Below are 72089 nucleotides of genomic sequence, written 5' to 3'. Positions count from 1 at the left end.
TGGCCTGAACCCAATTTCGGATCCTCCCTTGAGAGTTTTACTTGATGACTGCACACACTCCGTGAGCTCGTGTCAGTCCTTGCATCCGCCTTGCTTGTTCATTTCATTCAAGTTTCTACATGCTAGTGTCTAAGTCATGATTGCGACCATGTTTTGGTTATGCTCAAAGTCTTCGCTTTGTATGTGCTTGTTGTGTTCACTATGAAAGCATCTATTGCACTCACACACGAAATCACATACACTATCACACAAGCATCATCTCGATCAATGAACAATCAATCGTGAGTGTCGCGCTTGTCACTTGCACCGTCGGTCAGTCATGTTGAACATGTGTGTTTGGATGGTTTGAGTCGTTTCATCGTCAAGTCATGTGAGTGTGTATTTTCATGATCACCTATGCATATTTCGATCGTTCACACACTTAGTCATTTTTGCTGAAGTTTTGATAACCAGACTCCCCTCTGACAGCCATACCATCACCCCGCCATCGACTCAATCAACTGTCAACCAGAAGAGCGTAGAAGCATCAACCAAGTCTTTTCAAGTTGCGCTGCCCGCAAGAAATTCAATCGACTTTCATACTGACCACCTGGATAGTTGTACCTGGTAGTCACCTCGGCACTGGCTCCCCTCAAAAATTACGCAGAGGCCACTGACCTTACTCGCTCAGTTGACTGAGGAAATTGTGTAGATAGTCCAGATAGACAATAATTTCCCGTCCCTCTCTCCCTCAAAAAATTGTGCAGTTTTTCCAGTCTATCATCTCAACAGTCGACTAGCTGCTCATCCAAGAAATTGCATAGTTTTCATGAGCAGGACTTCTGCTGCCCAGTAGTCTGCTGAGCTTGGAAATTGCGTAGAGATGATCAACAGGCCAGCCTCCCAACCTTAGTGTAGTTTCCTTTGCCTACAACTCCTAACAACAAACTGCCAATTCCCTCTAGGAATTGAGTGTTATATGTGCTATCTTCCCTTGTGTGGTGTGACTATCGCATCTGTGTGGACTACTCCGCCGGAAGTTGTGTATGTCTTGTTGTTTTGTGTGTTCCTAGCAGTGTTTGGACTACTCCCAATCGACCTAGAACTCACTCTCACCCTCTCCCTCGACAGTGAAAGAAACATTGATAGAAGTGACACTTAGACTCACCAGGCACGTGAACCTCACTTCTTGAAGACAAAGTAAACCACTCTCTTGTGTTGACAAGCAAGAGTTTAGGAAAATCCTTAAGATAATGGCAACCAGGCCATCGTACTGGATGGGACTCCCACACCAAACGGTGTGAGGTCTAGTTGGGACTTCATACCAGGGTGATCCCCTGATGTTGGCAGATCCAGCACCGTTAACACAATCCAAAGTGATCATTAAACCAACAACACATCTCAGGAAGATTCATACATACTTATACAGAAAGATTCCATACATGCATGTGTAAGCATATAGATACATATATCATTAGAGTAACCAAGATAGCTGAAATACATTAACAACATGTGCATGAAATGTGTTGGCTCTGTTATATTAAGAAGTGAAAGTTCCAATCATACAGTACAACCATGACCAACCACTAGTCCCGATAGTGGAACATTACAGTCACTGTCGCCTGCTCCAAAGAGATGTACGAGATCTGCACTGTGGAGAAGCCAAGGCTCATTACAATACTCTCCAAGATTTCTCTAAGATACTCCTATTGGAAGCTTAGCTGACCAAAAGCCTCTAAAATGATTTATGAGGTACTATATATAGCAAATGGTGGGGTGAACCATGACATTCCCCTTTCTTATTATTCACCTACCCTCATGACTCTTCAACTACTCTATGACTATTACTTTCAACTATCAACACTTTAACTTATACTTGAAAAGATGTCACATACAATCTGCAAATGTACCCATGTGAGACAAAATAGGCTTGAGCAATCCATGCAATCTATCACTAACACTCAGACAATCGTGGTAAGACCAACTCTTCGACATCCTTGCGATGCTCGACGGTGGTGAACTGATGCCAAGCTTGGTCATCAGTAATGGTTTCCGCGCGCTCAATGGTGACATCCTCCTGTAAGCGAACTCTTACCTCCGTTGCATCCAGGTACACGGATATGGCTCCTCTGTCCAATTTTTCTAATAACATATGCAGAATCATCTTGAGTGCAGTTGGTCTAGAAACATACTAATGCATAATGTATGTGTTGATCTCCAAGTGTGTGTTGGTGACCATGTGCATTAACTTGTCAAAATACATGTCCAGCTCCAATCAGACTTGCTTCTCGTCTTCGCGTCAGTGAGTATGCCAAATGGGTGGGATCACATGCATGCGTGCAATGACAGCCATGCCCCTAAACACCCTTGCATGCGATCGATGGCACTTCTCACCCTATCCGCTCCATGACATCTTCTGGATGGGTCCATAACCTGTATGGGTGCAATTTCATCAGTCTGTCCATGTTGTGCCTCATGTTGTACATATTCCCACTACAACTCCTTCTCTTGTCTGTGCAGTTCTTGTTCTTCCTTGAGTTGTCACTTCAGAACCTGCAACCCCTTCTTTTTTTCTCTCTCTGCCTTCGTGCAATCCTCTTGTCGCATCATCGCCTCATAGCCTTAGTCTCCAAATTTGCTTTCATCACAAGTGGATCTGCTTGAACTTGCAACTTTGCTCCACCTTTGCGTTGTCAACAACCTTCCCCTTGCATTTGTCGCACGCAAGTGTGCTACCTTCTGTTGTTGTTAATGATGTTGCTCGCTATGATGTCGTTGCCATTTCATCTTGATATCCTTGTCCATGAACAACTTGATGTCTTCATAGATAGGCAAGTTCATAGACACTTGATCGACTGCATCCCCAGTTGTACTCTAAACACAATGTCTTTGACTCTACTCTCCTGGAAGCCATTGTACCTATGTTTCTAAGAGGAAAAAAAACACCTATGATACCTGGAGACATAGCAACGCTCATGAAAAGCAATCTGTCAGTGGAAAACCAAGACAAGTTGAAGGAATGACATTCAACATACCTATGTGACTATCTGTGAAGATTGAGTAATTTTCACCGGGAGGTTGGGAGACTGAATGTCAAAACTACGCAATGCACAATCCAGGCTGTCAGGACGCTGACTGGCTGCTGGAACTACACAATGCACAACCCAACCTAGCCTATTGAGGACTAAAACTACGCAATGTGCAATTTCAGTCAGCAATGAAATGCAAACTAGGAAACTGTATTGTGCATTTTCTAGGGCCAGCAAGGCACTGCCTCCCAAAATTGTGTAATGCAAGCCTAGAGTTCAGTTTTGGGCTAGACTTGCAAAATTTCTAGAGGGTAGGTAGAGCCTTCACTTCCAGAAATGCGCAATGCTAGTCGTGCAAGGCAAGGTTCGTGCTAAGGAAACCCAGACCCACCGACGAGTGACTAAAAACACGGGAAGTCTGAATGTATGGTGATACTGAGTGTAAACAAGAGTGAACGATCATGCATGCAACAGTAAGTGCATGATTTAGAAAATGGGGAAGCATGCATGTGTGTGAAGCGAGTCACCGCAACGACGATCGTCGGTGCAAAAACAGTGTCATGCATGCGACAGCAATGAGATGCAAACGAAAATTGAAATGATGCTTCTACAAGCTAACATACATCAAATGATAGCAAGCGCTCATTGAAATCAAGTGGACAACACACACAAAGCGAAACACAAAAAGTGACAAAAACACAATATAAGACATGAAAAGCATACTTACACTTAAACATCTAAGCTGAAAGTGCCAAAGACTCCTAGATGCAATGTGGGATGTCAGAGCTACAAGATCAATGTGAGGAATGAGCTCTGAAGCATCCGGTTCATAAGTTTTGACAAGATCGAGGTTATGATGTGCATGCCACAAATCTAGGAAAAATCAACACTTGGCAAGAGGTTTCTAAAATGTGCTTTTCATGTAACCTCGATCTGCTAAGAATAGATCCCTAAATATAGGGATACCTTTTGCATGTTGCCTTTTGCTATTTCGGGAAGAGAAGTCCATGCATGCAAATCAGTTTTGCTTGGTCCCGAAGGGAACAGGTCAACCTAAAGGCACATGTGACAGCCTACTCGACTGAGAGAAGGATTTGCGCAATTTCTCAGAGGAACTAGGCTAGCTGTCCCAGAGGGATTGCACAATTTTTGGGAGGAGCAGGTGACTATTGCCCAGAATTATGCAATTTCTGGGAGGAGCTGGGCTGGCTGTCCCAGAGGGATTGCACAATTTCTGGGAGGAGCAGGTGACTGCTGCCCAGAATTGCGCAATTTCTGGGCTGAGTTGTAGTGTTGGGCTAGATTGTGCAATTTTCCCAAGGAATACTATCTGATTGTATTGCGCAATTTCTGAGCTCAACAGGCTGGCCGGCATATTTGGGAAATTTCTAGAGGGAATACTGGTTCCCCTCCAAAATTACGCAATTTTTTGAGGGAGCTACTTAGCCAACAACTAGCCTAAGTCCGGAATGGCAACCTATGAGGGGAGAGAAGCAAACTAAAATGCACAGGCTCGCAGATTGTTGAAAAAACCAATGAAGCCTATGTACTTGATAGTGCAAGACATGTTGTTAGGATGGTTGATAGGGAGGCTCCAAAGCAAAGCTAAGGAAAAATTTTGGAGGGTGGTTGTAGCCGCTACAACACTTGGCGACACACTGGTAGAACTGTAGCTCTTTGAATGGACCTTGTTCGTGAAAAGAAAGTCTAACACCTATAGAAGTATTGTTCAATTCTTTGTTTGTCTTGGTTTCCACACTTGCTTGATTGTAATATGTAGCACCCACCAAGCTCTTAGTCGATTGACACACATTCCAAGACAAGCCAACACAGTTGTTTCGATTAGAGATGAGGGGTATATTGGTGTACAAGCCATATGGTCATCAGATTTTTAGTTTCATCTCTGGTGTTGCTCTGCTGCCAACAGGCCTAGATAGTACCTCGATGGAGTCACGCAAGAACACAAGCATCGCTCCGCTGCTAGCGAGCCTGGTCAGTACCCCGACGAAGTTACTTGCATCACCTCTCTGTGCAGGAATCCTTTCTCTTCTTTCGCCTTATTCATTTTTCATTTTTTCGAAATTTTTTACATATTCATTTTTATTTTATTTTTCAATTTTCGTAACTAGGCATAGCACTTATTTATTTTAGAGGCGGAAGAGGGATCCCGGCTTATTGAGATCAGAAGAGGTTGTTCCTTTATAGAATTAGTTTGTATATACCTCTGATGAGATTGTTAAGGTTTTCCCCCTCACCTTACTCTACTCGACTGAGCTAACAAGTATTAACCCAAAAAACAACCGACTAGAGTAGATGATACTAGTTAGTGCGCAAGCGTTGTGTTTTCACCAGGCTTCACTGTGAACAACACGTATTTTCCATTGATGTATCATGGATTGAAGACAACAAGTTCTTCATACATAGTTAGTATGGCAGATAACCAAGTGTTGATAACTTCACAATTCCTCTTGTACTTTACCCAGCTTGTTTCAAGAGTCGCGCACGATCTCATGTGAAACTAACCTACAAGTGCAAACAAGCAACAAACAACAAGACAAAGAAAAAGCAGAAGTAAGTGCAAAAGAAAAGCGAATAAGCAAAAAAGTAGGAAAACAAACAAACATGCAAAGTAAGAAGAAAGCAAACAAACCAAAAGAAAACACTACTCCTACTCCTAAGCTAACGATGCATGGGTCTGCTCACGTGAAGTGATACTTCCAATGCAGCCATCAACACATTGGTCGACCCATGTTGGTGAAGGTATGGTTTGGGAACAACACAGCAGTGTGAACCCCCAAACATGAAAGATGTAACAATGAAGACAAACACACTCTGGGCTTAAGTGCATCCACAAAAAAGAAGTAAGTGAAAGCACATGACATGCACTCTGTGGACTTGTCATGGTGTTGTGCTATAGTGCGTGCAGGTATTAAGTGTATGAATTCTCTTGACTATGACATGCAAGCAAATGGAAAAAGGTAGACCACTTATGTTGCACGAGTGTGCTTGTTGTGTAAGATTCCTCCAATGCATGAGCGATCGGATTGTGTAGTTCAAGTGGAGGAAGCGAAATCTATGTGTGAGATTGATCCTCAATGCATACAGATGAGTGATGAGGATCCTTGGGTGTTTGAACAATTTCCTGATCAGAAGTGAAACCAACCTCAGGATAGTGAGGGCCTAACATAACCATCAGCTCAAGTTGAAGTGCCTCGACAATATGTGGATTTTCGACTTCGTTAATAGAGAGATCATCATAGATCAGTGTCTTAGACAAATTAACAACAGTTGAATCAATATCATGATCGGATGAAGAAGTAGAGAGATCACGACAACCAAGATCAGAAAATTCAAGATGTTTGTCGGCATCCTCATGATTTGATGAATCACATAGAGGGGTAGATGAGAAATGATGCAGGAGCATCTAGCACCCTTAGTCAAAGGGAGGAATCCAAAGCGAAAAAGGAGGAAGACGTGGACCAAGGGAGCAAAACAGGGAAAAATCTATTTTAAAACAGATTTAAAGATGGAATGGATAAAGTCTCGAGGAGACTTATCAATGTAATCTGCCATGTGTTATATGCATGTATGCGAATTAGTTGAGAGATTTGAGGAAGGGATATGATCGGATCCTTCCCAGTGATCCGATCCAATGTTCCTTTAGAAATATATATATATATATATATATATATATATATATATATATAGATATAATGTATCTGCCATGCATACATTATGGAGCTTTAGAGCTTTTGTTGGAGAAAATCATGGAGAGATCTGATCGGATCCTTTTAGTGATCCGATCCAATAATCCATTATTTCCATATATATATGAACCTGCGCGTTCAATAGGATACAGAGAAATAGATAGAGATTGTGTAATCAGTGCATAGATTCGATGTAGACGAGGGAGAAAGTGTTCTAAGGCTGAAATGCCTTAGCATGTAACAAAAGCCTGTATATGTATAATAAATATATGTGTTTTGTGATCTCCGCAAGTCTGTGTATTAATTCCCTTTTTAGTTCTGTTATATATATGCGTTGATGGTTTAATCATGTTCGTAAGTGTGTTGATCGACCATCGACCACGATAGGATTGATGGCGATCCAATAGAATATTATTATGTGTGAAATCGTGGTGTGAACGCAGGTGGGCAAAGGAACTGGCTTTAAAGCGCAGATTCCATCAAATGGCGACCAAAGATACTAATGGAACTTATTGGAAAACAATGGCGGAACTGTGTTTTAACACATAATTCCTTCAATGGGGGATAAAATCAAGTTAAAGAGAAAAAGAACTAGAATGCCTAGGAACCATTAGATCTGGAAGATCAATGGTCTGGGTCAAGTCGCATGGCAGGACCTTTATATCGCATCAACAAAAGTCCCTTGGAGAAATTGGAATGACACTTGTAATAGAGCAATAGCGATATGCGATGAACTCGCAACTGTCGGATCAAGGATCCATATCGACGGTTTAATTGAAATCGGAAATCGCATATCGGGGAGGTCAAAGGACAATGGTCTATGGAGCGGCAATACGTCGATGGCTTATAATGCGATATCACCGAATAGCCGATCGGCGGTCGGGACAGTTAGAGATCAGAGGTTGGAGCGGCTCTCTGGAATGGCACGAAGGAGCAAACCCACCGATATTCATAGAGGCAGCTTATAGTATTTGAGATCTGGCCCAAGGTTTCAGCGGGTTTTTTTTCCTTGTAATTCCTTCATTCCCATGTATTTCCGATGTTTGTATGGCCGTGGGGTTTTAAGGCTTGAACGCCCATATGTAATACTCCCGATAGTTTAAAGCCGCCGATAGTGCACTGGGGTTTATATGTTTCCAAAGGGGTCGATAACGTATTTTGATGCATTAATGCATCAATGCAATATAAACAGAGCCGATAGTTCTCAAGCTCCGATAATGTCTAATGTAAGTCCACAGTTAAAGGCGAAGGCCTAAAGAAATGCTTCCGATAGGCTTAGTGGGCCATAACCCACAGGCCTCAAGATTGATTTGTTAAGGAAAAGGGATTTTGGTTAAACCCCAATAACTCTTTTCATCATTTGGTATCAGAGTAGAAGAATATTCTGCATGGAAAGGAAGGTTAAAGGATTCCAGAGAGAAAGAAGAAGGAGCCGAAGGTACAGTTGATAGAGCTGGAGAGTTATGGTCTTACTATCGCACAAAGAACGACAGCCGTAGGTGAGAAGATGGCAGCAAACCTAGAGCATAGAGTGCTCATATGGTTCCAGAGGAGAGGACCTAAAGGATGCCAAAAGACTGAGTGAGGAGGGCTTGGTGAGGTATCATGTATTAGAAGGAGACTGTTATTGCAGAGGTTTGGTTGCAGCTCACATAATACCATGAAGGTAGTTCCACTGAAGAAATGTAGTGGGTAGAATTGCTAAGGACAAGGAGAAGCATATGACCAGGAGGTCATAAATTTTTGTGCCTTAAGAGTCTGATGCAGGAGCATCTAGCACCCTTAGTCAAAGGGAGGAATCCAAAGTGAAAAAGGAGGAAGATGTGGACCAGGGGAGCAAAACAGGGAAAAATATGTTTTAAAACAAATTTAAAGATGGAATGGATAAAGTCTCGAGGAGACTTATCAATGTAATCTTCCATGTGTTATATGCATGTATGCGAATTAGTTGAGAGATTTGAGGAAGGGATATAATCGGATCCTTCCCAATGATCTGATCCAGTGTTCCCTAGAAATATATATATATTTAATGTATCTGCCATGCATGCATTATGGAGCTTTAGGGCTTTTGTTGGAGAAAATCATGGAGAGATCTGATCAGATCCTTTCAGTGATCCAATCTAATAATCCAATGTTTCCATATATATATGAACTTGTGAATTCAATAGGGTACAGAGAAATAGATCGAGATTGTGTAATCAGTGCATAGATTCGATGTAGACGAGGGAGAAAGTGTTCTAAGGCTGAAATGCTTTAGCATGTAACAGAATCATGTATATGTATAATAAATATATGTGTTCTGTGGTCTCCGCAAGTCTGTGTATTAATTCCCTTTTTAGTTTTGTTATATATATGCGCTGATGGTTTAATCCTGTTCGTAAGTGTGTTGATCGACCATCGACCATGATAGGATCGATGACGATCCAATAGAATATTATTATGTGTGAAATTGTGGTGTGAACACAGGTGGGCAGAGGAACTGGCTTTAAAGTGCATATTCCATCAAACGTCGACCAAAGATACTAATGGAACTTATGCGTGCTTTGGCAGACAGTGGTGGAACTATGTTTTAACACAGAATTCCTTCAATGGGGGAAAAAATCAAGTTAAAGAGAAGACGAATTAGAATGCCCAGTAACCGTTAGCTCTAGAAGATCATCGGTCTAGGTCAAGTCGCATGGCAGGTCCTTTATATCGCATCGGTGAAAGTCCCTCATAGAAATTGGAATGACCCTTATAATAGAGCGATAGTGATATGTGATGAACTCTCAACTGTCGGATCGAGGATCTAGATCGACGATTTAATTGAAATCAGAGATCGCATATCAGGGAGGTGAAAGGACAATGGTTTGTGGAGTGGTGATACTCCGATGGAAGATAATGTGATATCACCAAATAGCCGATCAGTGATAGGGACAGTCATAGATCAGAGGTTGGAGCGGCTCTGTGGAGTGGCGTGAAGGAGTGGACCCGCCGATATTCATAGAGGCAGCTTATAGTATTTGAGATCCGGCCTAAGGTTTCGGCAGGGTTTTTTTCCTTGTAATTCCTTCGTTCCCATGTATTTCTGATGTTTGTATGGCCGCGGGGTTTTAAGGCTTAAACGCCTATATGTAATGCTCCCAATAGTTTAAAGCCGTCGATAGTGCACTGGGGTTTATATGTTTCCAAAGGGGCCGATAATGTATTTTGATGTGTTAATGCATCAATGTAATATAAACAGCACCAATAGTTCTCAGGCTCCAATAATGTCTAATGTAAGTCCATGGTTAAAGGCAAAGGCCTAAAGAAACGCTTCCGATAGGCTTAGTGGGCCATAACCCACAGGCCTCAAGATTGATTTGTTAAGGAAAAGGGATTTTGGTTAAACCCCAATAACTCTTTTCATCAAGAAGAAATAATGTTCACCCTCTGTGTTTCTAGAAAAAGAAGATGAAAAATCAAGTGGATTTTCAATGAATGATTGGTCCTTTCCGTTGTCGGATGATGGGATGACATCCGATGTGTTCTGCAAATGACCAACAATGGGTGCATCCGTAGATGGAGATACACATGTGAAATCAAGGACAACGAAATCATCAAAGACGTCAGGGAATAACGGAGGAGGATCAGACGGAAGGGAGTCATCATTCACCTAGGTTTGATGCTCAAACTCCCACTCGCACTCTTCATGAATGACAGCACGGGTTGGTTGTGAAACAGCAACTCCATCGATAGCTTGATCCTCATTCACAGCAAGTGTACAATCCGGAATGGAAGAACACAAGACAATGTCATCTGGAGGATCATCAGAATATGAAGACGAAGGTTGAGGTACGAAATACATGTGAAAACCCATGGGATTCGCAACCCAATCTGTGCAAAAATTGAGAGAAGTGATGTTGGGAGGATGTGATAGTTGAATGGATGTGTTTGTCTATTCTCCCACATCACTCTGCAGTGGTGGAGCTGTTTGATGAGGGGATGACGGACAGTCACTTGTTACAGTGATCGTGTTTGTCTGTGATTGCGTAGCTCCATCACCGAAGTATGCTGAGTGGGGCTTGGGATTGAACTTCGTTTTAGGATTAACATATTTGGTGAGACAGTACTCAAACCTATCCATGAGATACTATAATTTCATCTGACTTTTCGAAGCTTGAAACTGCAACACACGGAAGCGTTCCCAAAAATCCATAGGCAATTCTTGCAAGGTCTTTCGTTGTTCTAACAGTTTTTTGTCAAGAGGTTCTGGATCAAAAAGATGGAAAGTAGATTCAATGAGATCATAGAACTTCTCAAGTGAGTGCACGTTGCAGGGAGGCAGATTCCAGCACCACCGTAGTGGGGATTCGTGAAGTGTGTATGAAAGCAATAAGATGACCTCTTCTGCATAGAACTCATCTGCATCATCAAGGAATGTATAGAAGTATTCTAAGTACTCAGGCCAGGCTACTTCGCCTTCACCATGATACATGAATTAAAACAAGAGATCGGAAAACTCCCTCGTGATACTGAGAGGTTCGGCATGTGAAAAACATCACGGAGGGATGAGTGTGACAGAATCCATGATAGATGTGAGAAGATTCAAAACAGGATGAGAGGACATAGCTTGTCATCTGGCCCTCCTTCTAGCACCAGAAATGTTGACAGTGCTGGACCCTTCTACATGTCAGGGGATCTCCCCTGTAAGAAGTCCCAACTAGACCTCAGATCGTTTGGTGTAGGAGTCCCAGCAATGGGTCGTACAGTATGGCCTTGACCGTAGTTGCGCGTAGAGGCAAGTAAGATGTCCATGTTGGTAGCAAGGGTGTGACATGCGCAGCAAGCCAAGGAAGGTGCATGAACGGTTCTAACACACGGAAAGTAAAGTGAGTGCGCCCCTTGGAAACCTGTGGAAGCACGCGGCTTGGAAGGGAACACACGAATGAAGATGCATCAGAAATTGGAAAGAAATTAAACTAACAATCCAAAGTGATGGTTAAACCAACAACACATCTCAGTAAGATTCATACATACTTATACAAAAAGAGTCCATACATTCATGCGTAAGCAAACAAATACATATATCATTAGAGTAACCAAGATAGCTGAAATACAATAACAACATATGCATGAAATGTGTTGGCTCTGTTATATTAATAAGTGAAAGTTCCAATCATACAGTACAACCATGACCAACCATTAGTCCCAATAGCGAAATGTTACAATCATTGCCGCTTGCTCCTCCAAAGAGATGTACTAGCTCTGCACTATGAAGAAGCCAAGGCTCATTACAATACTCTCCAAGATTTCTCTAAGGTTCGGAAGCTTAGCTGACCAAAAGCCTCTACAATGAGTTATGAGGTACTATATATTGCAAAGGGTGGGGTGACCCTTAACATTTTCCTTTGTGACTATTCAATTACCCTCATGACTCTTCAACTATTCTATGACTGTTACATTCAACTATCAACACTTGAACTTCCACTTGACATAATGTTACATACAATCTGCACATGTACCCATGTGAGACAAAATAGGCTTGAGCAAGCCATGCAAGCTATCACTAGCACTCGGACAGTTGAGGTAAGATCAACTCTTCGACATCCTTGCGATGATCGATGGTGGAAAACTGATGCCAAGCTTGGTCGTCCATGATGGTGTTCGCGCGCTCAATGGTGACATCCTGTTGTAAGCGAACTCTTGCCTCCGTTGTGTCCGAGTACACTGATATGGCTTCTCTTTCCAACTTGTCTGATAACATTCGCATCATTGTTTCGAGTGCAGCTAGACCAGCAACATAGTGATGCATAGTGTTTGTGTTGATCTCCAAGTGTGTGTTGGTGACCATGCGCATCAACTTGTCAAAATACATGTTCAGCTCCGATCAGACCTGCTTCTTGTCTTCACCTCAGTGAGTGTGCCAAATGGGTGGGATTGCATACATGCGCACAATGACATCCATGCTCCTAAACACCCTTGCATGCAATCGACGACACTTCTCACCTTGTCCACTCCATTCCAGCTGCTGGATGGGTCCATAACCTATATGGGCACAGTTTCATCAGTCTGTGCATGTTGTGCCTCCTGTTGTACCTGTTCCCGCTGCAACTCCTTCTCTTGTCTGTGCAGCTCCTGTTCTTCCTTGAGTTGCCACTTCAACACCTGCAACACCTTCTTTGTTTCTCTCTTTTCCTTCGCACGATCCTCTTGTCACATTGTCACCTCATAGCCTCAGTCTCCAAAGTTTCTTTCATCACAAGTGGATCTGCTTGAACTTGCAACTTTGCTCTGCCTTTGCGCTGTCAACAACCTTCCCCTTGCATTTGTCGCACACAAGTGTGTAACCTTCTGCTACTACTGATGGTGTTGTTCGCTATGATGTAATTGCCATTTCATCTTGATATCCTTTTCCATGAATAAATTGATGTCTTCATAGATAAGAAAGTTCATAGACACTTGATCGACTGCATCCCCAGTTGTGCTCTAAACAATGTCTTCGACTCTGCTCTCCTAGAGGCCATTGTACCTGTGCTGCAGAGAGGCATACGAACACCTACGATACCTGGAGACATAGAAACACTCATGACAAGAAATATTTGAGTCGAAAACCAAAACAAGCTGAAGGACTGACATGCAACATACATGTGTGACTGTCTGTGAAGATTGCGCAATTTTCACCGAGAGGCTAGGAGATTGACTACCAAAATTGTGCAAGGCATAGTCTGGGCTGTCAGGAGGCTAACTGACCACTGGAACTATGCAATGTACATCCCATCCTAGCCTGTTGAGGACTAAAACTGCACAATGCACAATTTCAGTCAACAATGACATGCAAACTAGGAAACTGCATTACATAGTTTCTGGGGCCAGCAAGGCACTACCTCCCAGAATTGCACAATGCAAGCCTGGAGGTCAGTGTTGGGTCAGACTTGCATAATTTTTGGAGGGAAGGCAAAGCCTTCACTTCCAGTAATGTGCAATGTTAGCTGGGCAAGGCAAGGTCCGGGCTAAGGCAGCCCAGACATGCTGACGGGCGACTGAAAACATGGAAAGTCTGAATGTATGGTGATACGGAGTGTAAACAAGAGTGAATGATCATGCATGCAAATAGTAAGTGCATGATTCAGAAAACGGGGAAGCATGCATGTGTGTGAAGCGAGTCGCCACAACAATGACCTTCAATGAAAAAACAGTGCCATGCATGTGACAACAGTGAGATGCAAACGAAAACTGAAACAGTGCTTCTACAAGCTAACATGCATCAAAATGACAGAAAGCGCTCATTGAAATCAAGTAGACAGCACTGACACAAAGCGAAATAAAAAAGGCGACAGAAACACAGCGCAAGACATGAACAGTAGACTTACCCTGAAACAACAAAGTTGAAAGTGTCGAAGACTCCTGGATGCAATGTGGGATGTCAGAGTTGCAAGGTCGATGTGAGGAATGAGATTTGCAGCATCCAATTCATAAGTTTTCACAAGACTAAGGTTATGACGCGCATGCCACAAATCTAGGAAAAAGAAACACTTGGCGAGAGGTTTCTAAAATGAGCTTTGCATGTAACCTCCAGCTGCTAAGAATAGATCCCTAGATCTAGGGATACCTTTTGCATGCTGCCTTTTTCTATTTCGGGAAGAGCAGCCCATGAATCCAAATTCGTTTTGCTCAGTCCTGGAGGGAACCGGTCAACCTGAAGGCACATGCAACAACCTGTTTGACTGAGAGAGGGATTTGCACAATTTCTGAGGGGAACTGGGCTGGCTGTCCCAAAGGGATTACGCAAATTTTGGGAGAAGCAAGTGACTGCTTCCCAGAATTGCACAGTTTCTAGGAGGATTTAGGTTAGTTATCCCATAGGGATTGCGCAATTTCTGGGAGGAGCAGGTGACTACTGCCCATAATTGCTGCAATTTCTGGGCTGAGCTGTAGTGTTGGGCCAGATTGCACAATTTTCCCAAGGAAGATTGTGTGACTGTATTGTGCAATTTTCAAGCCCAGTAGGCTGGCCAACAGGTCTGCGCAATTTCTGGAGGGAAGTTTGGTTCCCCTCCAGAATTGCACAATTTTCTGAGGGAGCTGCTCAGCCAGCAACTAGCCCAAGTCCGGAATGACAGCCTATGAGGGGAGAGAAGAAAGCTAACATGCACAGGCTAGCAAGCTGCTGAAAAACCAATGAAGCATATATACTTGACAGTGCAAGACATATTTCTAGGATGGTTGATAGAGAGGCTCCAAAACAAAGCTAAGGAAAAATTTTGGAGGGTAGTTGTAGCCGTTACAACAGATTCACATGTGTTAGGCAAGCTTAAGCAAGAAATGGGCCTAAGAACAGAACATGAAGACTTGTATTTATCATTGACAGAGTTTCGATAAAGACTTTGTGGTTTGTACAAATGCCTACAAGGAGGGACTTGGTGGAGTCCTGATGCAGGAAGGGCAGGTGTTTTGTTGTGAATCATGGAAGTTGAATGAACATGAGCAGAATTATGTGACTCATGATCTTGAGTTGCAAGCTAGCATTCATGAATTGAATATGTGGAGACAGTATCTCATTGGCAAGAAGTTTATTTTGATGAGCGATCATAGTGGATTGAGGTATTTGTTTGACCAACCCAATTGAATGCAAGGAAATCTAGATGGTTGGATACTCTCATTGAGTTTGACTTTGAAATCAGGTACTTCAAAGTTAAATAGAAATGGGTTGTGGATGCACTCAGTAGGAGAGTACATGTGAATCATATTTCAGTTGTGACCTCTTATGGGACAGATTTGAAAGAGAAGATCTTGTGTGTAAGGCAGCATGATGAGAGATACTAGAAGTTAAAGTAGAGATTACAGCAGCAAAGTGAGGGTGATAAGGATGAGGAGCATCACCTCACAGCATATGGCTTGGTCAGATTTAGGAGAAGGATCTATGTTCCTGATAGTAGTGAATTGAAGAAGCTTATTTTGAGATAGTGAGTCATGTCAAGCCATATTCAGACCATCCAAGATACCAGAATACTTTGACAACCATTAAGAAGTTTTATTATTAGCCTAATTTGAAGAAAGAGATGGTTGAGTTTATTGCTAAGTGTTTGGACTGTCAACAGCTGAAAGGTGAATGCAAGCATCCAGTTGGTTTTTTGTAGCCTATTCTAATTCTAGAATGTAAATGGGAGGTTATTTCCATGGATTTCATTACAGTATTTCCAAGGACATAAAGATAGTAAGACTCCATCATGGTTGTGGTTGACATATTGAGCAAGGTAACTCACTTTATTGCAATAAAGTCTACTAATTCAGTTATCAAAGTGGCTCAAATATTCATTAAGGAGATAGTGAGGTTGCATGGAGTTCCCAAGAAGATTATATTGGATCAAGATGCCAAGTTCACTTCCAAGTTTTCCCAAGAATTATTTGCATGCATGGGGACAAAGATAGCCTTCAGTACAACTTATCATTCATGGACAGATGGACAGACAGAGAGGATTAACAAAATCCTTGAGGATATGTTGAGGATGTATGGCATGCATCAATAAAGGAAGTGGGAGGAGTATATTCCATTGGTGGAGTTTTCTTATAATAATGGGTATCAAGAATCCTTGAAGATGAGTCCATTTGAGTCTCTCTATGGGAGGAGTTGTAATACTCCTATCAGTTGGAGTGATCCAATGAGTAGGGTGTTGATTGGACCTAATATGTTGAAAGAGATGGAGCAAGAGATGTAGGTTCAAAAATAATTTGAAGATAGCACAGGATAGGGAGAAAAGTTATGCAGATTAGCATAAAGTATTAAAGGAATTTCAAGTTGGAGAGCATGTGTACTTGTGTATCAATCCCAAGAAGATCTCCTTGAAGATTGGATCATGTGCCAAGTTGGCACCTCGGTATTGTGGGACTTTTGAGATCCTTAAGAGGATTGGACTAGTGGAAGACATACTTGCTTTGCCTCCATCAATGAAAATCCATGATGTTTATCATGTTTGTCTACTTAAAAGATATGTGCAAGATGTTGATCATGTGATTGACTGGTATATATAATAGGTGGAACCAAAAGGATATTTCCATACAGAGCCTGAATGCATCCTACAGTGGAAGAAGCTTAGGCTCCGGAACCGATCAATAAAGCAAGTTAAAGTGCAGCGAAAGCACTTTGGACCTAAGGAAGCTACATGGAATATGGTTGATCAGATGTTGGAATTATATCCTTCTTTATTTGATGGTTGAAGCAAATGTGCTTAAGTGTGTGTGTGTGTGTGTGTCATTGTAAATATTGTATTGAGTTATGGTTATAAAGCTCCAATAACTAGTATGTTTGTCATGTTTTCAATTGTTTTGTATTTTCATAGGATTCATAGAACACCAAAGGTGGTGTTTCCCCAAGGAGGAGGGGTTTGTCACACCCTGGGTTAAATTCCATGTAAATAAATTATGTATGGACATTATAAAAGAAAAAATAAAACCAAGGTCATGGGACATGTATTCCAAGTTAAATGAGGGGAAAAACATTACATTGGGATCCACTTAAGGTTAATTATTTATTGGCTATGGAAATTGGCATTGGAAAGAGGCAAGAGAAAATAAATGGAAATTAATGAAAATGAAATAAATTCCACTTTAGCAAGTGGGGAAGAGGAAGAGACAAGAAAAGGAGAAAGATAATAAAAGAATATGCATGCAAGGGAAAATATAGAAAAAGAAAAGAAATTGGAGAGATTACATTCTAGCATTCTATTTTGGAAAAGCGAGGAAAAAATAGGGAGAGAACACTAGAGCACGGGGAGAAAAAGGAAGCAAGGAACAATCAAGGAAAGCAAGCAACGGAAGAAGAATTTGTGTGGCGGCTAAGAGAAGATGTGAATAACAGCAAGCAAGGGCAGAAAATAGTTGAGTATTTGCAAGTAGCAATGTGCATGTTTGATTATCTTGATAAAATTTGAATGTATGGTTCATGAATTGGTTTATTGGTAATTTTTGTTGTCATTGGCATGGGATTTTCCTAGATTGACAGTCATGTACAACCTTTCCTTATGCCATTTTCTGGATAGCCATGATGTAGTAGGTTCCCTATTTGGTTGAGCTTTGGAATACCAATAGATTTTGGATCCTGGTTGAGGTGGTCTCAGGAAAATCCCAAGGGTTAAGAGTGGAGATGGTTTTCTCCAGGTAAGCTCTTGACAAGTGAGTGAAGACAAGAAAATTCCTCTGGGTATGGTGAAGAAATTCTAAGGCATCCAAGCTTGTATTGGTTTTGGTGATTTATGGATCAGGTGTTGGGTTAAATCACTATGGCTTGAGGGTGGGGGTGGTTTCTTATGGATTCCATGTTTGGCTATGTTTGGTTTATCCCATGTAATCCAAAATTTAGGCTTGGAAATTGGCACAAAGGTGATTGGGTTGGAAGAGAGAACTGGTTCATCCCCAATCTATAATCGAGTGGTATGTGGAAGTCCCTGATCTTGTTGGAATTATGCATATGTTAATATGTGTTATTATTTAATGAGATCAATGAACACAAGTTTTGTCTTAAATATGTTAATTATGTGACTAGTTTGTCATGGATTCGTTCTGGTTAAATGCTCGTTACATGCATGGTATATTTTCATTTATATGGTGTGCTCTTGATTACTGATTTGTTTCATGATTTGATAGGCTCTTAGATAATTTATATGAATGCATGAGCTAATATGTGTTTATTGCAACTATTATGAGAGGAAAGCAAGCCTTCTTGGTGAACATCTGATAAAACTTATGAAACAGTTAACAACCTTGTATTCATGCCTCATAGGTGCCATAGTCACAAAGTGTTTTTATAAATGATTCGCATGTGTTGGGCAAGCTTGAGAAATAACTGAGCCTAAGAACAGAACATGAAGACTTGTACTTATCATTGACAGATTTCTGGAGAATTCTAGGCAGTTGGGATGCAGGCTAGCCCTAAAATTCTAGAATAGGGTCTGTGGCCGCAGCCTCGGAGCTGGGAAATTTCGGCTCTGGTCACACTGAGAATGGATTATTTGTGCGGCTAGAATAATCTATCCACTCTAACAGGCCTGCATGCATATGGAGGGGTTGTAATCTAGATCAAGGGGTAGACACAACTTAGGGAAAATGGTCACTAGTGACCAGTATAGATCCATTTTAACTACAAATCTACCAAGAGCCGAGAGGGATGAAATCTCAAACTTGAGAAAATATTTACAAGTAAATTAATCTCTTTTAGTGCTTGGTAAATATGTGATTAAGATAGATCTATAGTGATAATTTTTCATTGTTTAAATTATATTTTTGGATATTTTATCATTATTAATATTTTATATTAAAAATTGAATGAGTTACACATTTTCCTCTTATTAAGAAGTAATTAAGTTATTTTACCTTTAATTACTTTTTCCTTTAGAGCTAAGGTTAACATTAACACACACACACACGGAGAGAGAGAGAGAGAGAGAGAGAGAGAGAGAGAGAGATAAACACACTTTTTGTAGAGAGAAAGTTCATATTAAAATATTTTAGTTAATATTGATATTCAAACAGTTTACTTAAGTTCTATATTGAGATAATATTAAGAGAAATAGATTTTTTTTAATATTTTATCTCTGTAAAGTTATATAAAATTATATTATTTTAGATATCAAAATATTTTATTTATTACTTGAAGAGTGAAAGTGAAATATCAAAGAACCAAGTAGAATGAAAGTGAAATATCAACAATTGAGTTAATTGTTGTGTTAATGGATTTTTAGTTGTTTATTTATATGGTTTTTTATTTTATTTTATTTTTTGCTGACATGAGCTAACATTGTTTTTATTATTTTTTTTAGGATGTTACATACTTACACATGCCCCTCATATTGGATTGTAGAATGAGCCTCTTGGCTCAAAAATAAATTGACAAGCAGTGTGATCATGTGCTGTTGGGTGTTAGAGTAAGTTTGGCAAGTTAGACCCCATTTCCATAACTGAATCTTGGAAGTTGGGTCATGCATAGAATGTCTCAGTTCATGTTTACCCTGGTAAGTATGTTAATGTGAGTAAATGTTGTGGGGGGGGGGGGGGGGCGCGGCGGGGGGTGTTGGGGTGGGGGGTGGGTGGTGGGTGGTGTTACACATTTACACATTTCGAGTCAAAAAACTTAGATCTAATGCATTATGATTATGAAGTTGTCTCTTTCCTGGTGAGCATAGTCTAGATCTTTGTGCAACAACATTTATCACTGATTTGATGTAATGGAATAAGTTTCATATCTCCATTCGATGCTATTGTTTGCAATTGATGATGCTACATGAATGTGATGGTACTATAGTCACATTTGTGATAGAACACGAGAACTAGTTTTGATTCTCAGAACTTGAAAGATGTGTTTAATAATTTTCTACTATTACTTGTTGTTATGAATGTGACTTTTGTTAAGATTGAGCATGGTGCTTGATTTGGATACAAGCTTTTGATATAAGAATTAACTGTTTGTTGATACTATGCATATTGCTATGATGGAATAAGTGTTGATAGTTAGTGGTATGGTTGTTATGCTTATAAAAGGGTCAAAGTTGCTGCCTGACACCTAGAGGGAGTGTGTTGTTGTAATTGAATCCATGTAAATAGTTAATTGGGTCCTAAAATAAAAGTACAAAACATATCTTGAACACTACATGACCGAAGTATGACTAGGCTAATTATTGCTTAGTTATAATGACAGAGTTATTGCTAAGCGATTTGGTTATAAGGGTGGCTATGCATATATGGTGTATGGAGTAGTTAGTGTCATCAAAATATGTGGCATGAGATGATTGATTTACATTCAAGTTTAAAGCTCATATTTGGAATTCATTGATTATTGATTCCTGAGATATGAAAAAGTTATTTAAACATATTTTTTCTCCTATTAATATATGTGATCAAGTCTGCTACTAAGCATTATTGTATTGTTGTGGCCAAGAAGTTGTTCTGAGTTTTTAATTTTCCTATGGTAAAGAACCTACTTTCCCAAGCTTGCAAATTTTCTATGATGGCTTATTAGGGTTAGAATTTTTCTTATGTGGTTGATGACAAATACTATGTGTTAAGTATTATTGATGTTACTGGGGTATGGAGTTGCTACTATTGTTGATGACTTGAAGTATATTGCTGGAAAAATAGAGATGTGTTATGAATTATTGAGCCCTTTGGTGTCCAGATATGTTTCTTATCCAAATGATAATGAAATTATTTTTCTGTTGTTGTGACGAAGATATATATTTCTCTCTATTATGATCTCCTGTTGAGTAAGAGCTTTGATACATTGCTAGGTTGTTGATTAAATCTTTTATTGTGGAGATCAGATTAGCGTTTGAGTATTATTGTTAGTATTGGAGGTGTTTTTGTGACAAGATTGTATGTTGTGTAGGTTTTAACCCCGTACATAAATTACCTGCATACGAATTCTAAAAACAGAAAATAAACAATGGCGAGAGCATAAAACATAAAACAGATATACACAGCGATTTTCCCCTGGATCACAAAATTGGGACTACTAGATTTATTTTTTCATTATATTCCTTTTAATGTTACAATACATATATATACATGCTGAAGCATCTATAAACCCCAATCCATTAAACCTGGATTAGAACATAACCATAGTTTCCTTTACCATATCTAAAAAATACCATTGGCAGAAAACCATCATGCCCAAAACCATGTGTGAAATTCATTCACAAAACCATAGGCAGGTATGCCTACCCAATATAGGGTCCAAAAAAATTTCCTAGGTCACTGCCCGAACACCGTGTAGGAGGGCCACCCCCCCCCCCCCCCCCCCCCACCCCCTGTGACATTAGGGGAATTTTGAGGTCTAAAATGGGCCTCCTAAGAAAAATGTACAACCAAAATAAACTTTATAAGAACCAATGGGATTCAAGATGATGATGTCAACCATGGGGGATGACTCAGCATTTTTGGAGTAAAAAAGTATAAATATTAAAAAATAATAAAATAATAAAACTACTTTTTCAATTCGTAATTTCAACTTATCTCCCCAATATCTTACTTAAATTTCAAGCGAGAGTACTCATTGGATGCAAAATTTAATTCCTCATCCAATGAGCACCCATGTTACACACTTTCGATGGACCATGCTACACAAAAAACGAGAAATACGTGAAAAAACATTATTGCAATCATGTTTTTCATGTATTTCTCATTTTTCATGTAGAAATGTTCGTTGAAAGTATGCAAAATGGGTACTCCTTGGATGATGAATCAAATTATACATCCAATGAGTGTTGTCGCTCGAAATTTGAGTAAACCCATAGGGAGATAAGTTGAAAATACGAGTTGAAAAAATAGTTTTTTCTTTTTTTCCCTCTAAAATTTGATGATGTAATCTAATATTATTTTATTATTTCCACTATTATTTTATAATTTCCTTAAGAGGTTCATTTTAGACCTCAGAATTCCCCTAACCCCCCCCCCCCACCCCCCGCGCTGGGCTATTCGTGGAAAGAATATAAAACACCCAACATTCTCCCACTTGTTGTTTTCTTTCCACAGGGGGCCACAGGAGAGCTTAGTCATTGGTCCAACCCTTCAATGCCCATTATTTCTCTACACCAATAAAAATTCTCAGTGCTCACAAACTTTGTCAATGCATCTGCAGTATTCTTCAAAGTGTCCACCTTTACCAACAACACCTTTTTGTCATCAACCATATCCCTTACAAAGTGATACTGAACATCAATGTGCTTTGTTTTTTAATGATAAGCAAGGTTCTTTTCCAAGAAAATTGCTCTTTTCCTGTCAAAGTCTATCTTTATAGCTTGTTGTACTAACCCCATACTTGAACATAATCTATGCAACCAAACTACTTCTTTGCTTGCATGAGTGGCTACCATGTATTCTACCTATGTAGTTGAAATTTCCACTACAGGTTGTCTCTTACTCATCCAACTGACTGCACCTCCAAATAAGTTAAACACATACCCACTTGTAGATCTTCTCTGGTCCAGATCTCCATCCCAGACTGCATCAACAAAGCCATGGATGTCCAAAACTCTGTCCAATCCTGGTCTTGTTTGGTAGAACAGACCATAATCATTAGTGCCATGCAAATACCTGAAAACTTGCTTCACTATTGTCCAATGATCCTTCCCTGGTTTTGACATAAACCTGCTCAATACTCCCATTGCATATGCAAATTCTGGTCTAATACAGACCATTGCATAAATCAGGCTACCGACTGCACTTGCATATGGAACACGAAACATGTCTTCTTCCTCTTCTTGTGTCTTGGGTCACTGTTCAGCAGATAAATTTACACCTACAAGAATAGGAGCCTTCACCGGTTTACTATCTTGCATATTAAACCTCTGCAGTATTGTCTCAACATACTCCCTCTGGTTTAACCAAAGCTTCCTCTTTTCCCAATCTCGTTTAATTTCCATGCCCAAAAATAGTTTGCAACACCAATATCTTTCATGTCGAATTTGGAGGACAATTGGGTCTTCAATTCCTGGATAATTTCTTTTTTATTTCCAATCAGCAACATATCATCCACATACAAGACAAAATAAATAACACGGTCACCAGTTAATTTAAAATACACACAGTGATATTCTTTGCTTCCGGTGAAGTCAAGTCCCTGTATATATGTCTCAAAATTCTAATACCACATCCTTGGTGACTATTTTAACCCATACAGAGTCTTTTTTAACCTGCATACCAAGTCTTTCTTACCCTTCACCGCAAATCCTTTAGGTTGCTACATGTAGATCTCTTCTTCCAGATCCCCGTGAAGAAATTTTGTCTTCACATCCATTTGTTCTACCTCAAAATCAAAAGCAGCAGTAATAGATAAAAGTAATCTAATAGAAGTTGTTGGCCTCTGATTTTGACTTATTTTTATTATGTTTATTTCGATATTTATCACTTTTTCCCACTATCTTGCTGCCATACTCACCCCATTTTCATCCATCCATACATAACAAGGTAACTAAACTAAGTCTTTTAATTATTTTAGTATTTTTCTAAAAATTGAGCATTTAATTAAAATTTAGACAGAACTAGAAAAGCTTGTAATAGCTCCATTGAAGTCATGGTTGCAGGACACCTGGGCTCAAACCAAGCGTATATATGGAAACTACAAGAACCAAGGATGAATGAACATCTATTCAGACACCTCAAAACATCTGCGAAGTAGTTGGTCAACACTGGTCAAACTTGACTAGTCATCCAAAATATCCCCTAAAAAAGGGGCAGCTTTAATATTTTTGGGGATTCTCCCTGGTTTTTTGTAACTAATGAATAGTTTCAACCTAATGAAGTGGGATAACATTAATGATAGTTGTTTCATACTTTTTATCTTATATGGTTATCATTTTCCCTATTTAAGGAGAGGCATTCATAGTTAGAAACAATGGAGAAAAATTGAAGACTATTATTTTGAGATAATTGAAGACAGAGCTTTTGTTTTATGATTTCTTTATGCTTGTTGGAGTGAATGAGTTGTTGTAGCTGAGTGTTTTAACAGTGTACCAGCAAGGTTGGAGGGCCCCCATACTAAGCTAAGTACAGTTTGTTGTATAATGTTTATAATTGTGCATATGCTAGTTTAGTTCTTCATGTTCTTCATATTTATTTGTTGTAAATATTTGTAGATGTTTTCAGTATGAATTCATTTTATGGCCATGTTTAAGTGAATATTTCTTTCCTTTCAGTAATTATCTTAAATGTGGAAGGACAACTAGGACTCTTAGAAAAGAGCCTCTTCTCCATGAGCTAGGACTAAACTGAAACAAGATTCACTTCGTTAAATGCTTTTCTAGATTAAATTCTTATGACTTCATAGTTGACATTCTCTCATGCTTTCTTAGATGTTTGGCAATATTATTATAGAAAGCTTGTGGAAGGACAGCCAGGTCTCTTAGAAAAGAGCCTCTTCTTCATCTTCTAAAACAGACTAATTTCATTGACCAATCATTTATGCTTTTATAGAATAGATCTAAATTTTTTTACTTTCTTTTGTAGAATGAATTATATTTGTAATATGCATTTCCATTTTCACAACTAGTTTCTATATTAGTTTTATCCAAAATTCCATAAATTGTGGTTTTCTTCTATGAATACCAACCTGGATTGATGAGTAAAACATATGTTTAATTTACCTAGTAAATTGAGCTAACATAAGCTACCTTGGCAACAGGACAAAAAATATCACCAAAATCAGTTCTCGACACCTGGGAATAACCTTTTTCTACCAAATGAGCTTTGTATTTCTCCACCTTGCCTTTTGCATTCATCTTCTTCTTAAACACCCATTTGTTTCCAATGGGTTTCCTTCCAACTGGAAACTCCACCATATCCCAAGCCTCATTTTTGTGTAAAGATTCCATTTCATCAACCATGGCCTCTTTCCATATGTTTCCATCCTCTAAATCTATTGCTTCCCTGACAGTTCTGGGATCATAATCAATAATAGATAAAGTAAAATTTGAATAGAAAGCATTTGGACTATACCTTTTTGGTTGCCTTCTTTCTCGAATTGATCTTCTCACAACTGGAGTTTGTGGCTCTTCATCTTCTGATTCATCTTCTACTATAAAGTTTGATTCATCCTCCTTTATCTCAAACTCTATCTTCTCAAGTTCCTTTGGTAGGACTTCATGTTTAATAACATATTTCACCTCTCTAAACACCACAACATGGATGTACACAACATTCCTTATTTCTAGGTTCCAAAGCTTATAACCTTTTAAACCATCTTTATACCCAATGCACCTTTCAGATTTACTATCCAAATTGGTTCTTTTCTCCTTTGGAACATGTACATATGCATCACATCCAAATACCCTCAGATGTGAAAGAGATGGTTTCTTACCAATCCATGCCTCTTGTGGACTCTTATCCTCCAATGCTGATAAAGGTGATCTGTTGACCAGGTAACATGCAGTCTCCACCACCTCTGCCCAAAATTCTTGTTCTAACCTAGCACCACTGAGCATGCTTCTTGCCTTTTCCATCAACGTCATGTTCATTATTTCTGCAACTCCATTTTTTTGAGGTGTGTATTGAGTAGTATTCTATCGTGCTATACCACACTTCTTACAAAACTCTTCAAATTCCTTCTTGCAAAACTCTCAACCGTTATCTATCCTCGGCACTTTTATCTTCTTCTCTGTCTGATTTTCCACCAGAGCCTTAAATTCTTTAAAACTGTCAAAGACTTTAGATTTCTTCTTAAGGAAATATATCCATGTTTCCTTGAGAAGCCATCTATAAATGATACGTAGTACACAGACTTACCCAGTGATGGAACCGACATAGGTCCAAACACATCACTATGCACAAGCTTTAATATTTGTTTCACCCTCTTAGCACCAGAGGGGAAACTCACCCGATTTTGCTTCCCATATACACAATTTTCAAAGAAATCAAAATCCAAAGATAAATTTGACATACCTTCTACCATACCATTACCATGAAGTATTTGAAGGCCCTTCTCTTCAATATGTCCAAGCCTTTGATGCCATAGCATGGTCTTTTCTCCAAAGACCACTAGATTTTCTGCTCCACTTTCAGGAACCACATAATTGTTGCACCCATCAATAACAGTGCTACCCTGAAGCTTGTATAGAGTTCCAATCCAAACTCCCCGCATCAATACCAGTGCTCCCTGAACCATCTTGCAGGTATCTTTCTCGAACACTATTTTTACAACTGCATCATCCAGATTGCTTACAAAAGTCATATTTCTCGTTAATGCAGGAATATGCAGAACACTCGGAAGTGTTCTAATCCTTCCACCTTACAACTTCAACTTGACTTTTCTGCGTCCAATGATTCTAACCTTCCTATCATCCCCTAAGAAGACATCACCACTATCATATTTCTCATACTCACAGAACCACTCCCTATGGGGAGTGAAGTGAAAGGATGCACCTAATTCAATCAACCATGCCTCATGATCTACATGTGTACTTGAAGAAGAAGCCAAGTACACATCCCCACCTTCATCTGAGGTAGTTTTCACCTCTGCAAAAGGAGCATCATCATATCCATTTCCTTTCTTAGTAGCTTTAGATCTACAGTGATTTTTGAAGTGCACTTCCTTTCCACATTTCCAACACACTTTTATAGGTTTTCCTAGAGATTTAGATCTCCCACTCGAGAACTTATTTTTGTTTCTATTCGGGACCATCCTCCTATAAACAAGGCATCACCATTTTGGCCCTCCATATTTTTCCGTCCCATCTCCTCCGACAGCAAGGATGAGACTATTTCATCAAACTGCAAGGCAGTCGCATTACTACCTATTACAACAACAAGACTATCCCATGAATCTAGTAGAGAACACAAAAAACTGATGCACTTATCTTCATCGGAAATTTTTGTATCAACAGATAACAACTGGCTTACCACAGTATTAAAGGCATTCAAATGCTCCGTCACCAAGTCTCCATCCTTCATCCTCAGGTTATGCAGATTTTTCTGTAGGAATAATTTATTCACCAGAGACTTAGATTGGTACAAAGTCCCTAACTTGTCCCAAAAAGCCTATGTTGAAGCTTCCCCTAATACATTCAACAATATTGAATCTGAGATACACAACCGTATTGTGCTCTTTGCCTTCCGATCCAACTTCACCCAGTCTTTAGTTGACATTGTTGTTGGTTTAGTACCCGGATCTACCACGATCCACTGATCTTTATCCACCGCCATATCCTCCATCTTGAGTTTCCATAACTCAAAACTCTAACCATTAAATTTCTCAATCTCTATCTTTCCACTGCTCGCCATCTTCCTTCACCACAAGAATCGATCTCGCAGATCTCCCACTGAACAGGTTCTACCATAGGCCCAAGAAAAACCCCTCAGCAGCAAAGGTGTCCCCTTGAAGCCGAAACAACTCTAATACCAAATTTAGGTTTTAACCTCGTACATAAATTACCTACATGTGAATTCTAAAAACAGAAAATAAACAATTGTAAGAGCATAAAACATAAAACAAATATACACGAAGATTTTCCCCTAGATCCCAAAACTAGGACTACCAGATTGATTTTTTCATTATATTCCTTTCAATGTTACAATACATATATATACATGTCAAAGCATCCATAAACCCAAATCCATTAACCCTGGATTAGAATATAACCATATTTCTCTTGACTGGATCTACAAAATACCATGGGAAGAAAACCATCATGCCCAAAACCATGTGCAAAATCCATGCACAAAACCATAGGTAGGTCCATCCACCTAATATAGCATCCAAAAAAAATTCCTGGGGTGTTGCGCCCGGCGCAACGTACAAGGGGGTCTACCCCCCCTCCCCCTGTGCCCCCCTTGCACGTGGGGCTAGTCATGGAAATAATATAACACGCACCCAACATGTTGTAGGGATGTGTACATGTCAATGACAGGAGTATGGTTATGTTGTTGATTTATATGAGCATGATGATGTGTTGCAATTAGTGTTAGTATGTTGATGAAGCTCTTGCTTGTTGAGTGACTGGTGAATGATTTTTGAACTAGCAATGGTGATGAGGTTGTTGTTGAATATGATGAGTTGCTAATGACAAAGGAGTATGAAATTTTTTAGATGACAGGGCTACTATGAGGTGACAAAATTGGATTATTGTTGTTGTTAGGGTTTGAATGTTGATTTAGGGTTTGTGCTGCAATTAGTGTTAGTAAGATGATGACTATTTATGAAACCTTGGTTTTTCCAAAGTAATTATTGTGTTGTGATTGTACTACTACTGAGTTGGAGCATTTGTGCACTATAGATGACAAGGTGTATCATTATGTTGCTATTAGTAAAGACCATGTGTTGAACTGGTCTATTATTTGAAGTCAAAATTGGATTGTTACTTTTGCTAGGGTTTGCATGTAATTGAAAGGATTGTATGTTTAGGTATATGTCAGCTAGTGAAGGATATTGATGATGTTGTATTATTGAATGCATTTTTGTGGTTGTTGATGAACAAGTAAGTGTTGTTGAGCAGAGAGGAATTTGCATGAAGAATCTATATTGATTTGAAATTGTGCTAAAGGGAGTGGATCTAGTTTGAAAATGGATGAAAGAGAGGTCCACAGTGATTTGGGGTTGGTGCCTCTAGTTGGTTGGTGCCAACGAACTGATTTTAGATAATAGGTTCTTGTTGGTGGGTGCAAGCGAAATAGTGAAGGGAGTGGGTGCTTTCTGTTGGTGGATTCCAACGAAACTGTGCAAGGGAGTGGGTACTTCCTGTTGGTAGGTGTCATTGAAATAGTGAAAGGGATTAGGTGTTTCCTACTAGTTGGTGCCAACAAACAAATGTAAAGAAAGATTAAAGAAGAGAAAAAGAAGTATGGTGGTTTTCTCCTTTTATGTGTTTCCACCTTAAAAAAATTTGTATTCATGTGTATGATGTTTATGACTTGGTTATGTTTTTCTTAATGATGCATATGCATATATATATATATATATATAGAGAGAGAGAGAGAGAGAGAGAGAGAGAGAGCGAGAGAGAGAGAGGAAATATCAGGGTAGATCAACCCATAGGGATCACATCTTATTGGCTTATTAGCAGAGCCTAACCCCAAGGGCATCTAGGAGAATTCACCCCATGAAAAAAATTATTCCCAACAATAATTTTTTTCATTAATCAACTTCATTATTTATAATATAATGTATAGTATCTCCCAGTATCAAAAACCCCTATTTGATTAACCCATATTAGACTACAACCTTAATTCCTTAACCATAATTAGAAAACCATGGGCTAAAACACAAAATTGCCAAAAGCAAAAATAGTGTGCCAAAAATGAATGCAAAAAAACACATAATTTTTTTTTCAGGGGCTTTGCCCCCTTATGACCCCACTATTATGCCTAGCACATAAAAATCATGCATGGGGCTAGTTGTGCAAAGAATATAACACATACTCAACACCTGAGGGGATCCAAACTAAGTACTTGTCAACATGGAACTAGCCAAATGCCCAGTAATATTCAGTTGTACTAGCCCCTTGGCTAAAAAACATTTGGAAACATCTTGTCCCACCTTTAAGCACATGTATGACAATGAGATTGCTAGTACCTCAAATAGGCTTATAAGGAGAAAACATGTGGTAACCCAAATAGGCTTACAAGGGGCAAACATGTCATAAGAAAGATTTGAACATTAGTGGGGAGGATAAAAACTTCTCCTCTTAATCACCCAAGCTAGACAAAATTAACCTTCCTTGGAAATATAATCGATCAATTGAACCATCCACCCAATACATATTGCCAATGAGGAGGCCATACATCATAGATTCAAATTTATTCGAGTCCTTCAGGGGTAATAGCCACTATTGTGTGTGGTAGTTGAGCCACCCTCCATTCAAATATTCTAAGGAGGAGGGGCAGAGCTTGTGAGATTTTATTAGCTTAATGGGTTCACTCAATTAGTTTAAGCCAATTAGTTTCAAGGCATAGATTGTTGAGAAGCCATAGGTTCAAGTCTACTAAAGTTCCTTTTAGTTACAAATAAATGTTGTACTTCAACAACATTTCCCATTGCATCATTCACAAAATGTGAGAAAGCACATGGAGGGTTTCCTTGAGGACATTTTCCATGTAAATTATTTATTTATTTTCTGAACATACATTTCAAGGAATTTCCCCCTTCTTCCCTACAATTGGTAACCCAACAAGACTCTTAAAGAATTAATCCCATGACCCCTTAGTGACTATGACCTTGAACAATCAAGTTTCGTTGGATGAGATTTTGCACAAGGCTTCATAGATATATGTATGTGCATATGTACATATACATATGCATATACATGTTTGTGTATCTTAGTAATTAACTCTCAAGCTATAACTAAACTTACCACTTGAATAAGAAATTGTGCAAAAAAAAAAAAAATTAATAATAATAATAAATAATAAAAAAATAAAAATAAAAAAATCTCACATGTGTGTATAAAGTAAGTACATACATGTATGTGTGTGTTTCAAGAATTAATTCCCAAGTTATAATTAAAATTACCATTTAAACAAGGGCTATATAGTAGTTATCCCTGCCACTTAGTTTAAATATAGTTGAATTAAAGTAGAAACAATAAAAATACAAAGATTTAAAATTTTAAAATGTTATAATTAAATTAATTTCAAATTGTAATTAAATGCATTATTAAATTTTCTAAATTAACATTATTTGTATTGCAACATAGAAATAGTTATTAATAGTTTACATTTGGCTTTTTATAGTTTGTGGATATGGTCTTATGAAAATCTTATTATTAGACCTGGGTATAGAGGCCCTATCATAAATTTATAGTGTACCTTGGTTTGTGAATATGAGAATTTATTTTTTTTATTTTTTTTTGAATTGGTCTACTTCTATATTGATACAAAATATGCTTACAGCGAGACGAAGGTCTTGAGAGTTCTAGCCCATGAAACGGCATACTTACAAAGAACATTTGACAAACTATCCCAAGGACTTACAAAAAGACTAGCTTTAGGACTTGGAATAACTGAATCCATATGAGAAATTTTATATTTATTCATATACAAAAATCTTATTATTTTGAATATCATCTATTCATCAATAGTGGAAAATCTATCATATGTGATTAAGTTCACACAAAAACCTAAGTGACCTCTACCCTTAAAAATATAATGTAAAAATAAAAGTATATCTCTCACATACCATTAATAAATCTTTTTAAATTATATATGTGATTTTAAATAATCATTTTAAATTATATATGTAATTTTAAAAAATATACTTTTTTATGGAGTTGTCTATAATGCGACTTTTTGAGATTCCGGTGACGGAATCCGGCGGAAGAAATTGACATGAAATCATGATTTGTTGCAGTTAAAATGGTTTTTTAACTGCATATTCGGATTCAGCACCCTGAAAAACCCCTGGGACGGTTTCATTGTGCAGAAATTAGCTATCAAACTTGGATTCCAATAAATTACTGCCGGATTTTCACCGGAAAAAATCGCCGGAAAGGCTTTCAAAAAGTCGCGTTAAAGACTACTCCCTTTTTTATTAGATTATATTAATCATTAACCATTTTATAAATAGGAATATAAAATGATTACACTCATTAGCAATAATTTTATCACCTTCCCAAAACAAATAGTATCATAAATGCTCATCTTACACATTGATGTGATCTATGTACTTCTGGTTAATTAATAGAGGTAATGGGCACATTAATAGAGGCAAATGGCAATAACATGTTCAATTTGATAGTCAAACAAATTGAACATAAATAAATTAAATTATTTTTAAAAAATCATAGTCAAACAAATTGAACATAAATAAATTAAATTATTTTCAAAAATCCATATATTTCAATGTGTAATGTTATACTATAAAAAAAAAAGTTGCAATTTTTTTTTGTCAAACCCAAAAAATCTATTTCAATATCCAATACATTGCCACAAGGATAATAAGAAACAATATTTAGTCAATATTTTTTTTGAATTTTTTGATAATAAGAAACAATATTTAGTCAATATTTCTTTTGAATTTTTTTATAAAAATATATGAAACTACCAACATTTCAAGCGGATACTCCATCCATCTTAAAAATTGAAAAGGAATAAAATTAAATATTTTAATAATAATTTATATATATATATATATATATATATATATATATATATATATATATATATATAACAGAAACGTGTATGAAGCTTTCATTAACTAATTGGCAAAATGTCATAGATTCGGTTACAATAGCTGAGATTGGTTTCTTGAAATTTCTCCAACCAGCTGAACATGGCACACTCACTTATGAATCTCATTTTTTTACAATTTTTTACTTGGTCTTTTCCAGCTGATTTCCCAAGCTTATGTATACAAACGAACTGCTTCAGCAAAAGACGATAGAACATAGCGATTTTTTAAGGGATTGGGTCCCATGAGACTTCACTGTCTCTGAGGATAGTTCCAGCATCTAACTGGGCTGCCTTATTTGCTTCTACATCTACTTCTTTATTGTTGTTTCTCAGGACATGGAAAAATTCCAGCTTCAGAGATTTGATCATGCCTTTAATTCTTGAGATTGTCCTAGCCAGCCGAAGATCTACCAGATTTGTTTTGGTCATCATAGCATTAATAATGACTTGTGAATCTCCCAATACAATTGCTTCTGTGTGTCCCAGGGCCTTAAGCGCTTTGATCCCTTGGAACAGCGCCATGACTTCAGCTTGGATACTAGTGGTGTGGCCTAGACCCCATGCAAATCTATGTGTGGAAGAATCTTTTAGATTTATAATTATGCCTCATGCTCCAGCTCTTCCTGGATTTCCCTTAGCTGCCCCGTCGAAGAACAGGGAGGGAAGGGCTTGATTGGATAACCAAGCTTGAAACTCTGCTCCGCTTTACCTTATTTGCCAGTCTTTAAGGCATCTGAGAGATATCATCGACTTTTGGAAGCTAAGATTGAGAGCGGCTCTGAACTCTCTGTCATCTTGGCTTAGATTTGTGTCATCCTTTTTATCACTCAGCCATTCATTTAACTGCCCCTTAACTGTATTTGCGACTACCTTGTAGTTCTGATCCTTACCTCTGAAGATCCTTCTGTTTCTCTCTAACCAGGTTTGCCAATTAATAAATTTGGGCAGGGCAGTCCAAGCAAGTTTGACAATCTTGTTTTTTGGACCTGGGCCTGGGAATCTTGCCAACCACCCTTCGAACAAATTCAGGACAGCGTGGAGAAGGATGAGCATCGAATTCCATGATCCGAGGAGCTCCTACCAAACTTGGACTGTGAATTTTCAATTCAGAGAAATATGACCAGCAGTTTCGGAATTTTCTTTGCATAGAGCGCATCTTGATGGACCATGGAAACCCCTTTTCTGTAGCCTATCTTCTGTTAATATTTTTTGATGGCATAGCAGCCAACAGAAGAAGTTAATCTTTGGAATAGTGGGGAAATTCCAAATATTGTTCCAAGGCGCCGGATTAGGGGGAACATGGGGTCTCTCCCTGATTTTGGTGTAGCCCTGTGATACCGAATAACCAAACTGTTTTTCTCCCTAGCCTCTCGAATCCTTCTTTTTTACATGCGTAAGGGCAGCTCCATGGAGCAGCTGAAGAAACGTGGAATATTCTAGCATCCACGCAGCTGGGACATCTGATTTCCAGCCTACCCAACTATCGCCATGCCAGGTCGATATATCCCATAGCGTTTTAATGTTGGCCTCGTCCATCCACGTTTTCAGCTCTCTGCTTAGGCTCGAGTTCGATAGAGGAAGTCTGTTCATAATGTTATCCTCCCAAATTCTGATGAGTTTACCATTCCCGGGAATCCAATAGGTGTTGTCTCTTATAAGTGGCCCAAATTTGGAGATTAGGTTGCTGAGAGGGGTTCTGAAGTGCTCTTTTTGTTGTTCCAAACACCGGAGTCTCTGGCCTTTGAAGTATTTTGTCCACAGCACCAACTGAACCTAACCAGGCTTTGGCGCTATAATCTTCCAAATTAGTTTGGCTCCCATTGCTAAATTTTGAGTGTTTAGATCTTTAAAATTTAGTCCTCCTTCTTGTAACGGCCTTGAGACTGTTTCCCAGTTTACTAAAGAGAGCCTTTTCTCATTATTCTTGCCTCCTTTCCAAAGGAATTTTCTGATTAGCTCCTCTATGCTTTCTATGATTCCCATTGGTTCCAAAAGAACAAAAAATTGAAAGAGAGGCAGGCTGCTCAACAATAATTTAATTAGCACTGATTTCCCGGCCAAGTTGAGCCATGTTGACCCCCAGGCCTGCATTTTGGCTTTGATTTTTTCAATCTGTGGGAGCCAGTCCTTGCTTGTAGCTCTCTTATGAAAGACAGGTAGCCCGAGGTATTTGAAGGAATTCCAAGATGCTGAAGCAACAAAGCCCAGACATCTGGCTATGGCACTAGCAGCAACTGTCGGGACATTCCAGCAATAAGTATGGCACTTACCCCTGTTTAATTCACTACCCGAAGCTTGGCAGTAGTCTTCCAGAACCTCTTTGACTTTCCTTGCCATCCGTTGAGAAGCAGCCCCCAGGAGCAGCGTATCATCTGCAAAGAGGGCATGGTTGATACTTTTTGTCCCTCTTGCTATGCATAACCCAACTATCTCTTGGTCTTGTTGTTTCCTGTTTAAGTGGAAGCTAAGGACAGAGGCTTACAGCACGAAGAGGAGAGGTGACAAGGGGCACCCCTGCCTCAGCCCTCTAGATGCTTTAAAGAAATCCGTAGCCCTGCCATTCACAAGAGGGGCAATCCAGGGTTCGAAGATACAAGTTTTGATCCATTTAATGAAATTTTGTCCAAAACCCAGTTTGTACATTACATCAAACAGAAATTTATGTCTAACACGATCAATTGCATTAGCTAGATCGAGTTTAATAACCATACCTTGTTCTTTACGGCGCTGACTCGAGTGAATCACCTCTTGGACCAAGATAAAATTGTCTACCAACTGTCTGCCTTGAATAAAGCCGCCTTGGTTCTCCGGGATGATTTTAGGGGGGATTTTCTTCAATCTGTTTGCTATAACTTTAGTGATCACTTTGTATCCAATGTTGCATAGGGATATTGGACGGAATCTGTTGAAGGTGTTAGCGCCTTTTTCTTTGGGAATAAGGGCGAGGAAAGCTGAGTTTGTACAACCCCCAATTTTCTGGCATTCTTGGGATTTTTGTATCATTTTCATAAAATCCTTCTCCACTATCTGCCAGCATACTTGAAGAAACCTGGGTGTGAATCCATCAGGACCCGGAGCTTTGTCGGGTTCCATTGCAAACAGCGCTTCTTTGACTTCCATTGTCGAAATTTTATTTTCTAGCATCTGGTTCATCTTTGCGGTGATGAGCTTGGGGACATTGTCTAACAAATTGCCGTTTTGGGTGATCCCCTCGACTTCAGAATACATTTTTTCAAAGTGTTTTGATGCAGCCTTCTTGATGCTGACGAAGTCTTTTAAGGTGTTCTCCTCATTTTTAATTTCTGAAATACTGTTACAGCATTTTCTAGCTTGGGCCTGCTTATGAAAAAAGGAGGAATTACGGTCTCCAGCCTTGAGCCATAGACTCCTTGACTTGAGCCTCCAAAATTCCTCTTCTGCCAGGCATGCCCTATGGAATTTTTTCTGCAGCTGGTATTCCTTGTCTAGCTCTTCTTTGGTGATATCGGCAACTTCCAAATGAAGGTGTTGAATTTCTAGATCTCTTTGAATTTTTTTCCTGTCCACTACAGGATTAGGTAAGGTTTTTACCCAGCCCTTTAGCATCTTTTTTACCCTGCGAAGCTTTTCTTCCCAAACAAAGAATGTAGATCCCTTGACCGGCTCCTTCCAGCATTCTCTAATCTTTTTCATGAAATCTGCCTCTTTGGTCCATAGGGAACTAAACCTGAACGGTATAGGCCCTAGATCCTTAGAAGGAATCAATTCTAGACAGATGGGCTTATGATCCGAGACACTGTTTTGGAGGATGCGCATTTTAGCCTCCAACCCCAAGAGAAGGAAGGAGCTTTGGACAAGAAAACGATCCAGTCTTGCTGCTATGTATCCCGGCCTCACTCTCTTGTTGGACCAGGTGAACGTGCCTGTGACTGGTTTTATGTCTAGCAGGGCCCATTCTTGCATGAGATCTTCGGCCCATTCTCTTGCCGGATCCCTGACTATACTGCCTCCTCTTTTTTCTGAGGCTCGGAGTGTGAGATTTAAATCTCCGGCAATGATAATATTCCCCAAATTTTCTAGATCTGCTAGGTTTTTTATGGAGTCCCAACAGTTCTTTTTCTCACATGCATTGTTAGGAGCATACACATTGAATATACAAATAATCTCCTTTGTTTCTAGATGTTGTAATTTTAAAAAGATCCATTGGGTATTTAGGGATTCAGAGATTAGTAAAAACTTGTTTGAGTTCTAGAGCGTCCCAAGTCCTCCCGACGCTCCCCGGGCCAACACTGCATGCGCTCCATTCTTTTTCCACCATTTTTTGCTTGCTTGGAGGAAGGTTGAGTCCTCCAACTTGGTCTCCTGGATGAGGAGGATATCTGGGGATTCCAATCTTATTAAGCTACTCATTGCTTCTTCCTTTGCTGAGGTACCCATCCCCCTACAATTCCAGGAGACAAACTTCATTATTTATTTCTGCCTTAGAGGGCTCCCTTAGAGCCCTGTGATTAAATCCTAGTCACCTTCGGGGTTTTTGATAGGAGCTTCTCTAGCGTTGGCTAGCTGCCCTGGATTTTGTCCTTGTAGGTTTCTTGTTCTCTTTTTTCTTTTGTCGTTTTGCGCCCTCATGTAGATCTTCTGGGAGAGGACTGGGATTCCCCAATTTCCCCTTCTTCCTCTGATTCTTCGGACTCTTGGGTTTCCCCTTCTTCTTCGAAAGCGTTCTCCTCTGGTATACTTTTGATGGAGGGGGAAGCTTTTGGGGCAGAGATCTCCTTTGGCACTTCTGTTTCCTGTGTGGTCATGGCTTCAGATCCAAGGATTTCAAATTTGTTTCCTTGGTTTTCCCTGGCTGATTTTTGAGCAATGCCCTCTTGCGGGTTCTTGGCACTGCCATTTGTGTTCTTCCTGTGAAAGGTTTTGGATCTCTTTGCCTAGTTCCATCCCTCTTCCTTTCCTTTTTCTTCCCCCCCTTTGGACGGGCAGTCCCTTGCGAAATGCCCGTAGACATGGCACTTCCGGCATTTGAATGGCAGCTGTTCATAATCCAGTTTCTGTACATGAGTCCAGGGACCAACCACTATTTTGACGGCTTCTGGTAGTCCGACCTCCAGATCTACCTCTACACAGATTCTGGCGCAGTCATATTGATCCTTGCTGTTGGCCTTGTCTATGAATTTTCCCAGGGTGTTGCCAATGTGCTTCAACGAATCCCAGTTCCAGCAATGAACTGGTAGGTTGGGGAGCCTCACCCAAACTGGGACTGTTGTTGGCACGTCCACCACCGGATCGAAGTCTGGTGTCCATTTGTTTAAGTACAGCCCTTGGGGGCCCATGAAGTAGGGGCCATTCCTGAAAATTAGGTCTTTGTCTTCTTTTGCAGAGAATTCAAACAAGAAGTAGCCTCTCCCGAGGAAGTAAGAGGTTACCTTATTTTGGATCAGAGGTGCCCAGTTCTTGGCAACCCAGTTCTCAGTCATCTTCGGGGAAGGCCAGAGCCTTGTAAATTGTCCTACCAGAGCCCGATCTGCCAAGGAGAGAGCTACTTGGATCGGCCCTTCCGGCGGGAGGGCGATCTCTGGGATATCTTCCAACCTTTTCACAAACTTCGCTGCTTCCGAGCATTTCTTCTTGGGCAGGGAGGCTAGAAGGGCTTTGAAGGCCTCCGCTGCAGACAGGGGGGGAGGAGAAGGCTCCTCCATGGAGAATCTAAATCACCAGCCAGGGCGGTCACGACCGGGAGTAGGTCTCTCAGCAGATCCCCGCAGGCGCAAAATCAAAGCCTCCGCGAGAACCCACGCAGGTTCTAGGCAGGTCTACCCCGGGGCACCTATGCAGTCTCAGGGCGCGAGGAGAGCGGCTGCGCATGTAGTCTTGGCTCCCGCAGGTTGCCTGCTTCTCGGGTTGCAGAGCTCTGTAAATGCACTAACCTTTATATAAATAATTTTTAACAATACTAAATGTGAAATTTAAAATTTAAAATATAACTTGCTAAATACAAAGAGTAAAAATATATTCAATTAATTTTTTTTAATAATATTAAATATCTTTCTATTATATATATATGTATATGTATATGTCGATTAAAAAACTGTGAAATTTGTTAGATTAAAAACCGATAAAACTACAACCAAATTATTAAGAATTCCGTGAAACTTGAGCTCAGTTTTAATGTAAAGAGATTTATAATATCATATTAGAGTGATTAAAATATTTAGAGCCTCATCCAAAGAGCACCCTTGAATAAAGGGAGAGACATTAACCAACACAAAATACATCTTTAGCCCACATTCCAATATTCCAATAATTGCAACGTAGTTTGCACATTGTCTTCTACTCTAGAAGCTTTAGATGCCAGCAAAACAAGTCAATGTTAGCCCACATATTTTACAAAATCACTATTTTATATTAAAAAATAAAGAGTTTAATGCGTTAAAACTTATTAATTGTGAAACACCCGAATGCCAATTGAAAATCGCAGTTCTTGTGGCAATTATCGAACTCTTACTCCGGCCATTAATCATGGCCATTAATTGATTAAGCTAAAATAAATGAAGCTTTGATTCGTTGGAAGACTACCTATCTTAAGGCAGCCATGCAATCCAATCACGTAATCCATTAATCAAAACACATGAAAGATAGATGGAGAAGTTAACTAGAATAGAATTTACATTAAAGATGATGGATTTAGTTAATCATATTATTTATATTTATAAATTTTGTTTCATATTAATTAATGACATTTATTTATTATTAACAATAATAAAATTGTTATAATTGGAGAAAAATTAATTTGTATAGTATATTCATTTAAATCCCATATGGGATGTATGAGTAAAAATGTTCAACACTGATAAAAATCAAAGATTATATTTAATTGAATGGTCTTAGCAATGTTATATGATCTTTTTATAAAGAATGGCTTCTATGAGTTCTTTTATTGAAAAAATCATGAAATTGCAATTTTTTATTATTATAAAAAGGGTTTTATAACATCATATTAGAGCATAAGGGATATTTTGAGTTAGGTTGCATATCCTCTTCAATAGCTCACCCATGCTTTGCTAAACCTTGGATCGAGATTGCTACCTCTTCCTTGCCCTTGAGGTCGTTAGGCCTGTGATCATGTCAAGAAGAGGCACTCTCCCTCCTCTTAACTTTGATTCTAAAGTGGTTGCTTTTAAATAGCTAGTCACATCACAAGGGGAAATCACTGCAAAACCAAATAATTCATGCTTTGTGAAGTAACTTGACTCAATCCATGAGGTTCACCTTCCACGTATATCACCCATATATAAAGCCCTAAATTTTATAGAAAAGGGGTTGATTGGACATTGCATTGGATTATGGCATATCCTTCACTGGAAAATTGGTTACTATGAAACTGAAAGATCTTAATCAAAGGTGGATCGGTGTTCTTCTATGGTAGAGGTTATTATTCCTTTTTATTGAATCTAATGAGGATAGAGACCTAATTTTTCATAAGTTTTCCATACTTCTACGAAACTTGGGGTATGTATCTCAATAAATGGCCATAAATTTCAACTTGGAGGTGATATCCCTGTAAATTTTCCTACCTAGGTCCTTTCACCCTACCTTTCCCTTCATTATTGGAGGGATTGTGCCATCAAAATCATTGGGGACTCCTATGGTAAGTACATTGATAATTTAGAACCAAAAATTGTTATGTATACCTATGCCAAAATTTGTGTTGAAGTTTATTTAGAGAAGGGTTTGCCCAAACCCATCCACTTAACCCTAAATGATTGGACACACATTCAACAGCTTGATTATGGGAAATTACCCTTCAAATGCAAAATATTCCATGAATATGACCATGTTGCAAAAGATTACAAAAATAAAAATTAGGGATGATCTTTAACAACTACAAAACAAGGGAAGGAGTGGAAACTATTCAAAATTCCAAAGGTAAGGGGATCAACCAAAGCTCCATTACTTCTACATTTAAATTGACTACTAAATAAAATCAAAGGAAATAAATGCCTAAGACTTCAATGGGAACAAAACAAACATCTAAGGAAGAATTTCCTAGAGAACCTTAGGTAAGCATATAAAATTTCTTTGAGACTCTAACAAATGAATCAAATGAACAAGCAAGGGAAATGCATCTATAAGGTAGGAAGTTAAGGAACTAGTTCTCACTCCTCAAACATTTCAACCCTTACATTTTATAGAGCATCCAAACCAACTTCATCAAACAGAGGAATAAGCCTCAAAAGAGGTAAAACAAATAGATATATATCTACTTCTGGATAAAGCACTTACACAACCAAGAAAGTTAATAACGTTATTAAAGGATTAGTAAGCATTAGATCAAGGGGAAATAGAAGAGTAAAAATCTTCCAAAAATCCATGAAGGAATGTGAAAAAGAAAAATGAGAGGAAACAACAAAAAAAGACAAGACAATGGGACATAATAAACAATTAAACATACTTTTGTATTAGGAGAAAAATCCCAAGGAAGCAAGGGATGGGAAACTTAGGCACCTCAAGAACTAATAGGAGGTGCAACATTTAGAAACTACAAGAAATTGTATGCACTCATTTAAATAATTTGGTGTCACATATGTGCTTCATTTTATTTAATGTTTATGTGCCCATTAGATATCTAGAGAAGATTAGTTGTTGGGATACGTTGCAGGCCTATAGTGAGAATATCCCTATAAATTTCATCATCGTAATAGGGGATTTTATCATAGCAATGTCAAGAAGGGAAAAGAAGTGGGGTAGCATAGTTCACAATCTAATGAGGGAAATAAGGGAAGAATTGATTTTAGATTGGGACCTAGTGGATGTAAAACCCACCAAGGGTAAATAAACCTAGAACAACGAGAGGTGTGGTCATGGGCATATAGTAGCTCCCTTGGATAAGTTTCTTATTCATAGTAATTTCTTCCTAAAAGATCATTTCATCTCCTCTAAATTAATCCCTTCTAGTGTTTCATATCACAATCCTATAATTTTATCCTTTAAATCATCGTAGAACATTAGCCATATTCCCTTCATATTCAATCATCTTTGAATACAGAATGAGGAATTTATGCTACTATTCAGAGACATGGAGGCAACTAGTATCTAGATTTCCAATTTATTTTTGGAAAGTCCAAGACCAAGGAAGCTAACTTGGCTTTGAAGCATTTGGATAAGTTTGTATACACTCCTCCTGAGAAAGAAAGACTAAATTATCAAACCAATTAGATGATATTCAAAAGATAACAAAAGAAGAAGGGGTATCTAAACAATTGATTAGGAGGATGGAGACACATGTGAGAAATTGCATGCAACATTTAGAAAGGAGGAGGAATATTGGCAATTAAAATCATGCATTCTTTGGTTAAGAGTAGGGGAGAAGAACATACCCTTTTTTTAAAACAAAGTACTGAGGCACAAAAATACAATTAAAAAAATACATTCGGAGGATAGGACAAGAGAATAAGAGTATGTAGAAGTGAAAGAAGTGACCATATCTCACTTTGAAGAGCTTTATACAAATTAAGAAGAAGAAAAATCCAAAAAAGGTTAGAAAGATGTTACACGACATACATATATTGATAACTAGGGAAGAAATTATTGCCTTGTTGTAAGGGACTGGACAAGAATAAATAGCTCAAGTTATTTGGATTATATTACCAGATAAATTCAAATCAATGCCTTTTTCTATCCACTTCCTTAAAGCTTTCTAGGATATAGAGAAATATGATCTAAAACATATGTTGACTTATTTCTTTAAAAAAAAAAAAAGTGGAGGAATCAAATCCTCTTTTTTGGTTTTCGTTCTAAAGGAGACAATCCCTACCACATTTGCAAGATTCCAACCTATTCCCATATGCAATTGAACCTACAAGGCCTTTACTGAAATCATAGCCAATAGATTGAAAAGGACCCTGTTAGCGCTTGGAATTCACCTAGGCTGAGATAGACAAACTCTCAAGGCTACATCAAACCATTTCACCTCGTAGCTAGCCCTACGAGGAATGAGAAGGCTCTCTCGGGTCAGATTCGATAGATCTTTCAATATGATTAGGCTGACCAATTAAGAATAAGGATTTTAGGCTAGTAAATTGATAGGGGGTTTGATTTAATGATTTTTGGGGTTTTTAATGACGGGGTTTTTCTGGGCTGCATGGGCAAAATCACAGCTTCAAACAGAGAAATATAATGACTACACAGGTTATCAACTGAGGCAAGGTAGGCATGCAATTTAACACCAAATCTGGTTTCAAATGGGATGGCAAGACTGGTGAGGAGCTAAGGAGGGCAGACAATAACTCTGAATCCTCCTTAAACAGTAGAAAACATCGAATGCGAACAAACTTATAGGAGGAGCATATAATACTATGAATTCCTACCTAATCACTTCATTTGTTCAGCTTGAAAGGGTCATGAAATGAAATGGAACATAATTGATTACATATGAGACAAAGGGAAAAACTTATGCTAAATCAACATACCACATGAATCTCAGCAAACAGAGCTGTGAAATTCCATTAAATTCTCTGTCGTAAAACTGTACAATAAAAAGCTCTCTGCTTCTCCAGCAGCTCCCAGCGCTCAGAAAAACTCCCTCTCTACCTCTCTCTCTCTCAAATGAATTTTTTAATACATTTAATACAACTGCTGCCCAAAACAGGGGCGCTGTTTTAACTAACATCACCAAATATGAAACAAAAACAAGCTGGGGGAAAACAAGTCGACCCCAAGATGAGGGATTTGTTTTATTATCCTTATTAACAAAATAAACTAAAAATAATCAGCGCTTCCTGAAGGGAGAATGGCGCTCTTTCCACTGAATTCTGTTGATGATTGACCAAAACTGGAGCGCATATCTAGTTTGCAATATTAATTAAAATCTGGGAAATAGGAATCGAATCCTATCTTGTTGTTCTGGCACCGTTTGAATAGCGGTGGCATTACACGTTTACCCTTGGCACTCTTCTGTTTCTTGTAAGAGTCTAGTAACTTTGGTGTGTAAACAGCATCGTATGCCACCTGGAGCTCCACATCAACATAGTCGGCATCCAATTCTATAGCCAAACGAAGTACATCAAGGCGTGTTGCTTCATCCATACTCCAACGCTGCTGGTTCAATGCTAGTCATACCTTCTCCCGTCTCTGGATCCCAAATTCTGACTACTCGATTATCAGCAGTGATCATTCTCGGCCTCGAAGCATTTAGAGTTGAATGCCACTTGATATCCAAAATAGGACTACCATACATGTGATCTTTAACTCGAAAAGGCCTTGAAGAACGCAGATCATATATTAGCACCTGTCCAGAACTATTTCCAACTGCCATCTGAAAGCTTTCAGTTTCCTCGAATTGTATCGCAGTGACCTCCTGATCAGTATCTCCTGCATGTGTAGCTACATCAATTCTTCCTACCGAAGCTTTTTCTCTCAAATCAAAACATTCTAAGGCACCATCTTCTCCACCACAAGCCAACAATCCATGAACTGGGCTTCGGCAAATTACATTGACTGCTGGAGAGTGAGTGTTTAAAGACGCAAAAAAAAAAACGACCCTGTTCCAAGTTGATGCGATATAAATCTGGTGAAGAAACAGCACAAATCAAATCACATGACCAACGATCATAGACAATATCCCTTCCCATCATCTATACAATACACACTAGACCTTTTTATTTAAAGGATTATTAAACTTCTCCACTAGTTTTTGTCTTTGGGCGCCACTAGTGCGTCCATCAAGCATGTACCATTCTTTACCTTGCCTCCAGTATTCATCTTTATTTCCACGCCGAGGTAATAAAAAGGATTATTAAACTTCTCCACTAGTTTTTGTCTTTGGGCGCCACTAGTGCGTCCATCAAGCATGTACCATTCTTTACCTTGCCTCCAGTATTCATCTTTCTTTCCACGCCGAGGTAATTTAGTCAAGAATGACTCAATAGGATCTAATGTACTCAAGCTTTGGCTGAAAACCAATGCCTTATCACCTCGCTCAGAGCTCATGGCCAGGAGTAGCAACTAGAATGGTTATTCCTTCACGCAACCTCGCTTTTTCCATTCTCCAAAGTTGATGTCAAAGCTGGAATGCCTTCAAGCCCACCATTCTCTAGAACCTTGAGAAAAGGCAGACCCTTTGCACCAGATTTGATTGCTTCCTTATAGATATCTCCTTTCTTCAGACTTGTATTTGAATATTTGCTTGATCCCAGAGGCACAACCAAAGCCTTGATGACTCCAGCAGATTGTAATGTATTCATAAAAATTTGAAAATCTGTTCCACTAAAGACTTCAGAAACATTTACCAACTCCATCTCGAAGCGGAGATCTGGTCTGTCAGATCCATAGCGATCCACGGCATCAGCATATGTTAACCTTGGAAAATGAACAGGAAGTTCAATTCCTTGAATCTCGTGGAAAACATGTCTTATCATATCCTCGTTGAGTTTTAGCATGTCATCCAATGGTGTGAAAGCCAGCTCCATATCTAGTTGTGTAAATTCAGGTTACCTATCTGCTCTCAAGTCTTCATCTCGAAAACGCCTTGCTATTTGATAATATCTATCAAATCCTGACACCATCAACATCTGCTTGAACAGCTGAGGACTTTGTGGCAAAGCATAAAATTCCCCTGGCTGAATCCGAGATGGAACAAGATAATCACGGGCACCTTCAGGTGTAGACTTTGACAAAATTGGTGTTTCAATCTCCACAAAACCATGGACATCTTCTAAGTATCGCCTTATAACCTTAGAAACTTTGTGTCGGAGCCTTAGATTGATTTGTTGACACCGTAGATCAAGGTAACGGTACCTTAAGCGAACCTCCTCTGTTATGACATCATGTATTCTGACTTCACTTGGTTTCTGGTTATTTTCCAGGTGGATCATGCAGGACTTCTTAGAATCAATGCTGCTCGTCTTATCAAAAGGAGTAATTGATTCTGCTTTGTATGATACTGCACCAACTCTTGATTGGCTTTCCAAATATGCTGGGAAATTAATGCTTACTGCTTCTCCACTGCTACGAACTATACCACGACCAACAGATTCAGGGATAGTTACTTCCTTTTCCATTCCTAGCATACACTCTCGAGTAGAAGCACGTTTCTGAATTTCATAATCATCTTTAAGGTTTACTTCTTCAGTGGATTTATCAATAACCGGAAACTTGATTGGTGGAAGCTCAAGTTCTCTATCAGATTGTACTTTCAGCACTCCCCTATCATTTTCATTCGAATCCACCTGCTCTTTTCCTTCCACAGGCTGGTGTGTTGTAGACTGAGAACCACTTGAACGCAGCTCTGCCGGTAATTTGTCATCTTCAATGAAAAGCCTTTTGCAGAGATCCAATTTCGCAAGTTGGGAAGCTAGACCATGTAGATCGACAGAAAGAACTGATGCCTGGACAATTGCTTCCCGCCATCCAATCCTCATAATCAGAAGTCATGTTGTCATTGCTAATAAAATGATCATCGTCACCCCATGACAAGAGATTACACCTTCTCACATATAGCATTGAACTTATACCCGCTGTATCTTTGGTGTGAAAACCACAAAGTCAATATGAAATGTTTGTGTTTTTGCAGGGATAGGAGCTTGAAATCACTGCCGTCTTTTGAAAGCTGAAGATAAATTACATAATTTAAATCCACACATTAATGATTTCTTCTTCAAAACCCTGTTTTGAAGAAGAATCAATCTCTGATATAAGACAGAGTCTAACATCGGCTCCATTTGGGATGGCAGCTGCAGCTTCCTGGAGGTGCCAAGAACAGCAGAACTTTGGGAGAGCAGACCAGTGCTTTATTCATTGGGCAATGGAGTCATATTTCCAACAAATCAACACAGCTGAAGACTTATTTTCACACTGAAACTTAACTCAATCAAACTAAAAGCCAACTGAAACAAGATGCTGCCCTTATGGCTGCTTATTTATGTACATAATCTATTCTAATCTGCTGTACAAAGAATAGATCAAGTAATGCTAAAATGCCAAATTAACCACTCGAGTAAACCTGGAAATGAAGCCGCTTGAGAATGCTGCCACGAAGTCACAGATGCAATTGCTGGCAGCCCTTCATGCACATACTGATCCTGGTCACCGAGAAGACAGCTCAATCGGTCAATCAAGCTGAAAAATGTGTCCATGTAGGCCGCAATAGGATCACGGACACCGGACTCTGTTGGCTGCCCCAGCTCTGCAATGCATACTTCCAGCTGCACAGTGTCAATGTAAACCTCTATAGGCAAGTCTGTTGTTGCTTGTTTCGAAGGAAGAAGGATTTCCAAGAACTTTTTAGGGCCTTGGAAATCATAAGACTGAATTTGCTCATCGAGATACTGAATCTCATTTTCAACTCTTTCAACAACTAACTCATAAAATCTAGTTTTGCCTTCAAGATGAAGCTTCGGAGATTTCACACATTGAAAGAAAATACTGAAAAATTCTTCATTAATTTCAATATCCGCTAACATTTCTCTAACGCCATCTAGAGCTTTACAAAATGCAGGGTCTGCCACATACCCTACCATTGCATGAACATATCAACAGGCAATGAAATGTCTGGATCGAGTTGGAGTCGCCAGGTGAATGATTCAGCCTTTCAAGTGTCTGATCGTTGTCCACTATCAACAATCAGATCTGAACTTGATATATGTACTGGGGTAAAGTGTCAATGAAGCGCTATGTTCACAAATCCCACGGAGATAGACTGAAGCAGCGTTTATCTACTTGCGCTGATGTAAAACAAGAGCGTTTTCGAAGGCTTCTGGCGTAACTTCAGGCTCCGTCTAAGACTTATGAAACAAACACATCAATCAACAGACAAGTTTGTTCTTCCCCAGTATGGTCGCCACTATGTTAGTGCTTGGAATTCACCTAGGCTGAGATAGACAAACTCTCAAGGCTACATCAAACCATTTCACCTCGTAGCTAGCCCTACGAGGTATGAGAAGGCTCTCTCGGGTCAGATTCGATAGATCTTTCAATATGATTAGGCTGACCAATTAAGAATAAGGATTTTAGGCTAGTAAATTGATAGGGGGTTTGATTTAATGATTTTTGGGGTTTTTAATGACGGGGTTTTTCTGGGCTGCATGGGCAAAATCACAGCTTCAAACAGAGAAATATAATGACTACACAGGTTATCAACTGAGGCAAGGTAGGCATGCAATTTAACACCAAATCTGGTTTCAAATGGGATGGCAAGACTGGTGAGGAGCTAAGGAGGGCAGACAATAACTCTGAATCCTCCTTAAACAGTAGAAAACATTGAATGCGAACAAACTTATAGGAGGAGCATATAATACTATGAATTCCTACCTAATCACTTCATTTGTTCAGCTTGAAAGGGTCATGAAATGAAATGGAACATAATTGATTACATATGAGACAAAGGGAAAAACTTATGCTAAATCAACATACCACATGAATCTCAGCAAACAGAGCTGTGAAATTCCATTAAATTCTCTGTCATAAAACTGTACAATAAAAAGCTCTCTGCTTCTCCAGCAGCTCCCAGCGCTCAGAAAAACTCCCTCTCTACCTCTCTCTCTCTCAAATGAATTTTTTAATACATTTAATACAACTGCTGCCCAAAACAGGGGCGCTGTTTTAACTAACATCACCAAATATGAAACAAAAACAAGCTGGGGGAAAACCAATCGACCCCAAGATGAGGGATTTGTTTTATTATCCTTATTAACAAAATAAACTAAAAATAATCAGCGCTTCCTGAAGGGAGAATGGCGCTCTTTCCACTGAATTCTGTTGATGATTGACCAAAACTGGAGCGCATATCTAGTTTGCAATATTAATTAAAATCTGGGAAATAGGAATCGAATCCTATCTTGTTGTTCTGGCACCGTTTGAATAGCAGTGGCATTACACGTTTACCCTTGGCACTCTTCTGTTTCTTGTAAGAGTCTAGTAACTTTGGTGTGTAAACAGCATCGTATGCCACCTGGAGCTCCACATCAACATAGTCGGCATCCAATTATATAGCCAAACGAAGTACATCAAGGCGTGTTGCTTCATCCATACTCCAACGCTGCTGGTTCAATGCTAGTCATACCTTCTCCCGTCTCTGGATCCCAAATTCTGACTACTCGATTATCAGCAGTGATCATTCTCGGCCTCGAAGCATTTAGAGTTGAATGCCACTTGATATCCAAAATAGGACTACCATACATGTGATCTTTAACTCGAAAAGGCCTTGAAGAACGCAGATCATATATTAGCACCTGTCCAGAACTATTTCCAACTGCCATCTGAAAGCTTTCAGTTTCCTTGAATCGTATTGCAGTGACCTCCTGATCAGTATCTCCTGCATGTGTAGCTACATCAATTCTTCCTACCGAAGCTTTTTCTCTCAAATCAAAACATTCTAAGGCACCATCTTCTCCACCACAAGCCAACAATCCATGAACTGGGCTTCGGCAAATTACATTGACTGCTGGAGAGTGAGTGTTTAAAGACGCAAAAAAAAAAACGACCCTGTTCCAAGTTGATGCGATATAAATCTGGTGAAGAAACAGCACAAATCAAATCACATGACCAACGATCATAGACAATATCCCTTCCCATCATCTGTACAATATACACTAGACCTTTTTATTTAAAGGATTATTAAACTTCTCCACTAGTTTTTGTCTTTGGGCGCCACTAGTGCGTCCATCAAGCATGTACCATTCTTTACCTTGCCTCCAGTATTCATCTTTCTTTCCACGCCGAGGTAATAAAAAGGATTATTAAACTTCTCCACTAGTTTTTGTCTTTGGGCGCCACTAGTGCGTCCATCAAGCATGTACCATTCTTTACCTTGCCTCCAGTATTCATCTTTCTTTCCACGCCGAGGTAATTTAGTCAAGAATGACTCAATAGGATCTAATGTACTCAAGCTTTGGCTGAAAACCAATGCCTTATCACCTCGCTCAGAGCTCATGGCCAGGAGTAGCAACTAGAATGGTTATTCCTTCACGCAACCTCGCTTTTTCCATTCTCCAAAGTTGATGTCAAAGCTGGAATGCCTTCAAGCCCACCATTCTCTAGAACCTTGAGAAAAGGCAGACCCTTTGCACCAGATTTGATTGCTTCCTTATAGATATCTCCTTTCTTCAGACTTGTATTTGAATATTTGCTTGATCCCAGAGGCACAACCAAAGCCTTGATGACTCCAGCAGATTGTAATGTATTCATAAAAATTTGAAAATCTGTTCCACTAAAGACTTCAGAAACATTTACCAACTCCATCTCGAAGCGGAGATCTGGTCTGTCAGATCCATAGCGATCCACGGCATCAGCATATGTTAACCTTGGAAAATGAACAGGAAGTTCAATTCCTTGAATCTCGTGGAAAACATGTCTTATCATATCCTCGTTGAGTTTTAGCATGTCATCCAATGGTGTGAAAGCCAGCTCCATATCTAGTTGTGTAAATTCAGGTTACCTATCTGCTCTCAAGTCTTCATCTCGAAAACGCCTTGCTATTTGATAATATCTATCAAATCCTGACACCATCAACATCTGCTTGAACAGCTGAGGACTTTGTGGCAAAGCATAAAATTCCCCTGGCTGAATCCGAGATGGAACAAGATAATCACGGGCACCTTCAGGTGTAGACTTTGACAAAATTGGTGTTTCAATCTCCACAAAACCATGGACATCTTCTAAGTATCGCCTTATAACCTTAGAAACTTTGTGTCGGAGCCTTAGATTGATTTGTTGACACCGTAGATCAAGGTAACGGTACCTTAAGCGAACCTCCTCTGTTATGACATCATGTATTCTGACTTCACTTGGTTTCTGGTTATTTTCCAGGTGGATCATGCAGGACTTCTTAGAATCAATGCTGCTCGTCTTATCAAAAGGAGTAATTGATTCTGCTTTGTATGATACTGCACCAACTCTTGATTGGCTTTCCAAATATGCTGGGAAATTAATGCTTACTGCTTCTCCACTGCTACGAACTATACCACGACCAACAGATTCAGGGATAGTTACTTCCTTTTCCATTCCTAGCATACACTCTCGAGTAGAAGCACGTTTCTGAATTTCATAATCATCTTTAAGGTTTACTTCTTCAGTGGATTTATCAATAACCGGAAACTTGATTGGTGGAAGCTCAAGTTCTCTATCAGATTGTACTTTCAGCACTCCCCTATCATTTTCATTCGAATCCACCTGCTCTTTTCCTTCCACAGGCTGGTGTGTTGTAGACTGAGAACCACTTGAACGCAGCTCTGTCGGTAATTTGTCATCTTCAATGAAAAGCCTTTTGCAGAGATCCAATTTCGCAAGTTGGGAAGCTACACCATGTAGATCGACAGAAAGAACTGATGCTTGGACAATTGCTTCCCGCCATCCAATCCTCATAATCAGAAGTCATGTTGTCATTGCTAATAAAATGATCATCGTCACCCCATGACAAGAGATTACGCCTTCTCACATATAGCATTGAACTTATACCCGCTGTATCTTTGGTGTGAAAACCACAAAGTCAATATGAAATGTTTGTGTTTTTGCAGGGATAGGAGCTTGAAATCACTGCCGTCTTTTGAAAGCTGAAGATAAATTACATAATTTAAATCCACACATTAATGATTTCTTCTTCAAAACCCTGTTTTGAAGAAGAATCAATCTCTGATATAAGACAGAGTCTAACATCGGCTCCATTTGGGATGGCAGTTGCAGCTTCCTGGAGGTGCCAAGAACCGCAGAACTTTGGGAGAGCAGACCAGTGCTTTATTCATTGGGCAATGGAGTCATCTTTCCAACAAATCAACACAGCTGAAGACTTATTTTCACACTGAAACTTAACTCAATCAAACTAAAAGCCAAATGAAACAAGATGTTGCCCTTATGGCTGTGTATTTATGTACATAATCTATTCTAATCTGCTGTACAAAGAATAGATCAAGTAATGCTAAAATGCCAAATTAACCACTCGAGTAAACCTGGAAATGAAGCCGCTTGAGAATGCTGCCACGAAGTCACAGATGCAATTGCTGGCAGCCCTTCATGCACATACTGATCCTGGTCACCGAGAAGACAGCCCGATCGGTCAATCAAGCTGAAAAATGTGTCCATGTAGGCCGCAATAGGATCACGGACACCGGACTCTGTTGGCTGCCCCAACTCTGCAATGCATACTTCCAGCTGCACATTGTCAATGTATACCTCTATAGGCAAGTCTGTTGTTGCTTGTTTCGAAGGAAGAAGGATTTCCAAGAACTTTTTAGGGTCTTGGAAATCATAAGACTGAATTTGCTCATCGAGATACTGAATCTCATTTTCAACTCTTTCAACAACTAACTCATAAAATCTAGTTTTGCCTTCAAGATGAAGCTTCAGAGATTTCACACATTGAAAGAAAATACTGAAAAATTCTTCATTAATTTCAATATCCGCTAACATTTCTCTAACGCCATCTAGAGCTTTACAAAATGCAGGGTCTGCCACATACCCTACCATTGCATGAACATATCAACAGGCACTGAAATGTCTGGATCGAGTTGGAGTCGCCAGGTGAATGATTCAGCCTTTCAAGTGTCTGATCGTTGTCCACTATCAACAATCAGATCTGAACTTGATATATGTACTGGGGTAAAGTGTCAATGAAGCGCTATGTTCACAAATCCCACGGAGATAGACTGAAGCAGCGTTTATCTACTTGCGCTGATGTAAAACAAGAGCGTTTTCGAAGGCTTCTGGCGTAACTTCAGGCTCCGCCTAAGACTTATGAAACAAACACATCAATCAACAGACAAGTTTGTTCTTCCCCAGTATGGTCGCCACTATGTTAGCGCTTGGAATTCACCTAGGCTGAGATAGACAAACTCTCAAGGCTACATCAAACCATTTCACCTCGTAGCTAGCCCTACGAGGTATGAGAAGGCTCTCTCGGATCAGATTCGATAGATCTTTCAATATGATTAGGCTGACCAATTAAGAATAAGGATTTTAGGCTAGTAAATTGATAGGGGGTTTGATTTAATGATTTTTGGGGTTTTTAATGACGGGGTTTTTCTGGGCTGCATGGGCAAAATCACAGCTTCAAACAGAGAAATATAATGACTACACAGGTTATCAACTGAGGCAAGGTAGGCATGCAATTTAACACCAAATCTGGTTTCAAATGGGATGGCAAGACTGGTGAGGAGCTAAGGAGGGCAGACAATAACTCTGAATCCTCCTTAAACAATAGAAAACATCGAATGCGAACAAACTTATAGGAGGAGCATATAATACTATGAATTCCTACCTAATCACTTCATTTGTTCAGCTTGAAAGGGTCATGAAATGAAATGGAACATAATTGATTACATATGAGACAAAGGGAAAAACTTATGCTAAATCAACATACCACATGAATCTCAGCAAACAGAGCTGTGAAATTCCATTAAATTCTCTGTCATAAAACTGTACAATAAAAAGCTCTCTGCTTCTCCAGCAGCTCCCAGCGCTCAGAAAAACTCCCTCTCTACCTCTCTCTCTCTCAAATGAATTTTTTAATACATTTAATACAACTGCTGCCCAAAACAGGGGCGCTGTTTTAACTAACATCACCAAATATGAAACAAAAACAAGCTGGGGGAAAACCAATCGACCCCAAGATGAGGGATTTGTTTTATTATCCTTATTAACAAAATAAACTAAAAATAATCAGCGCTTCCTGAAGGGAGAATGGCACTCTTTCCACTGAATTCTGTTGATGATTGACCAAAACTGGAGCGCATATCTAGTTTGCAATATTAATTAAAATCTGGGAAATAGGAATCGAATCCTATCTTGTTGTTCTGGCACCGTTTGAATAGCGGTGGCATTACACGTTTACCCTTGGCACTCTTCTGTTTCTTGTAAGAGTCTAGTAACTTTGGTGTGTAAACAGCATCGTATGCCACCTGGAGCTCCACATCAACATAGTCGGCATCCAATTCTATAGCCAAACGAAGTACATCAAGGCGTGTTGCTTCATCCATACTCCAACGCTGCTGGTTCAATGCTAGTCATACCTTCTCCCGTCTCTGGATCCCAAATTCTGACTACTCGATTATCAGCAGTGATCATTCTCGGCCTCGAAGCATTTAGAGTTGAATGCCACTTGATATCCAAAATAGGACTACCATACATGTGATCTTTAACTCGAAAAGGCCTTGAAGAACGCAGATCATATATTAGCACCTGTCCAGAACTATTTCCAACTGCCATCTGAAAGCTTTCAGTTTCCTCGAATCGTATCGCAGTGACCTCCTGATCAGTATCTCCTGCATGTGTAGCTACATCAATTCTTCCTACCGAAGCTTTTTCTCTCAAATCAAAACATTCTAAGGCACCATCTTCTCCACCACAAGCCAACAATCCATGAACTGGGCTTCGGCAAATTACATTGACTGCTGGAGAGTGAGTGTTTAAAGACGCAAAAAAAAAACGACCCTGTTCCAAGTTGATGCGATATAAATCTGGTGAAGAAACAGCACAAATCAAATCACATGACCAACGATCATAGACAATATCCCTTCCCATCATCTGTACAATACACACTGGACCTTTTTATTTAAAGGATTATTAAACTTCTCCACTAGTTTTTGTCTTTGGGCGCCACTAGTGCGTCCATCAAGCATGTACCATTCTTTACCTTGCCTCCAGTATTCATCTTTCTTTCCACGCCGAGGTAATTTAGTCAAGAATGACTCAATAGGATCTAATGTACTCAAGCTTTGGCTGAAAACCAATGCCTTATCACCTCGCTCAGAGCTCATGGCCAGGAGTAGCAACTAGAATGGTTATTCCTTCACGCAACCTCGCTTTTTCCATTCTCCAAAGTTGATGTCAAAGCTGGAATGCCTTCAAGCCCACCATTCTCTAGAACCTTGAGAAAAGGCAGACCCTTTGCACCAGATTTGATTGCTTCCTTATAGATATCTCCTTTCTTCAGACTTGTATTTGAATATTTGCTTGATCCCAGAGGCACAACCAAAGCCTTGATGACTCCAGCAGATTGTAATGTATTCATAAAAATTTGAAAATCTGTTCCACTAAAGACTTCAGAAACATTTACCAACTCCATCTCGAAGCGGAGATCTGGTCTGTCAGATCCATAGCGATCCACGGCATCAGCATATGTTAACCTTGGAAAATGAACAGGAAGTTCAATTCCTTGAATCTCGTGGAAAACATGTCTTATCATATCCTCGTTGAGTTTTAGCATGTCATCCAATGGTGTGAAAGCCAGCTCCATATCTAGTTGTGTAAATTCAGGTTACCTATCTGCTCTCAAGTCTTCATCTCGAAAACGCCTTGCTATTTGATAATATTTATCAAATCCTGACACCATCAACATCTGCTTGAACAGCTGAGGACTTTGTGGCAAAGCATAAAATTCCCCTGGCTGAATCCGAGATGGAACAAGATAATCACGGGCACCTTCAGGTGTAGACTTTGACAAAATTGGTGTTTCAATCTCCACAAAACCATGGACATCTTCTAAGTATCGCCTTATAACCTTAGAAACTTTGTGTCGGAGCCTTAGATTGATTTGTTGACACCGTAGATCAAGGTAACGGTACCTTAAGCGAACCTCCTCTGTTATGACATCATGTATTCTGACTTCACTTGGTTTCTGGTTATTTTCCAGGTGGATCATGCAGGACTTCTTAGAATCAATGCTGCTCGTCTTATCAAAAGGAGTAATTGATTCTGCTTTGTATGATACTGCACCAACTCTTGATTGGCTTTCCAAATATGCTGGGAAATTAATGCTTACTGCTTCTCCACTGCTACGAACTATACCACGACCAACAGATTCAGGGATAGTTACTTCCTTTTCCATTCCTAGCATACACTCTCGAGTAGAAGCACGTTTCTGAATTTCATAATCATCTTTAAGGTTTACTTCTTCAGTGGATTTATCAATAACCGGAAACTTGATTGGTGGAAGCTCAAGTTCTCTATCAGATTGTACTTTCAGCACTCCCCTATCATTTTCATTCGAATCCACCTGCTCTTTTCCTTCCACAGGCTGGTGTGTTGTAGACTGAGAACCACTTGAACGCAGCTCTGCCGGTAATTTGTCATCTTCAATGAAAAGCCTTTTGCAGAGATCCAATTTCGCAAGTTGGGAAGCTAGACCATGTAGATCGACAGAAAGAACTGATGCCTGGACAATTGCTTCCCGCCATCCAATCCTCATAATCAGAAGTCATGTTGTCATTGCTAATAAAATGATCATCGTCACCCCATGACAAGAGATTACGCCTTCTCACATATAGCATTGAACTTATACCCGCTGTATCTTTGGTGTGAAAACCACAAAGTCAATATGAAATGTTTGTGTTTTTGCAGGGATAGGAGCTTGAAATCACTGCCGTCTTTTGAAAGCTGAAGATAAATTACATAATTTAAATCCACACATTAATGATTTCTTCTTCAAAACCCTGTTTTGAAGAAGAATCAATCTCTGATATAAGACAGAGTCTAACAGACCCTACCAAAGCTACTTTCATAAAATAAAAATAGATTTATGCAAAAAAATTCATATCGTGGATAATATAATCTTATTCCAAGAAGTTATCCCCTCAAGCAAGTTTAGTGAGGATAAAGAAACCATAAAAAGGGATGGATGTGGAAAATGCATTTGATATAGTTCACCATTCCTTTTTGTTTTAAGTCTTAAGAAAGTTTAGTTTTGATGAAGAATTTATCGATTGGATACAAGTTTGTATTGGTTCCCCATGGATAGCTCCATTGGCAAATGGAAGGCCAATAACTTTATTCATAAGCAGAAGACACCTAAGACAAGGTTTCCCATTTTCTCCTCTCCTAAATATAATAATGGGAAGGTCCCTATGAAGGAAATTGGAACGTGAAAGAAGTATTGAGGATCAAGGGAATAAGATTTACAAGTGGGGTGAAAGGGATCAAACACTCTTTAATTTCCATATGATACATTGTTTCTAGGAACGACATCAACTATAGTTGCAAAGAGATTCAAGACAATGCTTGATCGGTTCTTAAGTGTGTTTGGGGGACAAGGAAATAATTTGAAAAGTCAAATCTGTGGTTGGAATATTTCAAGAAGCAGCTAGAAGCGCACTTAAGGATAGTAAGATTTCCAAGTTTTGAGACTTAAACAACCTTTAAATAATTTGGAATTCCAATCTCAATTTCAAATCCAACTTCTTAGGCATGGCAATGAGTAATTGGAAAAATGGAAAAAAAAAATCAAGAATGGGGTGTAAGATGGTTAAATCTAGCTGGAAAGATAACATTAATTGGATGCCTTATCAACTCTTCCTCCTTACCAATTTATTGTAATTCTAGCTCCAAAAATTATCATGGAACACATGGCCAAGGGTATGATTAAATTTCTTTAGTAAAGAGGTAAGATTAATTGAAAAAAAAACATTTAATTTATTAGCTCACTATTAAGATGACAAAAGATAGGGGTGCTTGCAATAAAAGATCTAACTAATTATTATAGCAATATGAGCCAAAATTTTGTGGCATTTAGCCATTTAACCACAAGAATGGTGGAAGTTTGTTTTACTCACAAAATATTTCAATGGGATTTGTAAAGGATTCCTAGATTCTCCTTTACCAAAAAAAGTGACTCAAGGATTTGGAAATTGTGCAAGATAACAATGCCATTAATTCAATCAAAAATAGAATGGGTGTCAAGTAATGGGGTATGGATCAATTTATAGAATGTCACATCCTAAGGAACCCCCTAGAAGCTATAGAAGAGATAAGTACCTTGAAAATTTGTTTTGTGGAGAAAGGATAGGAAAATCTATTAGACATTTCATATTGGAGTGAAGAAGGGAACTAGAAGGGTTGGGAAGACATATTATCTCTCGATCGGTTGTCATCTAAGGTCGGTCTTCTATTTAAACATTTAGTTAAATGCACTCCAATTGATCTTACCAAGCTAAATGAAAGTGGGTGGAACTTTAAAGGATACCCTATTAAGGAAGGTTATAGTAGCCTTGTATTGAATTCTCCTAGCCCTCCTCAATCATGAATATGCAAATTTGCATGGTAAGGAGATTCCCTTCCAAAAATAAATGCCTTTTCTTGGATTATAGTGCATGAGAAATTATTAACAGTTGATGATTAACAAAATAAAGGAATACAAGAGCTTTTAAGATATATCTTATGTCGTGCATAAAATGAAACAATTTTGCATTTGTTCTCTCATTGCCAATACTCTTAGCAAATTTGGAAGCACAGATTCAAGGAAAGTATAGATAAGGTTATACTTCACAACACATGGGTTGGAATTTTTGTTGGGTGGAAGTGTAGGTATGCAGGCTCTTTTCGTAGAAAATTTATCTTCAAATGTCCATGGATGTTGGTCCCAAATGTTTTTGGCTATGAAATATGGTTTTAAATAAATAAAGCAATTTTTCAGTAGACACTTCTATTGCCTACAAGATTAGAAAATTAGGCATGTAGTTCGATATCAAAAGTAATCTAGATTAAGAGATTAAAGGAATTTTTGTGGCCAAACATGAATCATGAAGAGAGGTCACGCGTGAATCACATGCTTAATTATCAACAAGTGGTGAACAAAATTCAGATAATTCATATTCCAAAAGTAGAAAAATGGAAGATCATAATGGGAGAGAAGGATTTTACAAATTAGAGATGGGCTCAAAGAAGGTGCATGTTATTTTTTAATGATGCATCAAAATTTAATCCAAAGGTGGCAGGAGTAGGAGGGATCATCTTTAGTCCTGAAGGAAATGAAGGAAACACATTTCAAGAGCATTCAACAATCAATTTAAGGTGTTGGCCCTCTTTATGAGGATGAGACTAGTTGATGCTAGAATATACAAGAAAAATTGTTGTTAGATATTCTAAGTTAATAATAAAAGCCTTAAGAAATATATTTGGGCAAAGTCACAATAGTTTTACAAGAAGTATTTGAAGAGGTGAAATACTATCATGTTCTAAGAACACTAAGTAGTGTCATAAACAAACTAGTTAAAGAGTCATGATAGCTTGACTAGTAGGTACTACAGAATAAAAAAGGTGTAGTTAGGACCTTATTTCCATTATTTTAACAAAATTCAATTTTTTTATTTTTTCAGGGGTCCCCTTGTCATTTCGAATAATCATGAGGAGATCAACATATTAAAAGGAAAAAGTGTGTCACCTAGAGGGACCACCACCTTGCAAACTCTCTCATCATGCAACCATGCAGCAGAGGGTGTGTCATATTATGGGAAGCAACAAGGGAGGTTTAATAAACCATCCCTTCACTTCATCATTGATGTATGTTGGAAATTTCATTATCATGCCAAAATCTTAGATATGATATCATGGTTTGGATCTCCTTCATTATTCGCAAGTTTAGCTTGGGTGATAGGAAAATCTAAAAGTGACCATGTTATAGCATACTAGGTAGTTGCTCTATGGTTTGTTTAAGGCATGGTTCATCATGGCGTTGGCTGAGTATTCTATGGCATCATTGGGTGGAATGGGGTCCACTTTAGTTGGTTTTGTCTTACTATTTGGAAGAAAATATAGAGCTTGTCAAAAGAATTGAGGGGATTAGTTGGAAATTTGGGGCAACTCAATTGTTGTAGGTGTAGAATTGTGGGGGTGAAGGTAGGAAAGGGTTTTCTAGTTGATTTGATGTACGGATTTGAAATCAGTTAGGACACAAGCATGAGGGGAGATGCTTTGGGTGTGAAATTTCAGATTTAAACAGGCAACTGAGAAACCAAGAAATTGTGTTGTTGGAAAACAAATTAGCCATTGCTAACATGATGGCAAAGGTTCGAGCTCAAGATGATGTAAGAGATAGGGAGGCAGATTTGCATGTGGAATATTTGAATTACTATAGTCATGAAATTCAAGAATTAAGGTAGGAAAACATTCATCATAGGTTGGCTATCAACTAATTGTTGAGTTATTAGAGCATGGCTAGGGATTGGATTCGTATATCAGTCGAGTCAACTATAGATAAGGAGAGAGAAATTATGTATCACCTCTTCTTGATATGGACATGGACAATGTTAGTTAGACCATTAGGGAAAATTTTAGGGGTTAATATTCGCAGGTGTGAAAATGATTCGCCTAGGTTTTATAGTATAAAATTATTTTACCTTAAAAATCATCAAAATTTTATAGACTATATATAATCATTAATAATTTGAATATTTTTACAAAAATATCACCAAAAATCTTACAATTTGCACATTAAAAATCCACCAAAATTTTTAAATTTTAAAATAAATTTCCAACCTTAAAATTTTCATGATAAACTACACCAAGCTTATTTTTTCTTAATTATATTCTTATTTAATGTATTGTTAAAAGCTTACGTTAAAATAAAAAATCATTTTTAAATTAAATAATAAATATAATTAGCCAATTATTCTCTATATACTCAATTTTGATATTTTGATCCACAATTGAATTTTATTGGACGTATCTAAAAATATGATGTATTACAATGACCAATAAAACTATAGCATTTTAACAGAAAACAACCATTCCTATTAAAAAAACACACTATATTAAATCATTAAAATAATTTAGATTCAAGTTTAAACAATACCTTTGCAAAAATGAAAGGCATAAATTAACGCAAAATATTTTTTTTTCCCATTGTCAATATTCCAAGGAAAGTAATATTTTTTTACCATCTTCCAACATTAGCAACATCGCTTGTGCATTTTGTTCGATTATGGACGCTTTAGATGCGGAAGCCAAACTAGTCAGTCACAAAATCATTGTACTTTTATTCAAAACTCAAGATTTTATTAGCATTGGAGATTTAGAATTTTGAATGTTTTTGGTAAAGGGTGGTTTTTATTATAAATAAATGTGGTTGATATGTGTTATTGGTGTTTTTTTTAAATATATAATGACATTGTCTTATTTAAATTTAAATTTCCCAAATAAAATTATGTCAATATCATTTAAAAAAAAAATTGTAAGTTTGTTAGGATTACATCTTCATCATGTCCAATATATCACTCTAATCGGGGAGGGAATTGAACCAGTGACTTCACATCAAGGAGTACCTTAAAAAAGCACCCGATCATTGTCTATCCAAGACCCCGTGGACATGCCAGCATCATTCAATTAGAAAAACACTCATACAAAAATAAATAAACATATCCTATTTTTGTTTTATTTAGTTATAAACAAATTAATTTTTTTATCAAAATTTCACATCAATCAAGATTCAAGGCATTGGTAAATAAATAAATAAACCTGTGACAGAATTTAACAACCTCTACATTCAAAAATAATAATCAATATCAAATGAAGTAACCACGATCAAGTAACATTTTAAAAAAAATTATTTAATTACAAAAAAAAGAAGAAATTTTGTCAAAATTTCATATCAATCAAGATTCAAGACATTAGTAAACAAGTGTAATATGTAGCATTGTTGATTAATACTTGCTTCTTATGTAAAAAGTAATTGATATATACTTAGGCCAATAGGCCCTTCTTTTGAATCAATGGACCTCTGGTTTTCGTCTACACTTCTCATATGTATCTAACATATGTACACATATTTTTACTCACCCTTCTGCTCTCCACTTGACATCTATGCACATCCTCCATGCACCAACTCTAAAATGCATCGCCCTCCTAAACTGTCGCGCTCAGATGCCTTCGTCTTAACCATGCAACAAAAAATGGTTAACTATCCGCCTTAACAGGTTGCATAGTTAATAATTAACAGGTGCTGGCAGCAATTCACAACGGTGCCTCCTTCAATATTTTCTCCTCGCCTTCTGCAATTCCTCCTCCTTCCAACACTAAAACCAACAATAATTATCGTTTTCTGACTCCCACTCTGCCCACTCTTCCTCCCCTCCTTCATAAGAAGAAGCAGCGGCACCACAACCAGGAGCAGCAGGAGAATGGAAATTCAGGCACCCAATCTGTTTGTGATAATCCCGAAGAAGAAAAGGCAAAGCGCCAGGGCAAGAGCAAGAAAGTGTACAGATACATGGGCCACTATACAACCAAGCTAGGGGACGACCGAGGAGTCACAGTCAGCAGCGACGGAACATCATACAAAGTAGAAGGGGCGCCATTCGAGTTCAAATTCAGCTACAACCGAGACCCCTAAGGTGAAGCCTCTGGCCCTCATGGAGCCACCCTTCGTTCCCTTCGGGCTGCCCACAATAAACAGGCCATGGACTGGACAAGCACCTCTTCCGAAGAGCAAGAATTAGCTTCCCAAGTTGGATTCCTTCAACCCTCCTCTGCCTGAAAAGAAGGGCGTGAAGTATGTCGAGGCAACTGACCCTTTTCTCGTGGATAACAGCCCCAAATTGTTGAAATTTTGTGACCTTGGACCTGGGTTAGAGTCTTAAATCACTAACACTACCAAACCATGAGTCTCAACCATAAACTACTTTGCACTGCGGAAAATCTAAAGCAGTAAATCATACAATGCACAATGAACACAGTTTTAAACAAAATTCTACAATGATGTACAATCACCAGTCTTCGTTATATTAATCCAAACTGATAAATACAACAGTCTAGGGTTACAATATACAATGAAAAACTTGGTTGCAGCGCTTCTTGTCGAATCTTGTCCTGTCGGTCTGTCACACTCGTTCTGCCCACTAGTAGTGCCTTAGTCCATCAAGACCACTACACATCGAGACTTCAGAAGGGTTGCCCTCTTACATTGTTGCACATCCTTCTGCACAGTGTACTTGGGTTGATCCAATTTTCTCTTCTGGGTTGGCCAATACCCAAGCTCCAATCTACCGGGCTAGCAACAACTTTCATCCATCAAAGTGCTGCACTTTGGCACTGTCCTTCACCCAACCTTCAGCTACTCTTTGTCCTTCAAGATAGCTTGTCAAGGGCTCCTTTTGGATGGTCAATCACGTTGCCCTCCACCATCTCTATGACTCCCAATCCTCCACTACAGAATCTGCTCCTTATTGAAGTCTTCCAGACACCCTTGTCCACTCCAATACTTGGCTTCCACAGTCACATCATCAAATTGATCCAAACTGGTCAAATATCTTGACCCAACACTCCTCCAACGTTGTTGTTGCACCTTGTTGTACTAATGTACGCTGCATCTCTGGTTAGGTCACACTTTCCAATGCCGCACCCTTTACACAGTCAACCTCCAAGCACCTTTTGGACTGTGGTTCTCCTTGGATGGGCTCTTCCACTCATACGTTGCCCCTTCAGCCTCTGTTCACCTAAATGCGGGAATGGAACAGCCTTTGCTGCTGGCTATGGCCTGCGGCCTAACACAACAGCAAGTTGTGGCTTCAGCCCTCCTAAAAAACACTCCCAACAGTCAATAAAACAGCCCAGCATGTGCTCCTGCTCCTCGGTCTCCACTGCCCAGCAATCCACAATAAAGTCAACTCCGAAACAAGCCCAAACAACCCTTAAAAATGCCACGCTATCACCTACAGCACTGTGGCTCAATCACAGTTGTACCTCAGCCTCCAAAACAGGAACTCCACGCTACCCTTATGCTCCCTTTGCTACGGCTAGACCTTCCTCTTCCTCCACCGAAATTTCAGAGCTTATCTTGGAGTGTATTGCACCAAAATGGATGCCTTAAATGACTCCATTCAACCTCTATTTATACTAAATGAGGCCTCCCCGAAGCCAATCATGAACTGACACGTCTTTATGGAATTTCTCACATCGGCCTACCTGGAACTCATGTCGGTCTACTTTAAAAAATCCATAATTATTATGTCGACTTCAAAATTCAATATCTCCCAAATGACAACTCGGATTCGGACGATTTTCAATGCGTTGGAATCGTCTTTCCGATCAATATCATCCTCATCCATCATATGCCATGAAACCATCATGGTTCTGCCCCAAAAACACGATTGGTGCCAAAACCCCTTTCTTGGGTTCCAAGCCCACAAGCTACCCTTGTGGCGCTTTGTCCTCCAACCCCTGAACCCCTAGGGCTTGGAGTACCTCCCAAGATACAAAATTCAACAATCCCTCGTAGTAAGGGAGGTACCTCTGTGCCTTAGAATTACTTCATCTTCATCATCATTGCTCGCAACACTTGCCCAACTCCTATTACTCACAATAGCAATAATCCCAAAAGCATGAAATATGCCTCCCTCGGAAGTGTCGTTGTCGCTCAAAACCTCCTGCTTATTTTTTCTTTTCCTGAAATGCTTTCCATTCCTTCCATGGTTCCTTCATTCCAGATGTGGAAGCACCCGTTCTCCCCACTGACCATGCGCTCTTCTTGGGTTGCAGTTTCTCCCTATGAGTCTGCAACCTCCCTCTCAAACTTGACTCCCTGTGAGCCTCTAAATCCTGGACTTTCTCGGAAAATTTTACCTTCTTCTCGGGAACCTGCACCTGCTCTTTTGAAGCTTGAAACTGCTCCTGCACCTCCTCCTACTCCTTTCAAACCAGGACCTACCCCTGCTTCTTTATATGATCCTCAGGTTTTCCTGTCAACCTATAGAGACCATTCTCCCTAACTCCAAGTACCTATAGAGACCATTCTCCCTAACTCCAAGTACAATCCCATTAGAATTAGATCCTATATTCTTGTGTCTTGCCTTCCCATCTTGGAACAAGACCTCAAAACCCTTCCTCTCCATCATCGAGATGGAGAGCACATTATACTTGAGTCCTGGTACAAATAGTACATCCTGGACCCTCAACATATGTCCTATCTCCAACCTGAATGGCACCACACCTAATCCTCGAATCTCCAACTGACTCTTGTTACCCAACACCATGTGCAACTTTGAGTCCCATTTAACTAGAGTCTCAAAAACTTCCTATGACCCTGTCATATGCTTCGTCGCATCGTTGTCCACATACCATCCATCTTCTTTGATAGTACTTTCTGAGAAATGAGAAATTAGTGAAAGGGCATCCTCTTCTTCTTCCATCTTTGCTTGATGGGCAATAAGGGAGGCCTGCTTCCCTTTTTTCTTCTCATCATCTCCTTTCTTCTTCAGATATTTTGACACATAATGACCCATCTCGCCACAATGAAAACACTTGATTTTACTCAAGTCCTTCTGCTTATCCTTCATTTTGCTGGAAGAGCCATGTCCTCATCTACCTTCTTGGAAGGATGAAGATCCTCGTCTCACAACTCCTCCTAAATGAAGTTGTCCCATAGTCTATTCCAGTCTGGCAGCTTCTCCCTAGCAATGATTCCTTTGATGAAGGGTTTCCATTCCTCGGTGAACCCTTTCAAGGCAATCCTTACCATCTTTGCATCTGAAACTTTGACCCCGAGAGCAGGTAAGCTCATCTGGAACCTCAGATATCCTTGTTATATATGAATTCATTCCTTCACCATTTATCATCTTGGTGTATTTCAACTTATCCTCCAATACCAACACCCAGTGCTCGTTCTTATTTTGGAACAAATTATGAAGAGCCATCCACATCTTGTGTGCATTGTTCTTTCCGGACACATGAGGTATCAAGGGATCCTTCACACCATCAAGGATGATCAACCTCACTTACGTATCCAAGTCTTCCCATATTTCCAGCTACCTAGGGTCAGATGGCTTCTTGATCTCTTTCTGAGTAAAATCCCAGATCCTGTTGACCTACAAGAGCAACTTGATCCTTTCTTTCCAAGTAGTGTAATTGGACAACCCTTCCAACTTGTCTTCATATTAGAGACCACCCTCCAACTTTGACATTGTAGTGACTCCTTCACTCATAATGTGACCAACTCCCTCTCACGATGTACTTCACTGTGCAAACTCTGATTTACTAGCTTTCAAAGTAGCTCAGATATCCTCTGATACCATATTGAAATTCTGTGACCTTGGATCTAGGTTAGAGTCTTAAATCACTGACGCTACCAAACCAAGAGTCTCAACCATAAACTACTTTGCACAACAAAAAATCTAAAGCAGTAAATCATACAATGCACAATGACACAATTTTAAACAAAATTGTACAATGACGTACAATCACCAATATTCGTTATATTAATCCAAACTGATAAATACAATAGTCTATGGTTACAAGATACAATGACAAACTTGGTTGCAACACTTCTTATCGTATCTTGTCCTGTCGGTCCATCGCACCCGTTCTGCTCACTAGAAGTGCCTTAGTCCATCAAGGCCACTACACATTGAGACTTCAGGAGGGATGCCCTCTAACATTGTTGCACATCCTTCTGCACGGTGTAGTTGGGATGATCCAATCTGCTCTTCTAGGCAGACCAATACCCGAGCTCCAATCTGCCAGGCTAGTAGTAACTTTCATCCATCAAAGTGCTACACTTTGGCACCGTCCTTCACCCAACCTTCAACTACTCTTTGTCCTTCAAGATGGCTTGTCAAGGGCTCCTTTTGGGTGGTCAATGACACTGCCCTCCACTAGCTCTAAGACTCCCAATCCTCCATTGCAAAATCTACTCTTTATTGAAGTCTTCCAGACACCCTTGTCCACTCCAATACTTGCCTTCCATAGTCACATCATCAAACTGGTCAAATATCTTGACCCAACACTCCTCCAACATTGTCTTTGCACCTTGCTATATTGTTTTACACTGCACCTTTGGTTAGGTCACACTTTCCAGCCCTACACCCTTTACAGAGTCAGCCTCCAGGCGGCTTTTCAACTATGGTTCTCCTTGGATGGGCTCTTCCACTCATACGTTACCCCTTCAGCGTCCTGTGCACCTAAACGCATGCAGAGAATAGCCTTTGTTGCTGGCTATGGCCTGCAACCTAGCACATCAACAAGTTGTGGCTTCGGCCCTCCTAAAAAACACTCCCAACAATCAACAAAACAACCCAGCATGTGCCCCTACTACTCGGTCTCCACTACCCAGCAATCCGCAATAAAGTCAGCCCTGAAACAAGCCAAAACATCCCTTAAAAATGCCACGTTGTCACCTACAACACTTTGGCTCAGTCACAGCTATACCTCGACCTCGAAAACAGGGACTGTATGTTGTCCTTATGCTCCCTTTGTTGTGGCTAGACCTTCCTCTTCCTCCACCAAAACTTCAGAGCTTATCTTGGAGTGTATTACACCAAAATGGATGCCTTAAATGACTCCGTTCAACCTCTATTTATACTAAATGAGGCCTCCCCGAACCCAATCATGAATCGACACGTCTTTATGGAATTTCTCATGTCGGCCTACCTGGAACTCATGTCAGCCTGCTTAAAAAAACCCATAATTATTATGTCGACTTCAAAATTCAATGTCTCCCAAACAACAACTCAGATTCGGACAATTTTCGATGCGTTGGAAATGTCTTTCCAAGAACTATCATCCTCATCCATCACATGTCATGAAACCATCATGGTTTTGACCCAAAAACACGATTGGTTCCAAAACCCATTTCTTGGGTTCCAAGCCCACAAGCTACCTTTATGGTGCTTTGTCCTCCAACCCTTGAACCCCTAGGGCTTGGAGTACCTCCCAAGCTACAAAAGTCAACACAAATAAGATGCCAGGATCCGAGATGAGATACTAGGGGAGTCTTTGTTGAGGAACGATATTAATGAGCTCGTCGAGAAGTGCATTCAGGGAATCATTAAGTTAATCTTGGAAGGGATGGATTGACACACAATATGTTAGAATTGATCCATACTCATTGGAGACGTCAACAAGTTTGTAAGATAAAATGCAAAGGTGTTCCAACAGTAGACATGGATGATGTTTGCTATCATCTGGAGGAGAAAAATTGTGGAAAGATCATTCGTTGTGTTGGTGGAGTACAATACCTTTTTCGGGGTCGGAACTATTATTGCAAAAACCGTCCAACTTTTCCCTCGATGCATTGGAAGCCTGCAACAGCTCTCTATCTGAAGCTAATTGAGTGAGCTCTTATTGGGATGAAAATAGAATAAGAAGATGCATTAAGAAGAAAAGGACATCATCTACCACCCATTTGTAAATTAGTAAAAAATGGTGTCTACTTTAATCTTGTGAAAAATGTCATAGAGGCTTTTGAAGAATGTGATCTGGTGCGGATAAGTTGTTGAGGAATGAGACCTAGCGATTACAAAAGGATAGGTGCCAAACTTAAGGAACTGGTTCCTTGTGTGTTGCTTTTGTTTGATAAAGAGCATATATTAATGTGGAGAGGTAGAGAATACACACCTAAGAATTCTGAAGAGCGAGCCCTGGTTTCTTCTAAGTCTGCTAGTGAAGTTAGTAGAGATGATTCTACTGATTCTGAAGTCTTTGTTATTCAATCATCTGGTAAGAAATTATTCTTTGGAATTGAGGAATTGACAACCTCTTTAGAGACAAGATCACTGAAGCACAATTTTGTTACATTATCCAAGGATGTTTCTCATGAAGGTGTAATTGTGACTAGTGAACACAAGAAGAATCGGAAAAGTCATATTTATTAGTGCAATGCAAAGAGTTAGTTAAATTGGGTGAAAATGAGGATGCCTTTAAGCATAAAATGATGTTCAAACACGTAATGGTAATGGCACAGATACTTCCGAAGCAAAAACAGGTTTAGAGGCATACTATTCCATTCATAGTATGTTATCTATGTCTGATTCTGCATGTACAACACCATTTTCCAAGACTAGAGAAATGTTAAAGGCGAGTGAACTTGAATTTGCTTCAGACACAGGATTGAGGTCTAGAAATACATGTCCATCTTTTGAATATGTAGGTTGTGATTCCTCAATTGCTGGTGTTATTGTTGTTGCTAATTCCTTAAACACATCATCTGAATCGTTACCTTCTTCAACAACAGGTGTCATTATTTCAAATACTAAAAGTATGGAATGTATCAAGGATGGCAGTGTTTATTTATTATCACAGATTGATGCGAAACAGAAGATGATGCATCAAAGTGATAATTTGTTTGGAAACAAAAATTTGGTTGATACAAATACCAATGGATGCAATAAAACTGCTCAAAGCATTGAACTCCTATGGCAGCAGTTAAGAATTTAATAGCTATTAACAAAACAAAACTTTACCTTTTAATGCATTTGGATTGTTAGTTTAAGTCTAAAAATCTAGCCGGACAGATCCTCTTCATCTTTCATTATAATTTATATCTTTCACATTAAATAATATAAAATGATAATATTGTTGAAATGATTTCTCGTTTATGGTACTTCCAATTGTCTAGATCATGAGGCTTTTTGATATTTCAATTGGTAGGCCTAGTCGAACTTTCAGTCACCGATTCACCTGAATTATCACAACATTTGCAAACTTCAACGAGGATAACAAATATTTGCATATTTTAAGGGAAAGATTAAACTTAAAAACCCCTCCCCTTTCAGATTAATGATCCACTAAAGTTTAAGAGAGGCATTACCACGCGTCCTACAAATTTGAAGTAGGATAGATGTTCTGTTTGAATAACCAAATTTGGATTAAGTGAAGCATTACCACATGTCCTACAAATTTGAAGTAGGATAGATGTTCTGTTTGAATAAACGAATTTGGATTGGGATGAAAAGTAGATTCATTCCCAGCAGTGATGAACAATAGAGCACCTTTGTCAAAAATCACCCTAGAGAGTAATTGGTACCATTCTCTTGTTAACCCACCAACATCAATGCCCTCTTCTCCTTGAAAATTCATTGATAGGTGCCCATTTAGATTTCGATTTGAATGCATCAGTAGTTGATTATATGAATATTCCAGCAAATAAGCTCGACGAACACAAATACGTAGTGGTGCAGAGGGAACATGCATATGTTGCTCTCTGATCTTTTGCTGATTACGTTCTCTACATGTTACAAAAGCATTATTAGATGGGCAACTCCTAGATGTCTATTTTACTCAACCATTTTACAAGCACATACTTGGTGTGAAAGTTACATATCATGACATTGAGGCTATTGATCCTGGTTATTATAAGAATCTGAAATGGATGTTGGAGGTATGTAGCAGTTTTCGGTGTTGTTATTTCTTTCTAATAGGTTTCTCCTTGCTTCTCTTTTAACTGGAGTTACCATGTGTCTTCTGCTCTATGAACAATCCTCATATTAACATAGCATTTTAATTTTCTCTTTTTATTTATGTGATACAAGTCATTGATGAATTAGTTAATGTATTCCTCATTTTAACGTCGAAGTTCTCTTTCTGCTGATAGAATGATATTAGTGACATCCTTGATTTGACATTCAGTATAGATGCAAATGAAGAGAAACACATTCTATATGAGAAAAAAAAGGTATTATTTGTTCTCTGCTTGGTACACTAATTTACGAATGCCATTTTTTTAAAACTTTTTATTCTAATAATTTATTCACACAAAACTTTTCCTTTTGTATCCTTGAAATTTTCACAGGTAACAGACTGTGAACTTATACCTGGAGGAAGAAATGTAAGAGTTGCAGAATAAAATAAACATGAATATGTGGATCTTGTAGCTAAACATCGATTAACAACTGAGTTATGATAGGTTTTCCCACCATGTGAAAAACAAAAAACAAAAAAACAAAAAACTAAGCATAAATATTTAGATTTGATAGGTGTACTCTTTATTAAATGTTATGACACTTGGTTTGGTACTTTATACAATGACAATTCATTTTCATAAATATTTAGATTTGATAGATATACTCTTTATTAAATGTTAACTTGGTTGCATACAAGAATTTTTTTTATTTTTTGTTTTTTAAATAATTTCTGTTTCTAACAATTCAAATTTAAACATCGTCATAAACGAACCAGAAAATAGAAATTCAAATTTAAAAAATTTAAAAAATTATTTTTGATTTTCAAAATATTTAGTTTAGTATTTATTTTTTTCAAAACTTCAATCAACTTTATAAAATCTAGTATGAAATTTCAAAACTAATTTAGAATTAAGCATTTTTCACTAAAAACAAAAACAATATAACCTGTTACAATAAATAATTAAATAAACTTGTTACAAGATTTCAAGACCTCTTCCTCTTCAGTTCAGAAATAAAAATTGATATCAAATACATAACCATAAAAAGATTTTGATAATTACATTTCTGGAATTTATGAATAACCATGACTGGTTGGCAAGTAGGGTTAGTTGCCCCTTTTTTTAAACCAAATGTAGAAATATTTACATTGAGAATCTGTTTTTAGAGTTAAAAGAAAAAGATACATTCAATATAAGAATGTTATAGGCTTACATGGACTAGATAGTGATGTTCTGAAGCTTCAATGGCGCAGGATCTTCATGCCAAGTATGCTCGGTGATTCAGAAAGAATATCATAAATGCTTCTAATCCTTCTCATGTTGGTGTCGTAGGGAAGGGATATCATCCATTTTCTGTCTGATCCCTTTGATGTGTTGTAATTTATGAATGGGTTTTTATTTTTACCATTTTGAAAATGAATCAACCCAACGAATCCAACTAAGCGATAATCAATTGATGAAATAAATGATTTTTAAATTAAAAACTCCTTCAAATACTTTTCATAGCATCCCTTGAATGATTTATTAGATGAAGAATCAAAATTCATCAAGCCCAATTCCAATAGAAACCACACTTATAGCTTAATTATTACAACCATCACAACCATGGTATTGAAATCACTGGTTTGAATGAATCAACCTCACAAAATTGCTTAGATTAAAGAAGCTTTGGTTCGTTGTAAGATCACCTCAATGCCACGAGGAATCCATGCAAGCCACGAATCAATCATACTATCCATTAATAAGAGACATGGAAGAAGAATAGAAAAGTTAACTAGGGCTTCCTTAGTCATATTAGTTATGGTTTATTTCGTATTAAACAAGGCCACATAGCTAGCATTCTCTACCACTTATTTTAATTATTGAACTTAGAAATGTATGAACCAATTCTCACATTTGAACAAGGGCTACATAATGAGAATTTTGTTCCAAAAATATGTCTTATTGTAAACATAAAAACAAATAATATCAATATCTAAGGTTATAATGAAACTTTTGTTCTAAATAACTTTAATATTGGAGCCATTGTTTGGATCATTTAAAATCCATGACATTTGATAACACTGAAACTATGCCCTATCACACCTATAAATAATGATTAATTACATTAAATATTAATTCTTTCCGAAAACTAAAAATATAAAAATTAGAATAAAAAAATGTTATTAGCTCATACCCATCATTAATTATTAGATTTTACTAATAAAATAGAAAAATGCATTTTTTTAGGAAATGAAATATAAATATCTTTAAATTAATATTTAAAAAAAAATGATGATTTATCCAATGTTACAATTATGAAATATTATAATTCAATATTAAAAATATAAACGATTTTTTCGATATAAATAAATTTATTCAATCTAAAAAATATGAGATATTAATAGATGTCAATTTAAAAAATATGAGATATTAATAGATGTTATTTTTAGTTGTATATTTATTTATTATAATTTATATTTAATTTAATTTACATTAGATAATTTAATTATTAACCTTTTTCCCTAAAATCATTATATTTTTTTTATAATAATTAAAAAGTAACGTATTTTCAATTATTAAATCTATTTAAATTATAATTTATAATATATAAATTTTATATTTGTATTAAAATTCATATTTTATTCTAAAAATAAAATTTATAATTTAAAAATAGAAAAAATTATAATTATATTTATACGAAGGTGTTTTTATGATGGGTTTGGTTAGGTAGATTTGACCAATAAGATTTGTGTATTTTCGTTCTCTTTCTCGAAATAAAAATTGACACGAATTAGTTACTAAGTGTCTTATCCTTTAAAGTTTTCTAAATCTCATTCCAAATGAAAAAAGAAAGATTATAATCTCTCAATTTTGAGATATTTTGATTTTTCATTGGTTTTTAAATAAATTTATTATAAAACTAAGTTTTATTGGGTTTTTAAA

At 38.5% G+C, this 72089-nt stretch overlaps 1 protein-coding gene and 2 pseudogenes across 1 annotated transcript; 1 reads left to right on the top strand and 2 right to left on the bottom strand.

The window, feature by feature from the left end:
- Positions 1-37230: 37230 nt before the first annotated feature.
- LOC149260508 (uncharacterized) lies at positions 37231-37632 on the bottom strand. The gene has a single exon (XM_089459638.1). It carries the CDS (start codon positions 37630-37632, stop codon positions 37231-37233), a length of 402 nt encoding a protein of 133 aa, XP_089315764.1.
- Positions 37633-53254: 15622 nt separating this feature from the next.
- Positions 53255-53806, bottom strand: LOC149260507 (uncharacterized; annotated as a pseudogene).
- Positions 53807-59055: 5249 nt separating this feature from the next.
- Positions 59056-67638, top strand: LOC149260506 (CRS2-associated factor 2, chloroplastic-like; annotated as a pseudogene).
- Positions 67639-72089: the final 4451 nt, after the last annotated feature.

This window comes from Pinus tabuliformis, chromosome 6, assembly GCF_031772625.1.
Source record: "Pinus tabuliformis cultivar Carrire ecotype Pingquan chromosome 6, CPIR1, whole genome shotgun sequence".
NCBI classification, from domain to species: Eukaryota; Viridiplantae; Streptophyta; class Pinopsida; order Pinales; family Pinaceae; genus Pinus; species Pinus tabuliformis.
The sequence above is the reverse complement of the archived record's forward strand: the minus strand, read 5'-3'. Positions and strand labels throughout refer to the sequence as shown.

Excerpts from the sequence above, each read along its gene's own strand:
- LOC149260508 (XM_089459638.1), bottom strand. The coding sequence starts at position 37,632 with ATGGGCCCCCAAGGGCTGTACTTAAACAAATGGACACCAGACTTCGAT.